General features: G+C 37.2%; 1 pseudogene; it reads left to right on the top strand.

Annotated features, from left to right (window-relative positions):
* The first annotated feature begins 16373 nt into the window (after window positions 1–16373).
* On the top strand, window positions 16374–40496 carry LOC122213127 (annotated as a pseudogene).
* Window positions 40497–72089: the final 31593 nt, after the last annotated feature.

The following is a 72089-nucleotide window of genomic DNA, read 5'->3' on the forward strand; positions in this document are numbered from 1 at the left end:
ATGAGATAATAACCTGAGCTGAAGTCAGATGCTTAACCAACTGAGCCTCCAGGCACTCCCCAAAATTCTTAATTCTGGAAAAATATATATATAAAATCAGGTACTTGAGTATCTAGTAAAGTGGATATCTGAGAAGATGTTTAAAAAATTTCTTCTCAATGCATTCTTAAGAAAGATAAAGGAAGTGAAAGCAAATTTCACTTGCTCCAATGAAGAGTTGAATAGGTCCAGTCAGTGTTCTGCTATGCTAAGATGGGCTTTGTTTATGATGCCATCATGAGCAGAGCAAAGGCTGTGTTCTAGGAAGTGTCAAAGGCATTCTCGTATGGACATCTGCTAATTACTCTCACCCAGTTATCCTAAACTGAATAGGTTACACAAAGGTGACCTTAAGGTTTTTCTGATCTCAGGCAATGTACTCTTGTCTTCCTCCATATCCTACAGAGCCCTGGGAGGCTGGGGCCAACACTTAAATAATATGTCTAAAAAGTTGCAAATAAAAGCTACTCTCATTATGAGAAAGCCCCAACAGAGTGCAGACATTTCACTCAAAGCCAGAATGGTTTCTCAGTCTGATCACTTATTGAACTTATGTTTATCACATGAAGTAGGCTGGTTAGGTTATATCACTTCTATTTTAGAGGAGATGAGGCTCTGGTTCATAGTAATGAAAAGAAACCAAGTAATTCTTCAGGTTTAATAGCATGTAACTATGTAGAAAATAGCATTTATTAGGGAGAAAGGGCATTGTTTGTTTGGTTTGATTATATTTCCACCAGAGAAGTCAAAGGAATGGCCTAGATGTTTGATATTGATATTTCTGTTCTCATGGGCTGTGATGTTCTTTGAGTTACTGGTTTCTCCATTTATTTTCAAAGGTGCACTTGTAATTGTAATAGTAATTGCTAAAGTAATTCCTCTATTATTACTCTGCTCTTTGGGTGCCCTTTTCTTCAGCTAAAGGTTATTTCACCTACTAATCAGAAAAACGGGAAATGCCCTCAAAGGTCATTTCTGAAGCCTTGTCTTAAAGAGAAATCTCTTGCAACCTGTCAGGGTCTTTTGCTATTTTCCTCCCCCCACCTCCAAAAGTTTCATGGACATTGCTCTCATTTGCAGGAAGTTACCAATATTAATTGGAAAATTTGGGGGTGGGGAGGGATTAAGCTGAGAGTCAGGAGACCAGGGTTCTAGTTATGTCTGCCACTAATTGGCTATACACTCTTGGACAAAGCATTAAATCACTCTAGGAACAAAAATTCCCATTTGCAAATATGGGAATTGGAATGAATGATCTCTGAGGTACATTCCAGCCTTAGAGCTATTGTAATTCCTTGACAAATATATTGTTATTTTTTTAAAAAGCAAAATATTTTACAGTGAACTCCAATGAAATGTTGGTATTGTACAAAGAAAAATAAATAATTACTGTCTGTCTTGTGAGATAAAGGCTTTTTGTGGGGATCAGTTTTTAAACCACAGAAAAGAAGGACAGGAAGAAGGAAAAGTTTGGGATTGGATAAAAGGAAAACTTAATTTACTCATTTTGGTTACTAACCCTTTGGTACTTCATTCACCCCTGAGATCTTTGACTAAAAGGTAATCATCTAGGGTCAAGCATAGATCATTTCTGGCATAAATCATGGGGTACTTTTGGAAATGATGTCCAGTTTTCAAAACAGCGAGATTTCTAGCCCTTTGTTAAAGCTAGATATCACATTTTTACCCTCACTAGCCAGAAGGAGATTAGAAGGTGGTAGTCTCAAAAAAATAAGAGTTTACAAAACTAATAAACCCAGGTCAGATACCTATGAAGACTTACACAACAGAACAAAATATATTAAAGAAGCCATCCAGCAAAGAGGAAATGAAGTGAAACAGTGATTGTTGTCTTATCAAGTTCATGCTTCTATTTGTGTAAGTGGGAAATATTTAACCCCCTGTGGGCCTTCTACCTCTAGAAACCAATGATTCCGTGGCTATGATATTTCTAGGTTATTTAATAGATGAAAGGGGTAGAATTTAAAAGCAACGTCAATCTAATTCCTCTGTCTATTCAGACACAGTCCCTTTTTTTGAAGACTTCTTCATCAGCCATAAATCACTAGAGTAACAAAACAATAGACCTAACTCAAGTACATTAATGTTCTGAATTTTCAGGTCATTCCCTATAAAATTGAAGCTATATGGAAGAGTTATCAGCCTAAGCTCAATTATCATATTTATCAACTTTAGTGATCCATTTTACAAACTATTGTTATCCATTGTTTTTATCTATTTATTTCATCCATTTGGTTTGGATAGTATTTTCCTTACTTAGTTAGAAATGCAGAATTACAGCTCAGACTAAAAGTTCATATTTTGTGATAATTTGCCTTTCCATAACCAAGTAGACAACTGTCCTTCAGATACTAATGAGCATGAACTCTGACCCAACTTTTATTTATTTGGCCCTAATGAAGTGAAGAGTTTCATCTTTTTGGCTTCCTTTGCTGTTTCTTTGATTAGCTAATACCTTTCTAAATAGGCTTTTAAGAATGTATTTCAGCAGTGTTTTAAATCTTTAAATGAAAAATATATGTAAGAATTTGCATTTGACAAGTTATTAGGCTAAGATAAAACTGGGTACTTGAGAAGCTTACTGTAAATGGCAAAGTACTTCACCAATGATAATTATAATAGTAATAAACATTTGAAGCAATGTAGGGTGGTGGTTAATAGCACAGGCTTTGAAGGCAAAGCAACGGGTTTGAGTCTTGCCTTACTTTCTACCAACTCTATGACTTTGGCAAGTTTCCTAACCTCTGAATGCCTCTGTTTATTGGTATATAAAATGCAAATAACATCAATACCTACCTTGCAGGGTCATCGTAAGTACTAAGTACATAGAGTATTATAAATATCTTACATAATGCCTATTCAATACATGTTAATTATTAATTACATTAGCTCAATAAATATTTTTGATAGGAAGAAATATACTGATAAATTAATTGATTATTATAAGGAGTAAATGAGAATATGTATGCAAGGGACTTAGCACAAAGTCTAGACGATGCCTTATTTCATTATTTTTAAGACGTCACCTATTATAAGATGCACCATTATTGCACGTGCCTCCAAGAAGGAAAAAAATTTACCAATCATTTGTAAGACTCCATTAACCATGAGACATCCATATTGCAGAGAGATAAAATCCAGGGGGAAAATGCACCTTAAAATTGATGACATATAATAGTTTCAAATAAATAGTACAATGATAAAATATGAGGGAGGGCTGCATGGGTGGCTCAGTAGGTTGTGTCCAACTTCGGCTCAGGTCACAATCTCGTGGTTTGTGGGTTCGAGCCCTGCGTCAGGATCTGTGCTGACAGCTCAGAGCCTGGAGCCTGCTTTGGATTCTCTCTCTCTGCCCCTCCCCTTCTCACGCTCTTTCTCTCTAAAATAAATAAACATTTAAAAATTTTTAGAAAAAAGATGAGGGAGAAGAGGAAAAGGGAAAAAAGAAAATTCTCATTAAATTAATTTTTCAGGGACCTCAGACCTATCTGTGAATTTTTGATTGACTTACTGACTTACATACCCCAAATTATAATTCTTATTAGTGAGGAGGAAAATGAGGAATTTGCCAAAGAGAACCAATAAAGAATCATAAAATATCATCATGGTTAATCACCACCTATCTCCCACAATATTCACAGAGTCCTTGCAGGGAATGAAAACTACTTGGTCACTTTTCCCCTCTCCCACCCATCACAAGTATCTCTTTTAAAGCAACTCTGAAACGCACAGTTGTTGCATTTCATTCCAGAGCCCCTTTCAACAGGTCTTAGAGTTGCTCTTGTAGAAATGTAAATTCTCTTGCACAGGCTGACATTAGGGTAGGTGGATAAAGAGTGGCAGCATGTGGGGGTGTTCTAATCATCACTGCCAACCTTGACAGGAAGGTGGGTGACACTTACTAGTTCTAAGTGGCAAAGGGGGAAAGTAGCATTTGAAGTATAATTTAAGCAATATCTGGAAAATAAATGACAGAGAAGAGGAAGAAGAGCTCTCATTTATTTCAGAAAAGTTTCCAGCTGCTGCAATAGGTGGGAAAAGAGGAGAAGGAAGAAGACATTTGGGGAAAGCAGGTATGTGTTCAAGCAAAAACTGAGAGAAAACAATATAGTTGCTGCTATTTATAAGAAAACTCAGCAATTATTAAAGGATACAAACATTTTTACTCTACCAGTCAACATGTCAATCTTGAACAAATCATGATGGCCAATAAACTAATCCTAGGAGAACCTAAACTAGTTTTAGAAGGGAAAAAACATTAGAAAGTAGTTCCTGATCCTGGTGGTACAGTAGGATCACCTAGGAGGCTTTATAAACATGTCAATGCTTGAGCCTTCCCTCCTAAGGATTTTGACTTCTTTAGTCTTGGGTGGCGCCCAGGCAAGTGGTGATTTTTTTTTTAAAGCTTCCCAGGTGATTCTAATTTAGGCTGATAAGGGCTGATCAAATTGATCCTCTTCACTTTACAAATACAGAAACTAAGGCCCAGATAGGTATGGTGACTTATCCATGAATACACAGCCAAAATCTCAAAACAGAGCTTTGATTCTATGATAAATCCCATCACTGAACTCAATTCTTCACTACTCTATACTTGTATTGCACATCCACAACCTTGTTATGGCCTTGCAGCAAGAGAGTGTAATGCCTCTGTCCCTGGACTTTGGACTTGGCCATGAACCTTGCTTCACCCAACAAGATGTTCACAGACATGAAACCATCAGTGGCTTGAAATGTGCTTGCGTGGTTTGTTTGTTTGTTTGTTTGGGTTTGTCCTCTTATGCTTCTGGCTTTTGCCATGAGAAGAAAATACCATAGTCACTAGTAATAAGTTTCTGACCCAAGGAAAATGAGAAACTCATGGAGCAGATCTGAATCCAGCTAACCTAGACATGTGTAAATCAAAAATTATGCTAATTATTGGAGCCACTGACTTTGGGGTGGCTTGTCATACCGCGCTGTTATAGCAATAGCTGCCTGAGACACCCAAATCCAAGTTTTCTAATGTGTGGTTCATCACTGGACTTCTGATAACTTACCACATGTAGGACAGAGGGTAGTGTTGATGACCTGCCAGGGCTTCATGGAAGACAAATTACATCCCTCACATGTACAGCACATCAAATCCAGACATATAGATATAGAAGTCAATGGTTCTTTGTGGTTATCTACTTAAACACAGACTTTTCCTTTACTGGGAACAATTCTTACTTGTATATTTCATTCATTCCTATATAATTACAACTAACAGTTTTTTAGCTCTTACTATATAGAAAATTTGACGCTAAGAAAAGAAAACCCCATTTTACAGATAAAGAAATCAAGGTCCTAAGAGATAAATAATGTACAAAGTCACATAACCAGAATGGGAACCACAGAGGCTATCCCCTTAACTACTATGCTATACTATACCTCCACCTTGACTTCATTTTTGTGATCAAGGCAAACTACTCATATTGGCTAATTTGGCAGAAATGTGCATCACTTATTCAAAGAAAATTGCTTTTTCTTCTAGTGTTAATTATCTCTATATCTTGATTGTCTTTATTCTTTCTTTACATTGTCTGACATTTAACTACAGAGTGTCTATAAAGTCTAAAAACATAAATTAATTTTATATTAATGATTCTGCACCCAATTCCACTGTGGGCTTTTCCCCACACCTAACAATTCTCCAACACCAGCTGGGTATCCCACAGTTGAGCTCAATTCTAACTATTCATCTGAAGACTGTGTCAGATCGCACAAGCTAAGGGCTCAGTCCTACAAGGTTCCCCGTACCCCAACCACTTCAGATGCAAGTGCAGGATGCTACCTGTGCTTCTAACTAACTAACTGGCTATAGACTGGAGGTTCCAACAACCCCTCCTCTGGTTGATTAATTTGTTAGAGTAGCTCTTAGAACTCAAAGAAACATTTTACCTACTAGACTACCAATTTTTTGAAAAGGATATAACTCAGCAGGAGGCATATGAAAGAGATGCACAGGGTAAGGTATGGGAAAAAGGCAAGGAGATTCCCTGCCCTCTTCAGGCACACCACTATCCCTGAAAAGCCACATGCTCAAAAACCCAGAAGCTCTCTGAACCAAACCTTTTTGGATTTTTATGGACACTTCATTACATAGGCATTATTGATTACATCACTGGCCATTGGTGGCTGAACTCAGTCTCTAGCACCTCTTCCCTCCCTAGAGATCAGGGTGTGGGAAAGGTAAAGTGGAGAGGGTGGGACTGAAAGTGCCAACCCTCTAATCACCTGGTTGGTTCTCCCTGGCAATCAGCCCCCATTTTTAGGTCAGGGGCTTTCTAAAAAGTCACCTTATTAACAAAAGATACCTTTGTCGATATCCTCACTAGGGCACTGGGATGCAGCCTTGAGTCTGCCAATTAGATGCTGGTGCCAAAAGAGGTCTGTCCCTTTATATGAGAAAAGTGAAAGCTTTCCTGAAGAAGCCCCCATCTTAGCACACATCTATTATTTTCCATGGACGACAGCTGAGGCATATAGCCATCCATACCTGCAAAAATGCTAGAGATGTGAGAATTAACCTTTTTAGTCTGTGTGGTGGGATCTAGAAAGAGAGGATGTTGGGAATAGCTTTTGTGTAACACTTGAGCAGGAAGGTATTACTATTTCCAATACACACATTAGGAAACAGAGGCTCTGAAAAGAGAGATGGCTTGCCTAGGGTGACAGAGCTAATGAGTAGAAGAAACAGGATTTGAACCCAATGTCTCTCAACCTTAAGAGTCCACATTCTTTCCACTATGCCATTATGGTGGCTTAAAAAATGTATTCGCAATTCTTTGTTTAGTTCTCACTCCTGAGAGGTGGAACTTAATTCCCCTTCTCTTGAGTTGGTGACTAATTTCTAACAGATAATGTAAAATGAAAGTTAGGGTGACAGATTAAACAAATAAAAATAGGATGCATCATATGGAAAGGGCAGGAATGGTCACCTTAAACTTCAAAAACATGGATACCTTCTTAAATTCCCTCATGAATTAAGGTAAAGAATAGGAACAAATAATTTTGAAAGAAACTAAATGAACGGCCCAGATATTTAAGTGAAAGCTAAATATGCTTTCACAAATGTTTAATAACTTTCATATAATCTTCCTGAGAAATAAAAATGTATTTATCAAATATGTATAGTCATTATCATGCCAAAATCTGAATTATTGTAAAAATTTTTGTGTATTGTTAAAATTGCAATTCTGAATTGTATTATAAAAGTAATACTGATATTGTTTTTATGCTACCCATAATGAAAACTGGGATACACACACATATAGACACACAAGTATGAACAATTCTATTTAAATTTTTAATCAATTTTTTTTCTTTTTTGGTGTCTCTAATTGGTCATTTTTTCCGGCTTTTATTCTGCTGACCTTTGAAATCTTTCTCTATATCCTATTAGTAAGAAAACTACCCTGGAACATTAGAAAAACCCAACAAGAGACTTGTTTTCATCAGTTTATCAGATTTTGAGAAGTTATCAAAGGCACTGAAAGAAGTCATTGACTTTTAAAATCATCTCTTCTTTCTCTGTTTGAAAAAGCAAATTCTCTTTATTCAGTGAATCTGCAATTTGGAGTCTGGGAAGCTTAGGGACACTGTGAAATCAAATCTGGTATCCTATTTTTCTCCTGGCTTACTCTTTTTGAGGTTGATGGCCTATATGGCTAGTTTGACATGATTCTCAGAAAATCCCTTTTCAGGGGCCAAAAAAAACAAAACCAAACCAAATAATACCCAGAGAAAAACCTTCCCTTCTTCCCATTTCCTGATGATGAGTAAGAAGTACTGACAACTTTTGGGGTCAGTGCCCCTGTAAACTCTCCCTCTCTAATAATACAGCATTCCCATGAGAATGGTAAATGTAGTGGTTTGGATTCAGGCACAGCCCCAGCCTACTTGCAGCAGAGAAACAAACTGGTAGGTGGCAGCAGAAGAAAGAATTCCTCAGATTGATAGCTAATGATTTAGAATCTGCATAGGAGAAAAGCTAGAGTTTGACATACCAAGTGAAGCAAGGAGGGGCAAAAAATGGAAATAGTACTAAGATTCCTGGATTTTGACTCTAAATCGTTTTCTTTTTTGAAGCAACCAGTGATACTTTTTGCTTATTACCTCATTGACAGAGTGCAAAAGATAGATTTAGCTATATGTTTTTTCAAGTGGAGGACAGAAATACACAGAGCAAGGAAGGAATATGTCTAATTCAATATGTTATCTAAAATAAAAGTACTATGAACTGGGGAAAAAATAAAGGATGCCCAGTAAATCTGAATTTTAGATAAATAACGAATTTTTTAGTATACATATATGACAAATGTTACATGGGCTATACTAAAACTTTTATTTGTTGTTTACCTGAAAATCACATCTTAATTTGAATTAATTTGAATTGTATTGTAGCTGGCAACACCAATGGAACTAGCAGTATGTGTGGTCTGAGAGACTAGGTCATAAAATGCATTGTTACTTCTTTCTCTTTTGTATCACTCTCTCTGGGAGTGCCAGTTGCCATTTTGTGAAGACCTTCAAACAACCTTAATTATGGGCCTATAAAGTGAAAAACCTGAGGCCTTTAGAAAACAACCAGCAAGGAAGGAATGCTTCCTGCGAATAGCCACATTCAAGCCTTTAGATGATTACTCTAACCCCAACTGACTTCTTGACTACAACCTCATGAGATCCTGAGCCAGAGCCACCCAACTAAGTAGAATTTCTGACCCAGAGATACTATGAGATGATATACATTTGTTGTATTAAGCTTCTAGGTTTGTACTAATTTGTTATGTAGCAAAGATAATTAATACAGTCATATCACTTAAGTAGATGTACATCTATTCAGAGTTCTGGACAATCATTCTGGCATTTAGTGAATCCTTATGTTTAAAGGAAAATTTTCTTGTCTTTTGTTTGTAAGTATCCTATTTCTAATGAAATACACCTTAATAGCACTTTCCTGCCAAAAGCAGATCAAATATAGGACTGAGATCTTTAGGAAAAATTAGATCAATAATGTTTTTATAGACAATTTCAAGCAAAACAAACAAAAAAACTAAGTACATTGTCATATACAGATTTGCAATGTGGCATATATACTGCAAGTTTTCACATTGATTGTGTTATTTGATCAGTGAAATAAAAAGATTACGACTTGACTTTTATAGATTAAAAAAAGGGCTTTAAAAATTTCAATGATATACCCAAGGTTACACAGCTGGGATTCTGACATAGATTGTTTGAAACCCAGTTCCTTCTAAGCTGCCACCTCTCAAACTTGAACAGTGTTGCTGACACTGGTCATTGATCTTAAATGGTGTTCTGTTGCAGGTAGTTTTCAATATCAAAGATGTTAAAATACAGGGTGGAAAAATGGTCATCAATCATGCGAAGTCAAATTACAAAAGTGAGCTTCTCTTGACCTCTGACAAATGAGTTTTAATTTTCCTCATTAATTCAGCAGCCATGGCTGACAATGCCATTGGTGGTCAAGAGTTGACTCAATCATCTCGTGTCACACTGTTGAGAAACTATCCTGGATAACAACAACAAAAGGGGAGATATTGTGATAAATCTGTCACAGGCAGGAAATGTAGGACCAAAACCAAAAAAGAATTGCAAAAAGTGGAACTCTTATATTTCTACTCTTGGGAATCTCATGTATGACTCCTTAGCTCTCTGCCCAGGAATACTGGGTGCTGCCCAAAGCTAAACTGTGTTAATGTTGTTATTACATATCTCATCACCATTTGTTCAACTGCACTACCGAACCCCCATAAAGAGTCCAAATCAGAACCTTATTTTCAAAACTGATTCCAAGAAAACCTTTGTTTTTCTGTAAAAGTGTTACATATTGAGTGGACAATATTATCAATGGAGGGGGAACTAGTTATAGCAGGGGAGAGAAAAATATGAAAGCTGGTTAGTAAAAACAAAAAGTAAATAAATTCAGGTCACAAGCAAAAATTATGATGAAAAAAGGGAAATAATATAGTAAAGGAAATCAAGAGAAACTTTGAAATTGTTTGCATTCTTTTGAGTAAGGAGGAACCAAAAACATAGTAGGAAGTCAAACAAGTGGAAATGTGTCTTGCTAAATATTTCACTGTGGATATCTCACTGCTATTTGTCCTGGCACTAAAATAATAAAATTCACATATAGGTGAGTGTCTTAGTTCAGGCGGCTATAATAATGTACCATAGACTGCATGGTTTGTAAACAACAAATTTATTTTTCATAGTTCTGGAGTCCAAGATTAGAGTGCCAGCATCATTGGGTTTGGTCAGGGCTCTCTTCCAAGTTGCAGATTGCTGATTTCTCCTTGTACCCTTACATGATGGAGAGCGGAGAGAGAAAGCAAGCTCTCTCATGACTTTTATAAGGGTACTCATCCCATTCATGAGGGCTTTACCCTCATCTAATCTAATCACCTTCCCAAAGCCCTACCTCCTAATATCAGCACATTGTGGAGTAGTGTTTCAACATATGAATTTTAGGGGAACACAAACATTCAGTCCATAACATGAAGCAACAAGTAATTAGAAGTGGAGCCACAAGTTATTTATTGCCTCCATCTTAAGAAAAGGTCTAGGAAGGATTTTGGGAGATAAACCAAACTTCAATATTAGGAAGGAGAAGACTTAAGTTAGGAACAAAAAAGTTAACCTGAACTAAAACCATCAAGTGGATCTCTACATTCTATAGGCCTGCTGTTTCTATCACTGGTGCTATTTAGATCCTTGTGGCAAAAAATAACAGAGTTGCTTATTCAAATTCTCTGACCCATTCTACTTTTTAGCACGACTGCTTGAAACAAAGGCCCAGGAGCTCAGGATTGACTCTCCGGGCACCCTGAATGAGTTGGATGAAGTGGAACAACTGTACAGCCTAGTCTTACCATGTCCCAGGACTGGACAGTGTCTCTAACCCAGACATAGAGTAGAGGGTTAACACAGACTTATTCCTTTCTAACAAGGAGAGTGCATCAAATGGTCATGAAGCCTAAGAGTTTCTGCCAGTTACACTGGTTTCTTCTGAGAAAACTATTACTGGTAGATGCTTACCCAGAGGTTGGCATACTCTCTCCATTAGCCCAGGCCAAATTAGCCATGACTAGTTGAAATGGAGTTCTATATAGTGGGAAGTGATCTCTTGGGGTGACTTGACTTGAGAAATCTTCCTGATAGGGATTCTCCATATTGCCAATAACCAACTGTCCCAATCAGTTTTTCTTTCCTGGGAAATGGAGTGCAAGATATACATACAGAACTGGCAATCCACTCAATAAGGAAGTAGAAATAAACAGGGAAAGAAAAAATCTGAGTCATGAAGGCAGCTCACTTCAAGTTTGTTTTTAGGTCATTAAAACTGCTATTATGAACATTTGAGCTATGAGTGAGGCATGGATATACAGTTACTGACAGGATTTCTACTCTTTCCTTACCTTCTAGAATATTCTAATACTAAAGTCTTTATCACCTGAGGTAAAATAAACATGGATGTTTCTCTTTTTTTCTATCCAAGAAAACTGATTAAAAAAGAGAACCTTAGAATTTTCAGAGTTGCCATTTTTGTCCAGGTGACCAGGAAGGTCTTAGCCAAATCTTAATGTTTAGCAGTTATGATAATTCTAATGGTTAGAATTCTGCTGGTTCTCCATCCTTATTTTTAAATGTCCTGTGTATAAGTTTCAGAAGGTGCCTGAAATGGGTTGTTCAGTCTTTGAAGTCAGGCAGCCAAGAAACAAATACATCCAGCTTAGCAGAGTCTCCTAAAATCTGCCTTCTCAAATATTTTTATGGTGGCCTTCAAATGTCAAGGTCTTAGGGTTTTAGCAATTTCTAATTTATCTCATGAAGAAACAATTGAAGTAAAAGTACCAAACAGCTGTCCAAAGTTCAGACACAATCCGACATGAACAATTCTGACCCCACACACAGATGGAGAGCTGAAAAATCCATCAGGCATTGTGTCTGTGTTTCAAAGGCTGAAGTAGAGATGTTACTCTCTTAAGTGGGACAAGTAGTGGTCAACAGGGAAATTTTAGTATGACTCCTAAAAATTCCCTATGTTTCAATATTTCATAAATTTTACCTTCAGATTTCCAAAGGGTAGATGCAATGAAATTGGTAGGAGAGTAAATATATACACAGAAGCCCCCTATTCTATCTTAATTCAAAATATAGCATTTACCTCATTATTCTCTACCACTCTTCCTCCTCTATCACCTAATCAAAGAAAGATTTAGAAAAACAAAATTAGCAGTAACTGGTTGGCAGACAGCATTGTACAGCATCCTTTCAATCAGCAATTCAGACAACTTTATCAACTTTCCCTCTTTCCACACCAGTCTCAACATGTACTCATTCAATAAAATGTTCTTTTATTGAGCACTGTTTGTGTCCCGTGTACCATGCTAGGTACAAGGAATTCAATATTGAGCAAGACGTGTATGATGCTTGCCTTCTTACAATTTATATTCTTCCATTGGTTCTCAAGTAGAAAAAACATTCACCCACTATAGGGCCTTTGCATATAATTGGCAGCATCTTGGGTTGTCCAATGACTGGGATAATCTGGCATTTACTGAGCAACATATGGGATGATTTAACACAATGAATAATTGTCCTGAGCAAAATGCCAAAAGCTGAGAAATAAACAATTTCAACTAAATGTGTTAAGTGCTATTATAAATATTTTTTATTCTTTATTTATTTTTGAGAGAGAGAGAGAGAGAGACAGAGAGAGAGTGAGAAGGGGAGGGACAGAGAGAGAAGGAGACACAGAATCAAAAGTAGGCTCCAGGCTCTGAGCTGTCAGCACAGAGCCTGACACGGGGCTCTAACTCATAGACTGCAAGATCATGCCCTGAACCAAAGTCGGACACCCAACCGGCTGAGCCACCCAGGTGCCCCTACAAAGTGCTATTATAAGAGAAGTGCTGAATACCTTTGAGAACACCTGACACAGGCACCAATACAGTTTGGAACCAAGTAGAAACAATTAAACTGAAAACAGACCAAAGGGAGGAACTATCTAGGTGGTAATAGGGTAGAGGAGCTGAGCTTCAGATAATTTGTTAAAATTACTGAATGTACAGCTAAGTTTATAAACTAAAGATGAATTGTTCTTATCACCCATTTTAAGCCACTAATTCTTGGGTAAAGGTAAAAAAATGTAATGCTGTTTTAGTCATAAACATGGTCATTAAGTTTACATTTATATTATGTATTGCTTTAAGGAAGAGACAAAAATCTCTGAGAAGTTAAAGGTTTACACTAAATATTTCTAAGGACTAGAGCAGAAGCTTCTCTAGGTCACCTTCCCTTTCTCTTCGCTGTGTCTTTACACTTTATTCAATTCCACATTTCATTTATTAGAGAGCAGGGATACCTTTATCTCTCTCCAGCGTTCAGAGTCTCCTCATTAATAACCAAAGCTGAAGGGGCAATAGGCTACATCTGAGTAAAATTATACCATATATTTATTATCACACATTCCCAAGTACTCCCAAATTCTCAAATCTTTCTATTTGATAGAAGGTCAGCTGTCATTTGTTCTCCTCATGTCTCAGCTCTAACTTGGCTGAAAACATTCTATCAAATAGAACCACTACGTTGCTTCATCCAAGACTTGTCAAATGTCCCCAGAGACCTGCTCTCAAATATCACTATAGGCAAGAATGGATGTCTCTCAGGGCTAGAACCAGAAACAGAGACCAGCAATGTCCAAAATGTGTTGGAAACCTATTTGAGTCAGTTTTTAAAATTTTTTTTAATGTTCATTTATATTTGAGAGAGACAGAGCATGAGCGGGGGAAGGGCAGAGACTGAGGGAGACACAGAATCTGAAGCAGGCTCCAGGCTCTGAGCTGTTAGCACAGAGCCCGATGCGAGGCTCAAACCCACAAACTGTGAGATCATGACCTGAGCCGAAGTTGGATGCTTAGCCAACTGAGCCACCCAGGTGACCCAAGTCAGTTTTAATTAAAAAGAAAGAAAGAAAGAAGGGAAGAAAGCGAGAAAGAAAGAAAGAAAGAAAGAGAAAGTAAAGGAAAAGAAAAAAAGAGAAAAGAAAAGAAAAGATAAGAAAAGAAAAAAGAAAAGAAAAAGAAAGGAAAGGAAAGGAAATGCAGATATATAATACTTTTCTGCAATCCATCTTCAGGTGATTTGAGGGAAAGTCAAAGGAGAGAAGAACGAGGAAAATGAGTTACATGCTTGTGGATGCTATCAATATTTTATTTGATACAAAGCATTCAAAACATCTAAAGTCATAAAATGTTACAAATGGAAGAATGTTAGAGCCCAGTACATTCAGTTCCCAGATGAGAAGGGTAAAAACAAGAGCAAGGAAAGGATGAGTCCATGCCACCATGATGGTACCAGGCAGAGCCAAGACCAAAAGCATGGTACACAATGGTTAAGAGCATGAGATGTGGAGTCAGGCAATCTGGACTGATGTTCCAATTCAGCCACTGATTTCATCCCACTTAGCTTCAATTTCCTGCTAGGCAATTATAAGGATTCTAAAAATGCCTATATTGTGAGGCGAGTGCAATCATTAAATAAGCCATGCACATAAAGTACTTAGCACAATGCTTGGCACATAGTAAGTGCCCAATAAATATTAGCTATTGGAATGATTATCCATGGTAGACAGACACCCTGAAACACAAATCCTATCAGGTCGCTGAGAAGTTAGCCATATTACCTGGGGAAATCCTTCTCTCATTCAATTTAGCTCCAGGACAGAGATTTGTCCTGAAGGCCTGAGGTAGAGATGAGGGGTAGGTTCTGGCTGCATTTCCAAAACTCCTCCAAATACACTCTCAAACCCCAAACCAAACACTTTACTATTAGATTCATCCTAGCATTCCCTGGAGGTGTTAGAAGATAATAATCACCCTTTTTGAATGTGAAAAGACGCCAAGCATGTAAAAGGACACTTTTACACTGAAAAACACCTTATATATCTTTATTCTAATTATATCTTGATTATAGAATCCTCGAACAAGGCCTTGCTCCCTTATTATTGTTAGCTTTTGGAGGGCCAGAAATTCCATTACAGTACTATGCACCTATCAAACTCAATGAATATTTGTGGAAAATGGGAAGGGAATCATTTACTGGCCTTTATGGCATGTTTTGGTCACATGAGGTTACCTTTATCCAAGAATTCTGTGAAACAATCATTCAACAGTACCTTCTACCCTTGAATTGATGGTAACAAAAGCCAACATGAAGTGAGCACTTTCTAGTCATCACTTTCTAGTCTAGCCATTCTAGGCAATGGGCAACCACTCAACATTATCTCCTCATACCAACTCTGGAGGAAAAAAATATTATTATTATTCCCATTATTATCCTCACTTTACAGATTGGAACACTGAAGCTTAGACAGTTAAAGTAATTCACTCAAGATCACATGAGTAGTAAGTAATGATGCCAGGATTCAGGTCCAGGCAATAGACTCTTAACACTCAATCTTATGTTCTAAATACATTTTGGGTCTCTAAATGTAACAAACGAATTTCTAATTTTTACCATACTAAACTACTCTGGCGAACTGTCACAGTTCTTTTCCTTTGCCTAGAACTCTTACTCTTAGCCAAGGGAGTAAAAGTAGGATATTGCATGTTTTACTTTTTCCATAATCTAGCTTTTCAAGCATGTTTTATTTTTTCCATATCCTAGGCTTTCAATGCCACAGTCAGAGGTGGTCACTTGAAACACATGTGCATAAACACACCCAATATAAGTCAGCACATGGGCATAATTAGGACAAAGACAGAATGTACTAGAACTGTTGACATACCTTCAAATTGTTCTCCACCAAGGGAAATGGACTAAGCATGAAAGTATATATTACAAAACAGAGCAAAGCTGTGTGTTTACCAATAGTTGGCACAGTGAAGTTCAAACCCAAGACCAGACATTAAATATCATTATGGAAGGCACCAGCGCTGTCAAGTCCTTCCAAGGCCTAACAGCCAAATTAGCAATAAATTCTGACAGTCCAATCTATCAGCTCTGTACAGCCAATCTGATGGCAACATCACATTTCTTTACAGGCCCAAGGAACATACATTTGCAGAAGGAAAGGGAAAAAAATGTACTTGATTAAATTTGGTTTTGAATAATTGGTTCATTGAAATTCTTAGGCTGAAGAAAAATGGCATTTCTAATTTATAGAAATCACTATTTGAAATATAGTTATGACTGCTCAGAGAACCCCTGGAACTAAATAAATTTAAGTCAGCACATTCAAGAAAGCCATTAAAAGGTACCTAATGACAGCCCCTCCAATTACCACTCCAATAGAGCTGACGTGGAAACCTGCCAAACGCCAGGCTCCTCCACTGGCTGTGGTCACTGTGGCGCTTGATGTTTGGGAGACCAGACAGGGTAGATCAAGGCCTCTCATGCCCACCCAGCAAGCCCAGGAGCTTGATAAGGCCTATGAAGGAAAATACCACATTCTGGGCAGGAAAGGGGGAGGGTTTTTTTTTTTTTTTTTTAAATCCATTGGCAGCCTCAAAGCCTTTGTGGAAGGATTGTTTCATAGGTACAAGCTGCTTGTTTGCAAATATCCCCACTAATTTGTGCAGGATTGGCCTCCTGTTCAAGTTAGCCAAGCATCTTAGAGAGCCAGGAAGGACAGTCCAGAGTCATCTGGCCATTGCAAAGCAAGTTGGAACATTATTTCATATAATATCTGAGTGAGAACGTGGAGTCCGTACCTCTCCTCCAGCCCTGTTCTATAAGGATATTAATGTGTTATAGACTTTTTTATATCTCTTAATTGTGACACCAAAGTGCAGGTCGGCAGTATGGGAATGAAAACATCTTTAGGTCATCTGGCTAACTAAGGCCACTGCAGATGAGTCAGGAGGTCAGCCAAGGTTCTCACATGAAAGGAATAAACTTTTCTTTTTCTGCTTTGCACAGACTAGTAAACCATAGACAACTGGTAGAGGGGATATGTGATAGGTGAGAAATATCTCCCTTGTTTTTCAAATAGCACAGACTTTAGCTGAAACAAACATAAACTCATACTTTTTATTAATTCATTTGTATTTGATAGATGGGAGTCAGGGTTGGGCATAGGGACACAAGACTTATCTGCAGTTTATAAGAAAAAAGCCTGTAGGTGTCAATAATAATGGAACCAATAATGTGTGTGGTTATCACCTGTGCTACCTTAAACCTGTGCTGCATTCACAGATGTGTAATGTCTAGGACAAGGAAAGTTGAGTCTCACTATATGCCACCTTGGTCATACTAGGTCTAGTATATTATATTCACATCTGAACTCCACATTTTAAGAGGCAAGGTCTAGAATGCAGGCAGAGAACAACCAATAGGATTAAATGTTTGGAAACCAATATAATAACATCAGCAACAGCAATAGCTACTCCATTCTACAGAGGAAGACACGGGTTTGGAGAGAAACTTTCCCAAGGTCATATAACTGGTAAATGATAATGCAGAATTCAAATTTGCACTCATCTGTCCCATGCTCTACTGCATAATGTGTATTTGTTTTCTTAGTCACACCAAGAATGGCCCATATTTGAGCCCATATTTGTCTTCTTTTTTTAAATAGTAAAAACCAAATATATTCACAGCCTTTAATATGATGATTTGATATAAATATACAGAGTGAAATGCTTTCTACAACCATTCTAATTAACATATTATATGAGAAGAGCAAATTTTTAACCTGTAAAAGCATGGGAATATCCTGCAATTGCCTTAGTAGAGCCTAATCCTAGAAATGTACCAGCTTCAGAAAAACAATGAAATTTGGTGACATGTATTTCTGTGATGAGAAAACATAGCTCCTGTCTTTTGATATGACGTGGCCCATTTGTGAAATTGCATCTTTGGGGAGTAAAATGAAACCCTGCTTTGAAAGAAATGAGGCCAAATTGAAAGATGTCCTTCTGGAAGCATTTTAAAAAGCATGAAATGGCATCTCTGGTCTTATCATACCCAGTCTCCTACCCAGTCTCCTAGTCAAATAGGCCCCCAGTTACCACTTTTAGGAACACTCACTGGACACAAACCAGAATATGGGCAGAATTGGATACACATGCAATTTGCCCTTGGCGATGCTGTGACAGACACAGAAAAGCTACAAGGTGTGAGGTTAGCAGACAGCCTCCAGCTGTCAGCCTATCCAGGACCTGCCTCAGCTCCAGAGAGTCTACTCAGTGAGGTCATGCTTTTCCCAGATTGGCCTGTATCCAGTGGCTAAGCAAAGTGAAGGTAGAAAGCCCTGCCCTTCCTCTTCAGCTCGGAGCAGGACACTATGCAGGACAGTACTTACTCCAGCACTCCCCTCAGGGTTAGTCACAGTTTTGTGGTGTCTGTGTCACAGTTTGACTTCTTTCCCTACCCAATTTTGTTTGCTCTTAGCCTTTACAAGCATCGATCTCCAGTAAATATCTTGTACTCAAACTCCATATTAGCATCTTCTGAAGAACCCAACCAGTGACAACTACCTCTTTTTGTTCTGTGACTTTAGTCCTCTTAATTATACCCTCTTTTAGCCTATCATCCCAAAATAAGATAGTATAGTTGGTTGGATGGTATAATAAGATGGCTTAATTAGCTGAAAGCCTGTGGCCCAATTTTCATTTATTGTCCAAAGCATGACTTAATATAAAAAGTACAGGCTTTGCAGATAAACAGTTTGGGGTTCAAATTCCCTGGCATCAACTAGCTAAGTGACTTAGGGCATGGTATTTAATCTGAGCCTCAGTTTTCTCCTTTATCAAGTGGTGATAACACCATCTATCTAATAAGGTTGTTGCAAGAATTAAATGTAATTACATATGCAAAGCACCTAACACAATGCCTGCTGCACACTATGTGTCTAACAATTGCCTGTTTATTCTTATGGTTCCTATGACACTTGACATACACTTCCTTTGTATTCTATTTTAATTTTTCAGGTATTTATTTCTTACATCTCCCATGAGAACAGCAGGGATTGTGTTTTGTTTACTACACCTGAATCTTTTATCAGGTGCCAAAGTTGGATTGAAATATACCAAAGGTGCCCACTCTATAATGGCCAACTTGAAACTGGGTTCTTGATGTGTCACAGGTGTAACACTGCACTGCATATGTAGATCTATAAAGACTTCAAAGTTGATTTTGCCTTCTACTCAGCACTGCAAGACCAAATGAATAATGGTTAATAACATGCTGTAGACATTGTCATTGGTGCACCAATGTCCATTCCAACCCAGATAACCATTCCAATCCAATCACTCCACTCAAGTCCCCTAGGACTTAGATGGTCCAAAATTGGACACAGGCCTTCACTTGGTCCAAACAGATTGGATAAAAGGAATCATAATGCTGTGTTGTTTAGGAGATCTCCTTCTCTCTCCCAATGGATGTAAAAAAGGAAGCATGATGCTTCAATTTACATACAGTTGCCAGGAAAACCAGTGCCATGGGAAATCACTGAGCAGACTGAAAGCTCCTAGGTTCCTTATGACATTGTTCAGTTGTTGAATCAGTGAAATGCAAAGCCTGCACCACCTCTTGTCTTCCTGTTATATGAGAGAATAAATGTCCTTATTGTTTAAGCCATTTGAATCTGAGATTTTATTATTTTGAATCTGCAAGTGAAAATATCCTGAGGGGCAAGAAATATTCAATATACAACCACACCTACCCAGGGTGTCTTTTATGCTCTGGGCTACATTAGAAAAAAGCCATCTACTGGAGAGGATGTGGAGAAACGGGAACCCTCTTGCACGTTGGTGGGAATGCAAACTGGTGCAGCCGCTCTGGAAAACAGTGTGGAGGTTCCTCAAAAAATTAAAAATAGACCTACCCTATGACCTAGCAGTAGCACTGCTAGGAATTTACCCAAGGGATACAGGAGTACTGATGCATAGGGGCACTTGTACCCCAATGTTTATAGCAGCACTCTCAACAATAGCCAAATTATGGAAAGAGCCTAAATGTCCATCAACTGATGAATGGATAAAGAAATTATGGTTTAAATACACAATGGAGTACTATGTGGCAATGAGCAAGAATGAAATATGGCCCTTTGTAGCAACGTGGATAGAACTGGAGAGTGTTATGCTAAGTGAAATAAGCCATACAGAGAAAGACAGATACCATATGTTTCACTCTTAGGTGGATCCTGAGAAACGTAACAGAAACCCATGGGGGAGGGGAAGGAAAAAAAAAAAAAAAAAGAGGTTAGAGTGGGAGAGAGCCAAAGCATAAGAGACTGTTAAAAACTGAGAACAAACTGAGGGTTGATGGGGGGTGGGAGGGAGGGCAGGGTGGGTGATGGGTATTGAGGAGGGCACCTTTTGGGATGAGCACTGGGTGTTGTATGGAAACCAATTTGACAGTAAATTTCATATATTAAAAAATAAAAAAAAAAACTGAGAACAAACAAGGTTGATGGGGGGTGGGAGGGAGGGGAGGGTAGGTGATGGGTATTGAAGAGGGCATCTTTTGGGATGAGCACTGGGTGTTGCATGGAAACCAACCTGACAATAAATTTCATATATTAAAAAAAAAGAAAAAAAAGAAAAAAGCCATCTATTCTGACTGCGTTCCTTAATCAGAGACTAGGAAATTGAGGCTCACAAAGACTGAGAGAGTTGCCTGAGAAAACAGAACTCATAAGTAGCATAGTAGGAACAAGAACCTTAAACTTCTTGACACCCAGCATCCAAGCATTAATCCATTCATTCAACAGCATTTATGGGATCTACTATGTGCCAAGCACTGCTTCCGCATCATACTAGTTTCCAATATGTATGATGGAAATGAACTCTTATGACAATATTTGTAATTTGAGCCAAAGGACAATAATATGTGTTTCACGAGGTCCTATTATGAGAGAGCTATTTTGTAGAATGCTACAGACACTCTTTACCAACCAGAAAGTAAGAGTGACCTAAGGAAGAGATTGAAGAGATGTCAAGCTGGTGGGAAAGACTTACCAGATTTAAAAGAAATTCCACTGCACTTAGAGGAGAGAGATATTTAACAGGTTTACCTGTGCTTATTCACTTTTTCTTGCTAAAAACTATAAAATGTATTCCTATAAAAATCATGTAAAAATGAAACAGAAGGGAAATAAATGTCATTTTACTCAAGGCATATATACTGGAGCTCAAGTCAGGAGTGCCACATTATATAAACCTGGCTAAAGAATATTTCTCACTAAAAGGGATTTAGGAGAGAAGAAAACAGGTACCAATTTTTCAACAATGACATCAGCAAAGGTTCACATAAAGTGTGTCAGCTATGCTAACATAAGCATAGCATTTTGAAAGCTGATGTTCCTCACTGGAACAAGGAGCAGCTAAATTCATTGTAGCTTCAACTCTACCAGAAATATCTCAGTGACCTTGAGCAGGGCAGTCTCCAAAAAGACATGAGCACATGGGAGCAAAGCTGGATAGCACTGTCCTGACTAGATCATTCACAATGCTTCCTACATGCACAGCCCCTTTGGATGGAAGTAGTTTCTTGAGCAGAGAAGGCCATCTTCTGTACAGAGAACTCTGGTCTCACTCTAGCTACAACTTTTTGAACTTGACCGAAGGGCAGTCAACTCTCAGACCAGCCATTGATTTCTGGAGGTAGCTCAACATGAAAATCTCTGCTCAACAGAGATGCTGAAGATTGGAACTTCTGAGTTTGTAGGGGGAGTAATGAGTTGTGAGCAACACCATAATGATGATTTCATGAAGACACCAAGGACTTCTACCAGATGTCAACACCTTGGGACAAGTAGAAGGAAAGTTTCTAAGGTAAATAAGGGCTTACACATCATCCATGGACCCCCTGCCTCAGAATCACCTATGGGCCAGACTCCTAATATCCACCCAGAACCCCCAGATCAGATTCCTGGCGATAGAGTCCAGACATTATACTTCAACAAGGGATTATCATGCACAGATGAAGTTTAAAATATTGATCTAATTCAGACACTTTATTTTACTAGTGAAGAAACTGAGGCACAGAGAAGTCACAAAGACAAAGCAAAACTCACTTTATGCATTTATTCACCTTTTCTACTGGAGATGTGGCCTCTGATTGATGGCTTCATTCACATGCCTGGGCATCTGCATTCTGCTTGCAATGTATTTCCTTTCTTGTGATACAAAACATGCTGCCATTAGTTTCCTCATGGCTTGAAGGTGAGGGGGAACAGAAAGAGAGGGCAGGGAGTAGCTCTGCCCAGACCTCTGAAACGCCACTTACCAACCCAGAATAGGAGGTACAGCAATAAGAGGCCAGAGAAGGAAAGAAAGGGAGGAGAAAAGTATTAGAATGAAAAATGTAGCCTAGTCTCTCCAATAATCTCAGAGAAACCTCAGGGAATTTAAGCTGTCAAAGCAATAAACAATAATAATATTTGTAATCTTTAAATGAAGCATTTTACAAATTACAAAGTGTTTAAGAACCATTTTTCCCTGATGTGACCTCCCTACTCTGCTTCTCCTTAGGTACTCCCTATAGTCACTGAGGGCTGATATCTCTTAATACCAGCAAATGGCCAACACCTTGGTTCCCACCTACCGTCTCTACACCAGCAGAGGCCCACAGAGGAGATGTAAGAGAAGAGGGAGGAAGGCAAGGCCTGGTTATATATAGTTTTGCAGAATAAAGTGGGAAAGTGTCCCTTTCCCCACCATGTGTGCAGTGGAGAGTGACACCATGGCTTCAAATAGTTAATCCTGCGAATGTTCCTAGGAACTCTGCCACATAGTCTGGGTTGTTGGATAAAGAATTCAGCATCACTGATGAAAACACTACATGGGAAGCAGATCTATGTATATGCAGGGAGAAAAAAAGCCCCTCCATGTGAGGTAATAAATATAAAAGTCACCATCAACAAAGACCCAAGGAACAAAAGAAACCTGAATCAAAATGACAGGCTGCTTAAGATCAGTAAACTATAAATCCAAATATTTAAATGTTTAAAGATATAATGTAATTTCCCTTTCAGTCTACTTAGTCTCTGCCAAGAACATCACAGGATTCTTTAATAATGGCTGATGGGTTTGCTTGCAAACAGAGTCCCATAGTCTGTATTAATATAGATGTTACTGGTGCATGTCACATTTTCCTCACATATATAAACTTGCAATGCATTAGATTCCTGTCACCATTAAAATGATTAATAGCTATTCTTCAATAAATTTTATTTTTTTCTAATTGTCATAAAATTCCATGCCTGCAAGTGTTATGCTTTCTTCCTTTTTTCCCACTTAATTCTAGTTTAAGTGATGCTATTAATGATATTTCTCTACTTGAAATAATTAGATAATCTAAAACTGAGAAATAAGCACTTTCCTTTCCTCATTGTTTTTTCCTCTTCTTTATCTCTAACAGCCCCAGGAGATCACAAACATTTGTCCTTTGGGCAATATCAGCAGTTAATGATTCATGTTCAAAGGCTCAAAGTTGTCTAATTAACAAAAACCAATGTTTTACAGAAGCCATTTTTGCTTTCAAGTTAATAGCACACAGTATATATATATACAAACACTGGATTGCATGCAAGTCTCCAAGCTTATGGTATGCTATTAATTCAAAACTGCCCAATTTCATTTTATCTGCCCCAAACTTCAATCATTAAAAATGTACCATTTTCATTTTATTCTGTTCTGATTTATTGGTGGCTTTACAGTACAGTTCACACATCACATCATCCTATAATATGCTCATAAAAATCACTTTTCAGTTATTATTAAAATATGCACTTGATTAATGAAAATAATATTAGCATATTTTCCATAAAGCAAATTCTTAATAGTATCCATTATTAACAAAATCAGAATCTCTTAAATAGTCCCATCATCCTCTTAGTGTAAATGGTGCCATAGGCTAAGTATTTCCTAGACAGCAGACATTCAGTAAAACTTGTGGTACTTTACCACTGGGACATCATGAATTTTTATAGAGAGACTGACTTTTAAATGATAAATATTGACATTTCTAAAATACCAGTGGCTCTGAAATCAGCAATAATCCAAACAAAACAGATAAAACTTTTGTAGCATCATCATGATCTTAGATTTCAAACCAAGGTTGATCCCAGGGAATGAAGTGCTTGTTCTTCCACAATATCTGAATACTGTGCATGTCCAGTTACTATAACTGCTTACTTTTTTTTTAAGTTTATTTGTTTATTTTGAGAGACAAAGTGAGAGTGGAGAAGGGGCAGACAAAGAGAATCTCAAGCAGGCTCCACATTCTCAGTGCAGAGCCTGATGTGAGGGGGCTCAAACTCACAAACCAGAACCTTGAGATCATGACCTGAGCCAAAATCAAGAGTCTGACGCTTTACAGGGTGAGCCAACCAGGCACCCCTAACTTCTCACTTTCTTGTATGGGTTCACACTAGCAGCAGGGATTGTATCTTTGCATCTTTCCAGTGGTTACAGCCTAGTGATTAAGAATATATTTTCAACTGAAAGCTCTCTTAGTTTGAACTTAGTCTTCATGCTTTGTACTTTATGTAAGTTGGATAGGTTACTGAAACTCTAAGTGCAGTTTCCTTATCTGATAAGTGAGCATGAGAGTATCTATTTCTCTCATAAAACTGATTGGAAGAATAAAGGAGATATATTTAGACTGGTTTGGTTAATACTCACCAAATATTAGTTATTATTATTTGCACCCCTAGTATCCACAACCCAGGAATGAGAATATAAGTCATTCATGTTATTAAAAGAATAAAATAATAAATTAGGAAGACAAATACTAGTATTCTTGTTTATAGATGAGTTAAACCTGCTTCAGCAAAGTAAAATAATGTGCCCAGTGTTCATCAGCTAGTAAATGACAGAACTGGTTTTCAAACTTGGGTCAATTTATGTCCAAACTGTAGCAAAAGATTTGCTGTCTCCTAGAAAAATCTCTGAGCTTGCTATTGATTGAGCAAATGCCTACGTTTCAAAAATGAACCAAGTGTTGTTGTTGTTGTTGTTGTTTAAAGAACGATTAAAAAAATATCAGGCAGAAATGTCATGGGCCTCTCTCCCAAATCACTGCCAATTTATCTGCTAAGGAGCAATAGCTATGAAATTGGGACTTTGTTCCCAAATACTCTCCCAAACTCAGAAAAATGGGGGACAGATGATATTCTGACAGCTAACTTTCTCACGTAAGTCTCTGCCACTCTCAATCTTTGTCAAAATGGATTTCTCATAATTAAGAAGCATGATTCTCAGAGGAGACAAGTGGCAACTCAATAGTTCAAAATCTGCTGAAAATTCTACTGCATATTGAAGTGCCCACACACTTGAGCATTCTTACTCATTTCTCCAATCCCAAAGGCTTTGCTTAGTGAAGAGAGCAAGAAAACTATCTACACAAGAGCACTTTAAGTAGGTGTTCTCATTCTTCAGTGATAATTACTTGAGTTACTACTCATACCGCTGATATGGAGAAAAGAATATTTTATGAGAAGGAAATGAGTTCATTTATTAACTCTAGGTAGATGAAATCCTTCATATTTGTTCATCTAGTAGAAGTTATTACTAAGATCAATGTTCTTTATACATACATTTTATACAAGATCCAAGTTTCACTCTTAAAGCCCTGCTACGGTATCACCCTAATAGATATGTAACTTTTCTTCCTGTGGTCTCGCAACTGAGGCTACAAGTTCCATATAAGTGTTTTTAATTGTACTTGATCTATCTACATTTAAAGGACTTCACTCTCAAGTCATATGCTTACAAGATTTATGTTTTCCTTTCATACCTTGTATTCATCAAAGGGAATTAGGTTTCATTCTCCCAGAGCTAAAAGAGATGATATAATTTAAAATATTAAAGAATTAGTCATTAACAAGTTGCCCGAAAAATGTGATGGGTGAGGTTCATGCATGCACTCATTAATAAGTGAGTACTAAGCTGCTATAACGTGCAGGAGGCATGTCCTGGAGATAATGAGATCTTAGTCCTAAACTCCTCTCTAGTACTAATTACTAAAACAATGTAACAATGGCTGTAAGACATTTGGAGATTGAAAAATAATTCTAGACCAATCTATTTGTTTTTGTTGAAGGCAACAAAGGAAGATTTCTGAACATTCACGCTTCACAAAATACACCTCCCAGGTATCCTGATATTAGAAGTTATTGGGAGGTCAGAATAGAACCAAAGTTTAGAAAGAAAAACTATCAACATTTTAATATCTGTACTCTCTGTATGCCTTTCCTCCTGTTAATAAGAAAGCGTCCTCATTCCTAAAAACAAACAACCTATTTCCTCACCTTCTCATAGACTTTTTTTCTAGAATCAATGTGTCCCTCTCTTGCATTATTTTCAATAGCATACAAACATGCTTTATGTTACCTATGGAAAAAATGGGTATGTAATGCAGGATTCAGGGGCTGGATTACATTACCGCTTCTAAGTATTCACTACGTCTTCATTAGAATGTTAAGTACACATATTTACCTTTTACCATGTGAGGTACAGGGCCTTCTGGAGAAGTGTACTTGTCTACCTCATTGTCATTGGGCTTAGCCATGTAATTGGCTTTGGCCAATGGGATGTAAACAAACATCAACTATGGCAAATCCAAGCAGAAGATTTGAGACAGTGCATAGTAGAGTTCTGTCACTTGCTCCCTCCTTCTTCCATCAAAGGAGCATGCCCAAGTTTGGGACAACACTGTCAGCTTGTGTCCAGAAATCAGAAGACTCGGGGTATATGGCCATAGCTGACCTCTAGCTACTGAATTAATGTAATCAATTTTTTAAAAAATGATTTTGATTGTTTTTTTTATCATTGCAGTATAATCCCTTTAACCTCTCCCCACCCATATTACTCTGCTCTACTTCCTAGCAAAATTCTTGAAAAAACTATTTGAATATATTTCTATTTCTTCACTTTCTATCTTTCTATTAATCCTCTACAATCAGGCTTTGCACCTCACCCCCCAATTCCACTGAAATCACACTTAGCAAGGTGTTTTGCTTATCTCCAACACCAATGATAGTTTCTCTATCCTTCTCTGGCTTGACCTCTCAATGGCATTTGGCATGGTTGTCCACTCCCTCCTTTTTGAAATATTCCCATCTCTTCATTTCTTCAGATTTACCTTCCATTTCACTGGCCATTCCTTCTCAGACACTTTTGCTAGTTCTCCTTCCTCTTTTCAATCACTGAAATGTGAGTACACCAAAATGTGTCTTTGGTCTTCTTTTCTGTTTATACATTCTCCCAAATGATCTCATCTGGACATTGGTTATTTATTTGTTAGTTTTTGTTTTGTTTTATTTTACTGTATTTTATTTTATTTTAGAGACAAAGCACATGCATGAGCTGGGGAGGAGGGCAGAAGGAGAGAGGGAGAGAGAATCTTACTATTCTTCTCAAATAAATGCATTCTAAGGTTAAAAAGTTTTCTTCTGAATACAGCTTTATTCTACATAATTTTTATTTGTCTGGAAATGTTTTTAATTTGCTTTCATTTTTGAAGGATGTTTTTGCTCTGAATTGATTTTGAGGTTGTAAGTTCTTTTGCTTTAGCATTTCAAGTATGTCATCCCATTTTTTCTTGGATTTTATCACTTACTTTGTGAAGTCACTTTTCAATGTTATTGTTGTTTCTGTGAAGGTAATATTTTTCTCTAGAAGCTCTTAAGATTTTCTCCTTGCTTTTTCTCTTTTATTAACAGTTTTATTGTGTTGCTGCCTAGGTGAGATTTTCTTCATACTTATCTATCTGGGAGTTTATAACACTTTTCAAATCTATGGATTAATGTCTTCCATTACTTTTGGAAAATTCTCAGCCATCATCTCTTTACATTGGGACTTTATTCTCTTTCCTCTACCCTTCTAAGATACAATTACCCTTATATCAGACCTCTTCATCATGTCCCTTATAGCATACTAAAGATGGCCAGGTTATTTGCCCCTCTTCCCATCAAGGAGCAGAATCTATTTTTCCTATGACCTTACCTTCTTGTAATCTGGACTGGCCCTGTGATGTGATTTAATTATGAGTGCTTCATTTCTGCAGCAGGTACACAGTGTATGGTCCCTGGACCAGCCATAAAAACATCATCTTGGACTTGTTAAAAATGCATATTTTTGGACTTATTCCAAATCTACTAAATTAGAAACCGAGATGATAGGGAACTGTGAGTGTTTTGTGGCAAATTCCCTGGGTGATTTTGATGCATGATAAAGTTTTAGAATAACTGTCTAGGCAATGGTCATTGGTCCAAGAGATGATCAGATGAACTAAGGAGGACATTTGATTTCTTCTCTATGATTGTATGAAGCCTAGAAGGAGGAAGCTCTCTTCTCCTAGTGGCATTGCTAAGGTTGTATGATATAACCTTGAAGCTGTTGACAGCCATTGTCTTTTACTTCGTAGAAAAAAAGTCCCTATGGAGTGGGACAGAATGAGACTGACACAAGGTTAAGATAGAGCCCAGACAACTTTGTAAGAACCCTGAATCCAATTGTGCCTAAAGCTTCAGATTAGTCCTTAACTTTTTAGTTATGTGAACTTTTTTTTTCCCTCAAGCTAGTTTGATTTAGTTTCTGCACTTAGAACTAAAGAATCCTGACTAATACACAAGAAAACTTCCACTTCCTCTTCCAAACGATAATCTCATGCAGTGCCCCTAACATAGAAAATAGATAATTATAGGTCTTCTCTGAATGGAGCAGAGATAGAAAACTTTGAATCTTACCATGTGGCTTTTCCCAGGCCTCCCTCAGCAACTCCTGGAGACTTTTCTCAGAACAACCCTAAAGTTCTAGGCCACATAGATTAAAACCTTTTGGGTAGATTATGACATAACTTCTTCTGCCTGATTTCAGTTGCAACTGTGATGGAAAGTTGCTTAAAGTTGCCCAACTCAAGCATCCTGCTGTGTGTCTCTGCTTGTCTGTCACTGGGATTTCTCTCAAGACACTAGGTTTCATAGAAGTTCATGCTTTTGAGGTCAAGCTTCTAGAGGGACGGGTACAAAAGTGTCCTGGTGTTACATCCTGTGGAAGCACATTTCTTAGACATATTTTCTATAATTCCAGAGGATCTCCAGTGGGATTGGGCTCTAGGGACCCATGGAAGTAACAAGATCATTGCTATATCTTCTTTTTCTTTTTTTCCCTTCCTTATAGCCTATGTGTGTGTGTGTGTGTGTGTGTGTGTGTGTGTGTGTGTGTGTGATTACTTCCAAAATAAGCCACCTATACCCAGTCCTTTTCTCTGATTCTGCTTTTGAGAAAACCTAAACTAAGACACCAATGTTATAAAGTATAAAACTGGGTGTTAGAGTTAACTTATGAAATAGGCTTAATCATTTCCTTTCTCCAGGCCTTAGATGCGTCATTTGTAAAACAAGGATGTTGAACTAACTGCTTACTTAGTTTATTTTAACTCTGAATTATCAGGTTCCTTCTCACTTTTATGTAATTCTTCATACTGTTTCAGAATATTTGTGAATAATTACACATGAAATGAGAATGATGAGGATGGCCACTCTGAACATACAGGCCCTTGTGGTTTTTCCCTCTTTCCTAAACACCTTTATTCATTTTTCTCCATATTTTTCCTCCAGATGACTTGTCTCACATTTCTCCTTGGTTGGTCCTTGTAGATGTGGACCCAGAAAAACAAGGAGATATACCCAGCCCTGAGCAGACTACACAGGGCTATTTTGACATGCCAGAAGCTCTCAAAACCACTGATATTCAGAGCCTCGTGTGTATGTAGGACATAAAGATTGAGAGTAAAAACAAGTATAGGCCAAATACAATCAACTATCTGGTTGGCTAAACACAGCATAATAGACTTAGTACTTTAGGGCTGGAGCCAAAAATACTCAACAAAAAATGGCTTCAATTTCATATTGATTAAAAAAAATGGGGGCGCCTGGGTGGCGCAGTCGGTTGAGCGTCCGACTTCAGCCAGGTCACGATCTCACGGTCCGTGAGTTCGAGCCCCGCGTCGGGCTCTGGGCTGACGGCTCGGAGCCTGGAGCCTGTTTCCGATTCTGTGTCTCCCTCTCTCTCTGCCCCTCCCCCGTTCATGCTCTGTCTCTCTCTGTCCCAAAAATAAAAAAAAAAAAAAAAAAAAAAAAAAAAAATGGAATGTTACACCTGGGGATCCAGCTATAGATTTCAATCTACTTTTCCTTGTAACTTGAGACAAATTGAAATCTATGATAATGAACACAATTAGGAAGGGAAATTCTGTTCTCTTCTTCCTTTAGCAACTAGAAATGATCAATTTTAAACTACATTGTTGTTGTTGTTTCACACGGTGGTGGCTTCCAATGGGGCCTTAACACAATGATTATGTTGGTTGCTGTTGGGAAAAGAAGAGATGGAAGAGATGTATTCTGTTTTAAAAGGAAGCAGGAGGACTGTGGAGGCTGTGACACAGAGGACATTCTTGCATACTGTTGTTGTCAGGTGAGAGATTCCCCCCACACTCTCCAAGGACTTCCACTGGGCTGGTCTTAACACAAGAGGGTTAGAAACCACCTGCAGAGGTTGTTTAAGGGATTCATAAAATGAACAAATCAGGAGACTAACGATGCTGGAGAGGATGTGGAGAAACGGGAACCCTCTTGCACTGATGGTGGGAATGCAAACTGGTGCAGCCACTTTGGAAAACAGTGTGGAGGTCCCTCAAAAAATTAAAAATAGACCTACCCTATGACCCAGCAGTAGCACTGCTAGGAATTTACCCAAGGGATACAGGAGTACTGATGCATAGGGGCACTTGTACCCCAGTGTTTATAGCAGCACTTTCAACAAGAGCCAAATTATGGAAACAGTAAATGTCCATCAACTGATGAATGTATAAAGAAGTTGTGGTTTATATATACAATGGAATACTACTTGGCAATGAGAAAGAATGAATTCTGGCCTTTTGTAGCAACGTGGATGGAACTGAAGAGTGTTATGCTAAGTGAAATAAGTCATACAGAGAAAGACAGATACCATATGTTTTCACTCTTATATGGATCCTGAGAAACTTAACAGAAGACCATGGGGGAGGGAAAGGGGGGAAAAAAGTTACAGAGAGGGAAGGAGGCAAACCATAAGAGACTCTTAAAAACAGAATAAACTGAGGGTTGATGGGGAGTGGGAGGGACGGGAAAGTGGGTGATGGACAATGAGGAGGGCACCTGTTGGGAGGAGCACTGAGTGTTGTATGGAAACCAATATGACAATAAATTTCATATTTAAAAAAATACTCCACAAATGGATATTAGTTACGGTCCAGTTATGTGGCTACATCATGGATGATTTTTGTGTGCAAAATTGTAAATTTAATTAAATGAAGAAAGTTACTACTTATGCTTTATTTATGGATTTTTCATGCCAGAAAAAAATAACAAAAATAAGTTTCAATACTAATAAAATATAACAAAATACAAAACAAACAAAAAAAGGGACTCATGCAGAGTTTCTTTCGATGGGTTTTCGCTTTCTCCATTTAGTGCTTGGCGTTTGAAATTCCTTTGAGGTCAGAGCCCTTTCTTTGCTAAGTAAAGAAAAACTCCAAGGGAAAACACCCTTGTAGAGATATAGTGCAAAGAGTCCTGAGTTGGGAGTCAGGAAGCAGAATTTTTGTCTTTGCTCTGCAGATAATTAATTTTGTGAAATCAGGGAGGTCACATAACCTTTCTCTGGTTGGGTCTCCACATCTCTAAAATGAGTGGGATTAGAAACAGTGATTTCTGTCATCCTTTGCAGCTCTAAAATCTGGATTATTGATGGAAAATAATGCTAATATTTAAATGGCAGATATTTTTTTTTCTTAGAGTGGATCAGATGAGGAGAGGTGAGTATCCAGGCTTAGAGAATCCGAAAGTGGCCATGGATAGAGAAAGGATGAAATGTGTTTCTTTACAAGTTTTACCTCTCATGCTTATTACCATCCCATCTGCAACAATGCATGAAATGACATAAAATATAGTAGGAGGCTTAGGATAGTCTAAAATTAATAACTTTTATTGAAAGACAGACCTAGGTTCTAATCCTGACTCCGTCACTTATATGTGGTCACCGTAAGTTATCTCACAGTCCTGAGCCTCAGTTTATACACCAATAAACTGAGGATAATAATACATTCATTATGGGGTGTCAACTATCCTGGGAAGTGATGGTCAGGAGGAAATACTCACCGGGAGGAAGATTATAAAGTTTTATAAGACAATTTTGTCCTCTGAATGACATTGTGTGTCTCTCTAGTTACAGAAGATGATAGAGTTCTTCTATCTGCAGGGTATTAATGTGAAAGATGGAGGGAGTCACTGGGCGTGCTAATGCTTTGGTAATTACACCAACAGTTAAGTTACATTATTATTGCTCAATGCTGTGTCATTTCAAAGACGGCAACCAGTGTTGATATCATTAGAGCTTGCAACATTTTCCCAAAGTGGTGATGCATCACAGATCTCATCAATATCACTTTGAAGATGGACTCGGATCCAGACACATGAAAAGCAAAAGCATGGTTATGGATCACTGCTGTGCAGCATGTGGGCTGTGTTCACACAGAAACAGTCTGAAATAACTGAAAACACTATTTTGATGAGAATAGTCTGAAGTGAAACCCATGTTTATTATTAACACTCATGCTAATGTCAAAAAATCTTATTAATTTTGTTGTATTCTCATTGATTTGTTAAATGTAAAGCTTCAACCATAGCAAAGAGTAAAACATCTAAGGATATATTTTTAGTTGACGCTGGAAATTCATCATTCCACAATGTGCTCTTTATACCTCGGAGATGATTTGATGATTAAAAGAAAACCTGCTAATATAATCCCTGATTTTTTATTAAAAGGCTTTTAAATTCTTCTCTAGACACATGACTCCCCATCTTTCTAGTATTATGTGATCAGTCTCCAACCAAGGGCATTTAAAAATTCATCTTAACTCTGCGGATGATGGAGTTTGAAATTCTTAAAACTTCTGTGACAGTTTTGGCCTAATATGAGGACCACTTAAATTTAAAATACTGCAACTTTTCAGCTCTGCCTATTATCAAATCAACAAAATTTATTCCTCCTTTTATTTCCATGTAGTAGGAATAATATTTAGATTTCCTGCAGCTCATTCCTGCAGGCTGGGGGATTGAGATGCAGATTACTTTTGGCTACTACGAAAAGTTAGTGTAGGAAAACATGCAAGTTTCCAGTAATCTTCCCTTCCTCATCTATCAATTAATAATTCCTTTTAAGTGAAATAATGCAATATATACTTTACAGGTATTACACGGTTCCTTATCAGAAGTAGAAAGAAGACTCATAAAATATAAGAGGCTACCCGCTTCTTTGTAGTTATAGTACATTTATAGGTAAAACTACTAACCGCATTTTTTGTGTGTGTGTGAAAGATATTTTTTTCTGTGTGAGAACACCACATACATCTTAACTTCTTATGTAACACTGAATACCAAGTACCTACATGCAGAAAGGAAATAATCATCTCCATTCTGAAGATTACTGATGAGCATGACAAGGTCCCAACTCACAGCATCCCTACAAAATCATTTTATTAAGAAAAATTTCTTCTATTGATAGAGAAACAGTGGGCTGTATATTTCTGTTTCAGTAGAAAACTACCCAGCTTTTATTTAATTACCGTGGAGCCCCTTTATCCATTATAATGGATGTACCATCAAGCAGCAACCAGATTTATTTCCTGAAACACAGGAGCTTTGCAGTGTATAGTAAGTAGAATGTTTCTGTTAGCAGAGAATAAAAACAGCTGAAGGAACTTAGTGATGTAAAGCATGCCATTGGACCTCTTATAATTGTATTCTATTTGCTAAAAGTTCAAAATGAGACGATAAGGGAGGAGGAAATAGTATGGAAGGAGACAGAAGAAATGATGAAAGAAAAGGAGACAGAAATAACTTGAATTGTTTCTGCTTTGCAGCTTGTTGAATCCTTTCAAGGATTTCCTGCATGGTTTGGTTGGTATTCTGATTACGAGATGGTTGGATGCTAGCTGTGAGCTCATCACAGGGTGATCATCTTGGTATATTACCTGTATCACAAAGCTGTTATCTGGTTAAATAAGTCTTGCCTGGACATCTCTGCTCTGGCAGGATAAATTTGTGAGACATTAATTTGTTTTATTATGGCTGATGTGAAAGAATTGGTATGACTGGGAGCTAGATGTGTGATATTTACAAATGATGGTCTCTTTTTTCACAATGTAGCCTAGTCTTTTGTGTTCTCTGTCTCAAGGGCATTTCCTAGGGCAAACATAGAAGTTGTTTGAAGGCAGTGTTTCACTTAGCTTTTGTGACTGTTGAGGAAGAGGAAGCAGAAGCAAGAGAGAGATGTGAACTTCCCTAGAGCGAGAATGGGGTGGAGGATGGTGGATCCAAGTACATCAGAAACCAGCACCCTAAAGTTTAGTTGTGTGCCAGGTGGTGGGATCTCAGAAGGGATTGGTGGTGTGTCCAGACTGTGGAATCTGCAGGTAGGCTGGTCAGAGGATGACCTTTTACCTAGACTCACTTTCCCCAGAGTCAGCTCTTTATCTTGGCTTGGCCTTTACATTGGAACCTGAAAAGACTTCTAGAGTAGGGGGTGGGAGCAGAGAGAATGCCTCTAACGGTTGAGGTTGAACCTCCTGATAACTTGGCAGGATGAAGACTTGCATTAGTTTGCTAAGACTGCTGTAATGAAATACTACAAACTGGATGGCGTAAACAACAGTAATTTATGGTCTCATAGTTCTGGAGGCTGGAAGTCCATGATGAAAGTGTCAGCAGAGTTGGTTCCTTCTAAGTGCTGTTAAAAAGAATTTGTTCCACGCTTCTTCCCTAGCTTCTGGTGGTTTACTTGCAATCTTCAGCACCCTTGGCTTGTAGACATATTATCCTGATCTCAGTTTTTGTCTTCATCAACTATGCACATATTGGTTGTTTTAGTCATTCAGGGCTGCTGTAACAAAAATACCATAGACTGAATAGTTTCAAAAACATACATTTATTTCTCACAGTTCTAACGGCTGGGAAATCCAAGATCAAAGCACCATCAGAGCCAGTGCCTGGTGAAGACACTCTTCTTTGTGTTCAGATGTCTGTCTTTTCCTGGTATCCTCATATGGCAGAGAGGACGGAGCGAAAGTAAGCTCTCTTGCGTCTCCTTCTATAAGAGCATTAATCTCATTCAAGGGGGGCTCCACTGTTTTGACCTAATCACCTCCCAAAGGCCCCACCTCCTATCATCATTACATTGGCAGTTGGCATTTCAACATGTGAATTTGGGGAAGGGGAATTCATTCTATAACAGTGATGCCACTTACTGAAATAGGAAAAATTGTGAGAAGGAAAGATCTACAGGGTGGAGAAAACCAATAGTCTTTTGGCCAAGTTCATATCAAAAAACCTGTAGACACACAGATGAGGATGTCAAGTAAATAGCTGGATAGGTGAATTTTGAGCTAAATTGAGAGGTTAGAGCTAGAAAGTCATTGTCACTGTCATATAGATTATATTTAAAACCAAGGTTCAGGGGCACCAGGGTGGCTCAGTTCACTGAGCGTCTGACTCTTGATTTCAGCTTAGTATATACACTAAAAGGATCATTTTGTAGTGGATAAAAAATATTGAATCACTATGATACACACATGAAATGAATAGGCTACTATATTTCAATAATATTTATCTTTAAAAAAAGTAACGGGGGCACCTGGGTGGCTCAGTCGGTTGAGTGTCCACCTCAGCTTAGGTTATGATCTCACGGTTTGTGAGTTCAAGCCCCCCCATCAGGCTCTGTGCTGATAGCTGGAAGCCTGGAACCTGCTTCAGATTCTGTCTCACCCTCTCTCTCTGTTCCTCCCCCTCTCACACTTTGTCTTTCTCTCTAAAAAATAAATAAAAATTAAGAAAAAAGTAAAAAACAAAAGTAACTTGGAAAAAAGCCTGCTCAAGAAGAAATGAAAAATGTAAATGTTTCCCTTTTTATATTTTCAAAAATTGAATCCATAGTTTATAATCTTCCTACAAGGAGATCTCCAGGCCCTGTTGAATTTTTATAACCATTTAATAAAGAAATAATACTGATCTTGATGAGGGAAACAAAGGCAGGAGCAATGTAGTTTAAATTAAATCTGATTACAGCTTGCAGCCCACTGATAGATGTCTGAAACATGCAGAGCATGACCTTGTTCAAGGAACTCATGGCTGTCTTACTTCCTTCATGTTTTTGTGTTATTAAAGACTAAAAGTAACCTTATCTTAACAGCAGCTAGCCCCTCAAGGTCCTGAAAGCCTTGCTTCCAAATTTTTTAGAGACTTATGCTATCCCTAACCCCCACTAACTTAAAAATATAAAATCAGTCACTCCTCACAAGCCCAGTGCAGCTTTTTCTACCCACAGGTCCTGTCCCCATGCTTTAATAAAATCACCTTTTTGCACCAAAGACGTCTCAAGAATTCTTCCTTAGCTGTTTACTCAAGAACCCCATCAATCTTAGCAAACTTGAAGATATTAGAAACAGTGTGAAACAAATAGCAACTCAGTATATTAGGCCAATATAATATTATCCCAAAATGTGACCCAAAAAGAAACACAAGTCAATCTCTGTTAAGAACATAAATGCATATATTCTAAGAAATATTAACAAATTAAATCCAGCCATTCATAAAAAGGCTACTGCATCATGATCAAGTTGAATTTCTCCCAGAAACGCAAATATGGTTTAACTTTCAAGATATTAATCCATAAAATTTACCGTATTAAAAAGAAAAACAAAATCATATGATCATCTCAGGAGATACAGATAAACCTTTTATAAAATTCAATACCTATTTAAGACAAAAACTCAATAGACAAGGAATAAAAAGAAATAACCTTAATCTGATAAATATTATCTACCAAAAACTGTTGGGGGGAGGGGACTACAATTAATATTATACTTAATGGTAAAATACTGAAAGATTTTTCTCTGAAATCAACAATGAGATAGAATTTTTGCTATCATCACTTCTGATGTCCGAACCACTGCATTAAGGCAGAGGTAAAAGGTATAATAATTGATCAGAAGAAATAAAAATTGTTATATGCAGATGATATATGATCATGTACATAGAAAATCCAAGTAAGTTTGTGAAATTTTTATATTACTTTATGACTTTAGAAAGTTCACTGGAAACAACATTAGTGAAAAAAATTTGTTGCACTTTTATCCATAGAAAAATAACAGAGAAATAAATTATAAAAAGAAGACCACTTAAAATAGCAGCCCCCCCAAATCAACTATTTAGAAATAAATCTATTAAAAATGAGCAATTGTGCCAAACAAAAAACTACATAACATTATTATTGTGGAGGAAGGAAAATACCCAACTCCAAACCCCGTTAGCCATCCTGTTTCACCTAACTGGGAGAAACTGAGAAGAACTTGTGAAGTCCACAGCCCAGCAACACAGGCTGGCTGAAAAACTGAGACTTGAACATGAGACTAAAGAACACTTCCCCTTTGCCACACCTTACCACCACATCACTAAACATCTATTTACCTAAGTTCCTTTTACCCATACACCATGTCTGGCTTTCCACAAAACATCAGAAAGCCTACTAATGGCAAAAAGCACAGTATGAAGAGACAGAGCAAGCATCAGAACCAGACTTGATATGACAGACATGTTGGAATTATTAGACTGCAAAATTTAAAATACCTATGATTACCATATTAAAAACTATAAATGGAAAAAGCAGACAACATTCAAGAACAGATGGATAATTTAAGCAGAGAGATGGAAATTCAAAGAAAAAATTTAAAAATGCTAGAGATCAAAAACACTGTAACAGAAATGAAGAATGCCTTTGATGGGCTCATAAGTAGACTAAAAACACCAAAAAATTTCCTGCAACTAAACAGCTATGTTAGCAAGGTTGCAGGATTTAACATTAACACATAAAAGTTAATCATTTTCCTATATAACTGCATTGGACAAGTGAACTCTGAAATGAAAACCAATACCATTTACATTAGCATCCCCTCAAATAAAATACTTAGGTATAAATATAACAAAATATATACAAGATCTATGAGAGATATTCTACACAATTCTGGTGAAAGAAATTAAAGTACTAAGTAAATGGAGAAATATTCCATGTTTATAGAAAGGAAGACAATATTGCTAAGATACCAGTTCTTCCTAAATTGGTCCATAGGCTCACAGCAATCCCAACCAAAATCTCAACTAGTTTTTGGATTTTGACAAACTGATTCTAAAATTTATATGGAGAGGCAAAAGATTCAACAGAGTCAATATAGCACTAAAGAAGAATAACAAAGTCAGAGAACTGAAATTACCCAATCTCAAGATCTTTTATTACACTAAAATAATCAAGACAGTGTGGTATTAACAAAAGAATAGACAAATACATCACTGGAACAGAATAGAGAGCCCATAAATAGGCAAATATAAATATAGTCAACTTAACTTCAACAAAATTTATACAACAGAGAAAAGATAATTTTTTCAACAAATGGTGCTGAAACAACTGAAAATCACATGTCCCCCCAAAAATCTAGACACAGATCTTAACAGTTCTCACAAATATTAACTCAAAATGTATCACAGACCTAAATGTAAAATGCAAAACTATAAATCTCCTAGAAGATAACATAGGAGAAAATCTAGATGACTTTGGGTATGGTGGTGACATTGTAGATTCAATACCAAAAGCTGGATCCATGGAAGAAATAATTGATAAGTTGAATTTCATTAAAATAAAAAACTTGCACTGTAAGAAGGACACTGTGAAAAGATGAGAAGACAAGGCCCAGAATGGGAGAAAATATTTACAAAAACATACCTGAAAAAGGACTGTTATGCAAAATATACAGAGACCTCTTAAAATTCAACAATAAGAAAACAAACAACCTAATTAAAAAATAAACCAATAGACATCTCACCAAAGAAGATACAGAAATGGCAAACAAGCATACAAAAAGATGCTTAACATCATATTTTACTGGGGAATTGCAAATTAAAACAACACTGTAATACACTATAAATGCAATGGGGAAAAAAAAAACAAGAACACCAAATGCTGATGAGGATGTAGAATAACAGGAACTCTTATTCATTGTTATGAGTGGAATGCAAAATGGTAGAGACACTTTGGAAGACAGTTTGGCAGTTTTTTACAAAACTAAACATACTCTTACCATATGATCCAGCAATCATGCTTTTTGATATTTACCCAAATTAGTTGAAAACTTACATCCACACAAAACCTGCACATGAATGTTTATATCAGCTTTCTTTATAATCACCAAAAATTGGAAGCAATCAAGATATCCTTCAGTAGATGAATAGATAAATTAACTATGGTACAACCAAACAATGGAATGCTATTCAGCACTTAAAAAAAAAAAAGAGCTATCAAGCCATGAAAAGACATGGAGGAAATGTAAATGCACATTACTAAATGAAGGAAGCTAGATGAAAAGGTTATGATTCTAACTATATGACATAATGGAAAAGGCAAAACCAATGAAATAGTAAAAAGATCAGTTGTTGCCAATGGTTAGAAGGGAGAGAGGGATACAAGCAGAGCACAAAAGATTTTTAGGACAGGGAAACTTTTCTGTAGGACGGGATAATGGCGGACACACGTACTGTACATTTGTTAAAACCTGCAAAATGTACAATATCAAGAGTGAACTCTAATGTAAACTATGGACTTTGGGTGATAATGATGGTCAATGTAGGTTCATCCGTTATAACAAATATACCACTCTGGCTGAAAGTGTTGATAATGGGAGAGGTTGTGAGTGTGGAGGCAGAGGATTCATGAGAGCTCTCTGTACTTTCCACTTAATTTTGCTGTGAATCTAAAGATATTCTAAAATAAATCCTATTAAAAATAGGTGAGATAAAATCTGATTAGTTGCTTTGCTGGAATGTTTTGTGATATGGGTTAGAGCCTCTGATCAGCAAGCACCACCAGAAGATCCCAGAAGCCTCTCCCCACAAAAGAAGAGGACCAGGAGTTGGAGAGAAAAATACTTGGGATTGAAGACCTCAGTAGCTGAAGGCAAGAGGAAGACAGCCCTGGAAATGGTTCAGGCAGCTGGAACAGAGAGACACTATGACATTTGTACGCACGAGGGGGATGATACTCTAGGAAATTCTCTTGGTTACATGATCATGAAGAATTTGGAAGTGGAATTTTGGGATTACACTACAACCCATCCTTCAGACAGAAAAATTAATTTATACATTCAGATTCGAGGTGCTCTTCCAGCTGTTGAGCCATTTCAGAGGCCTGAGTGAGCTTAGGAATATCTGCCGAAATGTGCCAGACAAATGTGAGGCCAGCATAAATGAATATAAAGATCAAAAAGCAAGCAGAAATGAATCCACATTCTAGTCCCTTATGCACTATGCAGGGAGGACTATCCTCTAGGGTATTCTCTTCATGATCTTGCAAAACCCAGATGTGGAAGTTTGTGATCACAACATGGTTTGTCCTTCAGAAAGATGTGCTTCTGGCTATTAACCCATTACAGCTGTTAGAAGCCCTGCAAGAACATTTGTATTCATCTAAATACAATTCCCTCTTTTATTTAAACTCAAAAAAAAAAAAAAGAAGAAGAAAAAGAGAATATCTTATTAAATGAAGAACTATACAATGCTCATGGACTGGAAGACTTAATATAGTAAAATATTAATTATCTTTAAGTTAGTCTATAGATTCAGTGCAATCCTAATCAAAATCTCAGCAAGTGTTTTAAAAACATAAATGGATAAGTTGCTTGTGAATTATATATGGAAATTCAAAAAGCCAAGAATATCCAGGTGTATCTTCTTTAGGGACAGTTGCTGTTGATTTGCTATTTTCCTTTGAATGGGCCATACTTCCTTATTTTTTTTGTATGCCTTGTGATATTTTTGTTGAAAACTGGACATTTGAATCTATCAATGTGGTAACTCCAGAAATCATATTCTTCCCCTTTCCAAGTTTTGCTGGGTTTTTTTGCATATTTGTGTTTGTGTTTTTATTGTTGTAGGCTGCTTCTGTGCCAAGGATCAGCCTGAACTGCAAACTTAAAGTCTTCTTAAATCTTTCATGAAGGAGCATCTTTCCCTGAGCATGTGAAATCACTTCCTAATTTTCCTCATATATGCTTTTAAATGTCTTAATATTTAGGGTCTGGCTCCTAAACACAGAAAAAGTGAAAAATGAAAGCAGGAGAAGGGTCTTTGAAATCCCCTGGAAGTCACTATATCCAGAGGAGGAAGGGCTTATAACAATGAGGAGAGGTGCAACAGCGGCCACCTGACTCTTGGCACATCTATAATCACAAACAGCGGTCATGATCAGAGTACAGATGCCTAACATTTGGAGGACAGTGTCCTTTTTGCCAACCCTGGCTCCTGTGGGCCATGTGCAGGTTGCTCCAGGAACACACGCACAGCTGCCTACCACATGACTAGGAATGAATGATGGGTAGCTAGTACTGTGGTGAGAGCTAAAATGAACCAAACTAACCCCAATTTACCATCTTAGACTTAGCTTGGAGGTTGCAAGCCTTCAACACACTATAGAGTTCCAAAATATAGGCATAGCTCAGAGATATTGCCAGTTCAGTTCCAGACCATTGAAATAAGGCAACTATTACCAAAAAAAGTAAATTAAATGAATTCTTTGGCTTCCCAATGCATAAAAATATATGTTTACACTATACTGTAATCTATTAAGTGTGTATTAGCATTAAAACTAAAAAAATGTACATATCCTATTTTTAAAATACTTTATTGCTAAAAAATGCTAACCAACATCTGAGTTTTTAGTGAGTTTTAATCTCACATGACAGATCCCCATAATAAATATAATCATAATGAAAAAGTTTGAAATATTGTGAGAACTACCAAAATGTGACACAGAGACATGAAGTGACAGAATATTGCTGGAAAATTTATGCCAATAGACTTGCTTGACTCAGGGTTGCTACAAACCTTCATTTTGTTAAAAACACAGTACCTGCAAAGCACAATAAAGCAAAGCATAATAAAACAAGATATGTCTGCAGTTACATCAGATTCCACCAGTACAACTGTTATCTAGACAAGGAGACAGATTCCTGATGTTTAGCTACTCTGCCATCATCCCAGAATGCTCCTTTCAGGAATATCTTGAAGAAAAACAAAGCTTGAAGATCTATATTGCCAGACATTAAGACCTATGAAAAAGTATGGTAATTAAAATAGTGTTCTTTGACCTAAGGATAAACAAATACACCAATGGAAGAGAATAGAAACAGTCTCACACTTGTGTGACCACTTGATTTCACTGTAGATCTAATTATAAAAGTAATACAATAAAGGTATAGAATATATCATAGGAAAATACTTTCATGATCTTGGAGTACACAAAGATTTAATATAAATTTAAATATAAAGGAAGCAGTAACCATAAGGAAGAAGATTGATGAATTGGACTATATTAAAATTACACATCTCTGTTCACCAAAAGAGATATTAAAAAAATCAATGTTTACCTATTTTTTAATATGAAATTTATTGTCATATTGGTTTCCATACAATACCCAGTGCTCATCCCAACAGGTGCCCTCCTCAATGCCCATCACCCACTTTCCCATCCCTCCTACCCCCCATCAACCCTCAGTTTATTCTCAGTTTTTAAGAGTCTCTTATGGTTTGCCTCCTTCCCTCTCTTTTTTTTTCCTTCCCGTCCCCTGTGGTCTTCTGTTAAGTTTCTCAGGATCCACATAAGAGTGAAAACATATGGTATCTGTCTTTCTCTGTATGACTTATTTCAGTTAGCATAACACTCTCCAGTTCCATCCACAATGCTAGAAAAGGCCATATTTCATTCCTTCTTACTGCCAAGTAGTATTCCATTGTGTATATAAACCACAATTTCTTTATCCATTCATCAGTTGATGGACATTTAGGCTATGATTTGGCTATGATTAGGCTATGATAGGCCATAATTTGGCTATTGTTGAAAGCGCTGCTATAAACATTGGGGTACAAGTGTCCCTATGCATCAGCACTCCTGTATCCCTTGGGTAAATTCCTAGCAGTTCTATTGCTGGGTCATAGGGTAGATCTATTTTTAATTTTTTGAGGAACCTCCACACTGTTTTCCAGAGTGGCTGCACCAATGTTTACCTATTTTTGAGAGAGACAGAGTGTGAGCGAGGGAAGGGGCAGAGGGAAAGGGAAACAAATCTGAAGCAGGCTCCAGGCTCTGAGCAAGCTGTCAATACAGAGCCTGATGCAGGGCTCAAACTCACAAACCATGAGATCATGACCTGAACCGAAGTCAGACGCTTAACCAACTGAGCCACCCAGGTGCCCCCATCAAAGAGATATTTAAAAAGCAAACCACAGAGCAGAAAAAGTTATTTGCCTGATATATATATATATATCTCATATATATAATATATCACATATATATCATATATATAATTGTAAACAATACGTGTAAGATTATCTCTACAAAGAATAATAATAAGATAATAGAAAAAATGGGCACAAAACTTTAACACGCACTTTCCCAAAGAGCATTATGAATGGTTAATAAATGTTTACAAAGGTGGTTTTTTTTTTACCTACCAAGAAATGAAAATTCAAACCACAATGAAATATTATTATATAACTGCCAGAATGGCAATATTTAAAAGACTGATAATGCCAAGGTTTGATGATGCTGAGAAATAACCACAGTTTTCATATTGCTGTTGGGAAGTATAAATTTAGAAAACTATTCAGCAGTGTTTACAAAACTGAACATACACCTATCCTTATGACCCAATAATTTCACTTCTTTGTATTTACTCAACAAATGTGCATACATATTTGCGCACCAAAAGACCTGTAGATGATGGTCATAGCAGGACTGTTTACATAAACAGATAACTTACATGTCCATCAGCAGTAGAAGAGAAATAAATCATTGTGTATTCATGCAACGGAATACTATACAACAATAAGAATGAACAAGTTACAACCATATGTGACAATATGAATGAATTTCACACATATAATATAAATTATATTTTCACAAAAGAGTACTTAGGGTAATATTCCATTCATTTAATGGCCAAAACCAGAAAGAACTAATTAATGATTATAGCAGTCAAAATAATTGTTGATTCTGGGCATGGGAGGGTGCATGAGGAGAGGTTTAAGAATGGTAATAATGTTTTATTCTCATCTGGATGGTGATGAAATGGGTGTATTCACTTTGTCAAAATTCATTTGCACTTTAGAAAAATATTTAGGCTACTTTTGTACTTTTGAAGTATATGCTATTTTGTTTCCTACAGTTAGATCCTACATAAAAACACATCTATGCACAGATAATCCAAAAAGACAGAAAATGATTTTAAATACTATACTAAATTAACAAGCTAAAAAATAAAGCACTAATTAACAATATCCACAATATAAACAAATGAACAACATTTAAAGATGCCTTTATTAAATAGTAATTTTTATGTCTATATATTATAAATTGCCCTTCTTTAGGATCCACTGCCTCGTTCTTTGTTATTTCATATTGAACCAAATCACTAAAATATATGTCAGCACTTATAGACCTAAAGAAATATGACCAACCTTCCTAGATATAGGGAAAAGAAATTTATAGTGCTATAGGGGCGTCTGGGTGGCTTAGTCCATTAAGCACCTGACTCCTGATTTCGGCTCAGGTCACCATCTCACGGTTCACGGTTCACTCTGCTGACAGTGCAGCGCCTGCTTGGGATTCGCTCTCTCACTCTCTCACTCTCTCAAAATAAATAAATAAACTTAAGGAGGAAAAAAGTGCCAAAGACTTCTTGCTTTCCTTTTTGAACACATGAGCTCTAGGCATATAAAAAAAGTAATACCTGGCCTAGATTGGTGTCTATGCTAGCTTAGTTACCAACTAATTTTGTTTAGCTTTGAATTAAACATTATTGTTTTGAAATTATCACTACAATATTAAATAAAGTAGACTTCCAAAGACACATAATTTAAAATGTTACAAGAATGGGAAGAATTGTTTTTTTCATTTGTGAGTTATTTTTAATAAACAAGTGATTATTATGAGATCGTGAGCTTATCTACCTCCATTACTATTTCACTTTAGCCAAATCATTTATTCCTTGGTCAGTTTCATCTACAAAACACAGAAATTAGATAAGGTCCTTATTTAGTCTTAGCATTTATTTTTTATTTTTTTAATGTTTTATATTTATTATTTTTGAGCGCATGCGAGAGAGAAAGAGCACACACTAGCAGGGGAGGGGCAGAGAGAGAGGGAGACACAGAATCCAAAGACAGCCTCCAGGCTCTGAGGTAGCTGTCAGCACAGAGCCTGATGCGGGGCTTGAACTCACAAACAGTGAGATCATGACCTGAGCCAAATTCAGACACTTAACCAACTGAACCACCCAGGAACCCCCTTAGCATTCTAAATATAAACCAAATGTTGATGAAAGTAAAGCTCCTACTTCAGCGATTGAATTATCTTTGCTAATATTAACTCTTGCATAGAATACACAGATTTTGTCCATTAATTGTCCTCAAATATGTATCATTTCAAACCTTGAAGTCACAATTACTAATTTATGATGCCAACTTAGTGATACTAATTTTGAAAGTGTCTCTCCTTTATTTTAATATTTAAGATTATTGGGGCGCCTGGGTGGCGCAGTCGGTTAAGCGTCCGACTTCAGCCAGGTCACGATCTCGCGGTCCGTGAGTTCGAGCCCCGCGTCAGGCTCTGGGCTGATGGCTCGGAGCCTGGAGCCTTTTCCGATTCTGTGTCTCCCTCTCTCTCTGACCCTCCCCCGTTCATGCTCTGTCTCTCTCTGTCCCAAAAATAAATAAAAAACGTTGAAAAAAAAAATTTAAAAAAAAAAAAATATTTAAGATTATTAATTAATGTTAAAATTATCAAGTAGTTGTTTTACAGCTAGTACATATAATTGTGCTAAAACTCTTTAGGATTCTAACTCTGCCTTAGAACCTCTTTTTCCATTGTGTTTTCAGAGAGAGACAACACAAATAATATTCCCAGAGGAATGCTAGGTTTCTCATACATCCCTATAATATTGATAAGAAATTCACAGTATACTTGATAAGAAACAGAATGAGAGGAAGAAAAAAAAATCAATGACACAATCAGAAAATACAACTCTTCTAGGAAATGCTATGTTATTTTCAAACATGTCACCAATCTGTACAAATTATTGTCAGGAAATGGTCTCTCTCTATAACAAGTGGCAACATTAAAAGACCCTGTTACTATTCAAATTTGGATCTTACCAAGGCAAGAGAATTCAAGGTGGGAGTTATATGAAGGACAACTGTCAAAAGTAAACAAAATGTCTCAGAAGAGGCTCTGATCCCTTGTAAACACACAGAATGATAGATTCATTACTCAGTTTTCTCTCTAGTCAGAGTGTCTATGTTAATGTTGGTGCACCCAGCTCCCCAAAGGTATAGAGAACAACATTAGATAATTAAGCAAAAGCACTATGTTAAAGAAACTGAAATAATATGAATGCTAACACTTTCCAGCCCAAAATATTTCTGGCGTTCATATTAGAATGACGTAAAAAATTCTGAGAGTGTAAAATATTTAGGGTTGAAAATATCTTTGCAGCAAATACCCAGGTAAGTAAAGTGCCTCATCCAAGTTCACATAGCCAGATAGTGAAAAAAAAAAAAAAAAAACAGGAGAAGAACCTGTTACTAATAATAGGAAATGCTCAGTAGTTTTGACCTCCAAGTGGTCAGTAGGCAAAAGATAAATAGACAAAAGAGAGACACATCTATTACTGAAGATACTTTCTTTGTATTATTGCATATAGGCAGGCAAGGTCACATAACAAACCCTATCTAAAAGAGTAACACAGGGGCGCCTGGGTGGCTCAGTCGGTTGGGCGGCCGACTTCGGCTCAGGTCATGATCTCACGGTCCGTGAGTTTGAGCCTCGCGTCGGGCTCTGTGCTGACAGCTCAGAGCCTGAAGCCTATTTCAGATTCTGTGTCTCCCTCTCTCTGACCCTCCCCCGTTCATGCTCTGCCTCTCTCTGTCTCTCTCTGTCTCAAAAATAATAAACGTTAAAAAAAATTTTTTTTAAATAAATAAAAAAAAGGAGTAACACATAAAAAGGTATATACATATAAAAAGCTATAAAAGGGTATGTGTGTTTATACATATACATAGAAATACATATATGTGTATATATACCTTATATATTATATATATATCTTATATATAAATATATACACCTTTATATATGCCTTATATATATATACATACCAATTTATGTCTAACTATATATTTATATGCATCTATATATAAAGATATATATGTGTGTGTACATACATATAAGGATATATGTAAACCACATTTCATAAAAAGCACAGTAAGGAGAGGGAGAGGAAGAGGGCGGCGTAGGAGGACGCTGGGCTCACCAAGCGTCCTGCTGATCACTTAGATTCCACCTACACCTGCCTAAATAACCCAGAAAACCGCCAGAGGATTAGCAGAACGGAGTCTCCGGAGCCAAGCGCAGACCAGAGGCCCACGGAAGAGGGTAGGAAGGGCGGCGAGGAGGTGCGTGCTCCACGGACTGGCGGGAGGGAGCCGGGGCGGAGGGGCGGCTTGCGGGCCAAGCAGAGCCCCCGAGTCTGGCTGGCAAAAGCAGAGGGGCCTGACGGACTGTGTTCCGACAGCAAGAGTGACTCAGCATCTGGGAGGTCATAAGTTAACAGCTCTGCTCAGAAAGCGGGAAGGCTGGAGGACAAAGGGAGGGAGAGCTGCTGAGCCCCCGGAGGCAGAGCTCAGCTTGGCGGGGAACAAAGGTGCTCACCAGCGCCATCTCCCCCGCCCATCCCCCAGCCAAAATCCCAAAGGGAACCAGTTCCTGCCAGGGAACTTGCTCGCTCCGCGCAAACACCCAACTCTGTGCTTCTGCGGATCCAACCCTCGGCAGCGGATCTGACTCCCTCCCGCTGCCACAGGGCCCCTCCTGAAGTGGATCACCTAAGGAGAAGCGAGATAAGCCTGCCCCTCCTGCCCCCGTGCACCTTGCCTACCCACCCCAGCTAATACGCCAGATCCCCAGCACCACAAGCCTGGCAGTGTGCAAGTAGTCCAGACGGGCCACGCCACCCCACAGTGAATCCCGCCCCTAGGAGAGGGGAAGAGAAGGCACACACCAGTCTGACTGTGGCCCCAGCAGTGGGCTGGGGGCAGACATCAGGTCAGACTGCGGCCCCGCCCACCAACTCCAGTTATACACCACAGCACAGGGGAAGTGCCCTGCAAGTCCTCACCACTCCAGGGACTATCCAAAATGACCAAACGGAAGAATTCCCCTCAGAAGAATCTCCAGGAAATAACAACAGCTAATGAACTGATCAAAAAGGATTTAAATAATATAACAGAAAGTGAATTTAGAATAATAGTCATAAAATTAATCGCTGGGCTTGAAAACAGTATAGAGGACAGCAGAGAATCTCTTGCTACAGAGATCAAGGGACTAAGGAACAGTCATGAGGAGCTGAAAAGCGCTTTAAACGAAATGCAAAGCAAAATGGAAACGACAACAGCTCGGATTGAAGAGGCAGAGGAGAGAATAGGTGAACTAGAAGATAAATTTATGGAAAAAGAGGAAGCTGAGAGAAAGAGAGATTAAAAAAATCCAGGAGTATGAGGGGAAAATTAGAGAACTAAGTGATACACTAAAAAGAAATAATATACGCATAATTGGTATCCCAGAGGAGGAAGAGAGAGGGAAAGGTGCTGAAGGGGTACTTGAAGAAATTATAGCTGAGAACTTCCCTGAACTGGGGAAGGAAAAAGGCATTGAAATCCAAGAGGAACAGAGAACTCCCTTCAGATGTAACTTGAATCGATCTTCTGCACGACATATCATAGTGAAACTGGCAAAATACAGGGTAAAGAGAAAATTCTGAAAGCAGCAAGGGATAAATGTGCCCTCACATATAAAGGGAGACCTATAAGACTCGTGACTGATCTCTCTTTTGAAACTTGGCAGGCCAGAAAGGCTTGGCACGATATCTTCAGTGTGCTAAACAGAAAAAATATGCAGCCGAGAATCCTTTAACCAGCAAGTCTGTCATTTAGAATAGAAGGAGAGATAAAGGTCTTCCCAAACAAACAAAAACTGAAGGAATTTGTCACCACTAAACCAGCCCTACAAGAGATCCTAAGGGGGACCCTGTGAGACAAAGTACCAGAGACATCACTACAAGCATAAAACATACAGACATCACAATGACTCTAAACCCGTATCTTTCTATAATAACACTGAATGTAAATGGATTAAATGCGCCAACCAAAAGACATAGGGTATCAGAATGGATAAAAAAACAAGACCCATCTATTTGCTGTCTACAAGAGACTCATTTTAGATCTGAGGACACCTTTAGATTGAGAGTGAGGGGATGGAGAACTATTTATCATGCTACTGGAAGCCAAAAGAAAGCTGGAGTAGCCATACTTATATCAGACAAACTAGACTTTAAATTAAAGGCTGTAACAAGAGATGAAGAAGGGCATTATATAATAATTACAGGGTCTATCCATCAGGAAGAGCTAACAATTATAAATGTCTATGCGCCAAATACCGGAGCCCCCAAATGGATAGATCATCTAGACACACGGTCAATAAAGAAACAAGGGCCCTGAATGATACATTGGATCAGATGGACTTGACAGATATATTTAGAACTCTGCATCCCAAAGCAACAGAATATACTTTCTTCTCGAATGCACATGGAACATTCCCCAAGATAGATCATATACTGGGTCACAAAACAGCCCTTCATAAGTATACAAGAATTGAAATTATACCATGCATACTTTCAGACCACAATGCTATGAAGCTTGAAATCAACCACAGGAAAAAGTCTGGAAAACCTCCAAAAGCATGGAGGTTAAAGAACACCCTACTAACGAATGAGTGGGTCAACCAGGCAATTAGAGAAGAAATTAAAAAATATATGGAAACAAACGAAAATGAAAATACAACAATCCAAATGCTTTGGGATGCAGCGAAGGCAGTCCTGAGAGGAAAATACATTGCAATCCAGGCCTATCTCAAGAAACAAGAAAAATCCCAAATACAAAATCTAACAGCACACCTAAAGGAATAGAAGCAGAACAGCAAAGGCAGGCTAAACCCAGCAGAAGAAGAGAAATAATAAAGATCACAGCAGAAATAAACAATACAGAATCTAAAAAAACTGTAGAGCAGATCAACGAAACCAAGAGTTGGTTTTTTGAAAAAATAAACAAAATTGACAAACCTCTAGCCAGGCTTCTCAAAAAGAAAAGGGAGATGACCCAAATAGATAAAATCATGAATGAAAATGGAATTATTACAACCAATCCCTCAGAGATACAAACAATTATCGGGGATTACTATGAAAAATTATATGCCAACAAATTGGACAACCTGGAAGAAACGGACAAATTCCTAAACACCCACACTCTTCCAAAACTCAATCAGGAGGAAATAGAAAGCTTGAACAGACCCATAACCAGCGAAGAAATTGAATCGGTTATCAAAAATCTCCCAACAAATAAGAGTCCAGGACCAGATGGCTTCCCAGGGGAGTTCTACCAGACGTTTAAAGCAGAGATAATACCTATCCTTCTCAAGCTATTCCAAGAAATAGAAAGGGAAGGAAAACTTCCAGACTCATTCTATGAAGCCAGTATTACTTTGATTCCTAAACCAGACAGAGACCCAGTAAAAAAAGAGAACTACAGGCCAATATCCCTGATGAATATGGATGCAAAAATTCTCAATAAGATACTAGCAAATCGAATTCAACGGCATATAAAAAGAATTATTCACCATGATCAAGTGGGATTCATTCCTGGGATGCAGGGCTGGTTCAACATTCGCAAATCGATCAACATGATACATCACGTTAACAAAAAAAAAGAGAAGAACCATATGATCCTGTCAATCGATGCAGAAAAGGCCTTTGACAAAATCCAGCACCCTTTCTTAATAAAAACTCTGGAGAAAGTCGGGATAGAAGGAACATACTTAAAGATCATAAAAGCTATTTATGAAAAGCCCACAGCTAACATCATCCTCAACGGGGAAAAACTGAGAGCTTTTTCCCTGAGATCAGGAACACGACAGGGATGCCCACTCTCACCGCTGTTGTTTAACATAGTGCTGGAAGTTCTAGCATCAGCAATCAGACAACAAAAGGAAATCAAAGGCATCAAAATTGGCAAAGATGAAGTCAAGCTTTCGCTTTTTGCAGATGACATGATATTATACATGGAAAATCCGATAGACTCCACCAAAAGTCTGCTAGAACTGATACATGATTTCAGCAAAGTTGCAGGATACAAAATCAATGTACAGAAATCAGTTGCATTCTTATACACTAACAATGAAGCAACAGAAAGACAAATAAAGAAACTGATCCCATTCACAATTGCACCAAGAAGCATAAAATACCTAGGAATAAATCTAACCAAAGATGTAAAAGATCTGTATGCTGAAAACTATAGAAAGCTTATGAAGGTAATTGAAGAAGATTTAAAGAAATGGAAAGACATTCCCTGCTCGTGGATCGGAAGAATAAATATTGTCAAAATGTCAATACTACCCAAAGCTATCTACACATTCAATGCAATCCCAATCAAAATTGCACCAGCATTCTTCTCGAAACTAGAACAAGCAATCTTAAAATTCATATGGAACCACAAAAGGCCCCGAATAGCCAAAGTAATTTTGAAGAAGACCAAAGCAGGAGGCATCACAATCCCAGACTTTAGCCTCTACTACAAAGCTGTCATCATCAAGACAGCATGGTATTGGCACAAAAACAGACACATAGACCAATGGAATAGAATAGAAACCCCAGAACTAGACCCACAAACGTATGGCCAACTCATCTTTGACAAAGCAGGAAAGAACATCCAATGGAAAAAAGACAGTCTCTTTAACAAATGATGCTGGGAGAACTGGACAGCAACATGTAGAAAGTTGAAACTAGACCACTTTCTCACACCATTCACAAAAATAAACTCAAAATGGATAAAGGACCTGAATGTGAGACAGGAAACCATCAAAACCTTAGAGGAGAAAGCAGGAAAAGACCTCTCTGACCTCAGCCGTAGCAATCTCTTACTCGACACATCCCCAAAGGCAAGGGAATTAAAAGCAAAAGTGAATTACTGGGACCTTATGAAGATAAAAAGCTTCTGCACAGCAAAGGAAACAACCAACAAAACTAAAAGGCAACCAACGGAATGGGAAAAGATATTTGCAAATGACATATCGGACAAAGGGCTAGTATCCAAAATCTATAAAGAGCTCACCAAACTCCACACCCGAAAAACAAATAACCCAGTGAAGAAATGGGCAGAAAACATGAATAGACACTTCTCTAAAGAAGACATCCGGATGGCCAACAGGCACATGAAAAGATGTTCAGCGTCGCTCCTTATCAGGGAAATACAAATCAAAACCACACTCAGATACCACCTCACGCCAGTCAGAGTGGCCAAAATGAACAAATCAGGAGACTATAGATGCTGGCGAGGATGTGGAGAAACGGGAACCCTCTTGCACTGTTGGTGGGAATGCAAACAGGTGCAGCCGCTCTGGAAAGCAGTGTGGAGGTTCCTCAAAAAATTAAAAATAGACCTACCCTATGACCCAGCAGCATCACTGCTAGGAATTTACCTAAGGGATACAGGAGTACTGATGCATAGGGGCACTTGTACCCTAATGTTTATAGCAGCACTCTCAACAATAGCCAAATTATGGGAAGAGCCTAAATGTCCATCAACTGATGAATGGATAAAGAAATTGTGGTTTATATACACCATGGAATACTACGTGGCAATGAGAAAGAATGAAATATGGCCTTTTGTAGCAACGTGGATGGAACTGGAGAGTGTGATGCTAAGTGAAATAAGCCATACAGAGAAAGACAGATACCATATGGTTTCACTCTTATGTGGATCCTGAGAAACGTAACAGAAACCCATGGGGGAGGGGAAGGAAAAAAAAAAAAAGAGGCTAGAGTGGGAGAGAGCCAAAGCATAAGAGACTGTTAAAAGCTAAGAACAAACTGAGGGTTGATGGGGGGTGGGAGGGAGGGGAGGGTGGGTGATGGGTATTGAGGAGGGCACCTTTTGGGATGAGCACTGGGTGTTGTATGGAAACCAATTTGACAATAAATTTCATATATTAAAAAAATAAAATAAAATAAAATAAAATAAAATAAAATAAAATAAAATAAAAGCACAGTAAGGTCTATTACCAAGAGAGGCAAAAGAGGTAAGCTTTTGATATCTCTTCAGAGATCTAAGGATCTTATCTTACAGAAGATTGACACAGTTATAGCACTATTTGGTTAGCACTGGAAAATGTTCCGAGATGAATCCAGGCAGTTCTCACTTCTCTAGGTCAAAGATATCATTGAGACTCCTTAAATGGCTTTCACAATATTTAAAAGACATAAAGTAGGTAACCCCCAAATTATATAAATTCTGCATAGCAAAGAGTAGTGCAATGAAGAATACCAGCTCTAACTAAATTATTAAATCCACATCATAAAAGGAGACTATAAAAGTGATCTAAAACAGAAAGATGTGTAGGAAATCATGCTAATGATTTAAAAAATAATTAAGATATAACCAAGATGTAAAAGCATATTAAGGAGAATGGAGAGGAATGAAAAGCACACCCAAGTAGGCTTGGAAAGTCTGCTGGTCCAGACGTCTGTGTCTTAAACCAGTTGCCTATTAAAAATCTTCCCTATTATTTTTGAATATTCTCTTTTAAACCTGCTAAGCAGAATTCATATTCTCACTCTTAACCTAGTGCTCTTTATGCTTTATCTTGCCACTCTTTTCCTTTCATCCATTAAAGATTAATATTAATCAGAGCTAAATTGTTCTGCTATTTAAAACTTAAAAATGCAAATAATTCAGTGGAAAATAGGTAAGTAATTAAAGATATTTCTTTTGAATTTTCAGGATAACTGCCTCAATAATCCCCTCCATAAAAATACATAGGCTTCATCGTAGTAAAAATATATCTTATTATCCATAAAAATACATAGGCTTCTTTTTAGTAAAACTGTATGTTATTATTAAATCACTTACTATAAGCCACAGTATAGTGGTCCAACCTAAACCCTACAGCTTTTTTGGTAAAAGGTGCAACCATAACCATACTAGCTTAAGCAATATAAGGTAAACGAGTGGCTCAAGTAGCTAGGCAAGTCAGGGCCTATCTAGCTATAGGCATAGCTAGATCCAGAGGATACAAAAGATAATCAGAACACTCTCTTTTTCCAGTTTAGGGCTCTGCTACCACAGTATTCTCAGAGAAGCTCTAACTATATTGTGGCAAATACGAACAACAGAAGCTTCTCACTTACATTCTTTCAGCTTAGCAACCCTAGTGGAAAGAAAGTACCTCTTTCCAGAATTTCCAGCAAAATACACCAGGACTGATGCTCTCTCAAGACCTGGTTTGGATCATACACCCATCCTTTTTTTAATGTGTATTTGTTTTTGAGAGAGATAGAGTGAGAGATAGAGTGAGAGAGACAGAGCACGAGCCGGGGAGGGGCAGAGAGAGAGGGAGACACAGAATCTGAAGCAGGCCTCAAGCTCTAAGCTGTCAGCACAGAGCCCATTACTGGGGCTCAAACCCATGAACCATGAGATTATGACCTGAGCTGAAGTCAGACAATCAACTGAGCCACCCAGGTGCCCCTGATCATATACCCATCCTTGACATAGCATATCAGTTTTATCCTTGGTCCAACTTGAGTTTTCATGCTTTCTCAGGTCAGAAGGTAGACTCCAGCCCACTCAAACTATAGAGACTGAATGGGAGAGAGGAGTAATTTCCTCCTGTAAAAAAAAAAAAAAAACAAAACCTGATTCTCTTACCCAAAGAGAGAACGGATGCTGGTCACAGAGGAAAGAAACATAAATGTTATTTCCCAGGATATATACTCTAGAAAAAAACATAAGTACCTCATGAAAACACATGATACCATGAAATATTCCCAAAGATAATATTTTAAGATGTATACTTTGAACTATGGATGATCATTATTGTGACTTTTAACACATTACAGATAAAGATGTCATCTTTTGAAAGACAATGAACTTGATATGCCAATTGGTAAATAATAAAATGTTGCTGACTTTACAGCCAAGGAACTAGAGAATCAGAAAAATTTCAAATATTACTTCATAAGACTATACAACTTTCTAAAATATTTATTTATTTATTTATTTATTTATTTATTTATTTATTTATTTACAGAGCACGCACACAAGCAGGGAGGGGCAGAGAAAATCCCAAGAAGGCTATATGCTGTCAGCACAGAGCCTAATGCAGGGCTCAACTCCATGAATCATGATATCATGACCTGAGCCAAAATCAAGAGTCAGACCCTCAACCAACTGAGCCACCAGGCACCCCTATAACTTTTTAATTAAAAAATTATTCACAGTTAATCATTTATGCAGTCAGCCATTTTTGAAAAATGAACTGGCTTATATGGTTTCAGTGTTGCACTTCAGTGACATCTATACTTTTTTTTAATGACTATTTACAGAGATCTTGAACTTCTTGTAAAATCTGCTACCATAGTAATCTCAGCAAATAATTAGCTCCTCAGGGAAAAATCCTACTCTTCATAACTTCCAGTTGAAACATAAAATAGCCTTTAGCTCTTCTTCCTAAATTATGATACATTTAGTACTTATACATTGCTGCCTACTACATCTGTAAGGAAAACCAAATTTGTTTTTCTGAGAAATGCTTCCAGACGTTCTATCTCGTCTTCAAAATATTTAAAGATGAAAATCAATTTAATTTTAAATAATCTATTAACCAGTTTAGGAAAATTAAAATACCACAGAGTTTATAGCCTTGTAAATTATTTTAAAAATGAAAAGCCAACTCTGTTCTTACTCTTCCATTTCACAATCCCTTGTGGCTAGAAATAGACAAATTATATGCAATGAACATTATTTCTGTTTACTTGAGGAAAATGACTATTTTCAAGCTAAGAGTATTAAATGTATCTCTAAATAGTTCAAAACTAATAACATGAAGCACAAACACTGAATTCTAATGTAAATATGTTTCATCATTTATTTATATTGTGTTTTATCCTAAAAGGATTTTAAAGCAACTTAAAAGATGCAGAAGTAGAACAAAATAAACAAAAGTAAAGAAAAAGGAAAATAGATGTATGAAAGCAAGTTGAAGCCAAGAATAAAGTTTTTACTCAATCCATATATACCATGACTTTCACTTGCAAACTGTGGATATTAATCTAGGTACTTTGGTTTCTAAACCACTAAAAAGAACAACTCTAGTTTATCCTGATACAAAATAAAATACTGGTCAGCAAGCTATAGATGAGAAGTACATGTTTGCAAACATTAAAATCTGGCAAACTGAGTACATATTTGTACTCAGTATAATACATACATACATAAACTTAAAACACATAAATAAACTTAAAAACAAAAGTTAATGCTTTTCTATAGATCAGCAATAGCAATAAACAAGTAGAATGTGAAATTAAGAATACAATACCATTTACATTAGCACCCAAAAAATGAAAAACTCAGGTTTAAATTGAACAAAATATGTACAAGATCTATATGGTAAAGAAAATGAAACTTTGAAACAAAGATATCAAAGAAAAAGGAAAGAAATGGAGAGATGGTCTATGTTCATACAAAGAAAGACAATATTGTCAAGATGTCAGTTCTTTCCAAGTTAATCTATAGATTCATTGTGCCCCAAGCAAAATCTTAGTAAGTTATTTTGTGGATCTGGGCAAAGTCATTCTAAAGTTTACATGGAGAGGCAAAAGACACAGGATAGCCCACACAGTGTTGAAACAGAATAACAGAGCTAGAGGATTGACGCCATCCTACTTCAAGATTTACTGTAAAGCAATAGTAATTGACACAGTGTAGTATTAGTGAAAGAATAAAAAACTAGATCAATGGGCCAGAATAGAGCTCAGAAACAAACCCACATAAATATAGTCAACTGATCTTGACAAAAAAGCAAAAGTGGGACACCTGGGTGGCTCAGTCGGTTGAGTATCCGACTCTTGATCTCAGCTCAGGTCATGATCTCAACAGTTCATGAGACTGACCCCATGTCAGGCTCTGCATGGACGGTGCCAATCTGCTTGGGATTCTCTCTCTTCCTTTCTCTCTGCCTCCCCTTCTCATGCACATGTGTGCACACGCACTCTCTCTCTCTCTTTCACCACACACACACACACACACACACACACACACACACACACACAGCAAAAATAATACAAGGGAGAAAAGAGAATCTTTTCAACAAATGTTGCATTAACTGGGCATCACATGTTAAAAAAAATGAATCTGCACCTAGAACTTATATTCTTCTCAAAAACTAACAGTAATGTATTATGACCTAAATGTGAAATGCAAAACAAGAAAACTAGCAGATAACATAGTACAAAACCTAGATGACTATGGGTATGGCAATGACCTTTTTATAAAAAACCAAAATCATGATCCAAAGAAAGAATTGGATAAATTGGATTTTATTAAAGTTATAAATTTCTGCTCTATAAAGGACAATAGTCAATATAATGAGATGACAAGCCACAGACAGGGAGAAAATATTTGAAAAAATATGTATATATATATATAAAGGACTGGTATCTGAAATGAACCAAAAACTCTTAAAACTCAACAACAGAAAGAAACAGTCCAATTTGAAAATGGGCCAAAGGCCAGGACACCTCACCAAAAAAGATGAACAGATGGAAAATAAGTATATGAAAAGATGCTTCACATCATATGTCATCAGGAAATTACAAATTAAAACAACCATAAGATAACACTATGCATCAATTAGACTGACCAAAATTTGGAACACTGACAATACCAAATGCTGGTGAGGATGTGGAGCAAAAGAAACTCTCACTTGCTGCTGGTGAGAATGCAAAATGATACAGCCAGTTTGGGAGACAGTTTGGTGGTTTCTTATAAAACTAAATACACTCTTACCACATAATGTAACAATCGTGCTTCTTGATATTTACTCAAAGAGTTGAAAACTTAGGTCTATATAAAAACATGTACTACATATTTATAGCAGCTTTATTTATAATGCCAAAACTTGGAAACAATCAAGATGTCCTTCAGTAAGTGAATGGATAAATAAACTTCAATACATCCTAACAAAGGAATATTATTCAGTACTAACAAGAAATGACCTAATCAAACCATGAAAAGACATGGAGAAAAACATAAATGCATACTACTAAATGAAAGAAGGAAACCTTATGTGATTCCAACTGTATTACACTCTGGAAAAGGCAAAACTATGGGAACAGTAGAAAGATCAATAGTTGCCAGGGGTTGGGGGCAGAAGAGAGATGAATAGACCAACCACAGAGCATTTTTAGGGCAGTGAAAATACTCTGTAAGATACTATAATGATGCATACATGTCATTATACATTTGTTAAAACCTGTAAAATACACAGTATCAAGAGTGCATTTCAATGTAAGCTATGGACTTTAGGTAATTATAAAATGTTAATGTAGGTTCATCAGTTGTAACAAATGTATCACTCTAGTTGGCAATATTGATAAGGGGGGAGGCTATACATGTGTGGCAGCAGAGGGTATATGGGAAATATGTGTACCTCCCTCTACGTTTTGCTGTGAACCTTAAACTGCTCTAAAAAGAAAAAAAAAGCGAACCCTGAAAACAATACTTAAGAGTATAATCTCATCAATACCACTTACTGATGGGAGACAAATATCTTAAACTATCTAAGCTTCCTCACCTTATAGAAAGGGTAGTAATAAAAATCAGTGAATGGAATTGTCTAAAGAACTAAATAAGAAATGGAAAGTGTTCAACACAGTGGCACTATGATTATATCCACCATCATTATCATTTCCACCTTCATCATCACCATTATCATCCTGATTATTATCTACAGAATCTTTATTCCCCCCCCACCACCAAAAAAACAAAAACAAAAAAACAAAAAACCTACTGGAACTTATAACAGCCTCTCCAATATGGTAGTCCTCGAATATCAATTTCAAGGGCATCATTCCAACCTGGAGTACAAATATGCATTTTATGTCTATCTTTGAGAAATGTTCACATGTAGGGAAATATGTTAGTGCCATTCAAAACCATTAAGGAAGTTCCAATAGAAACAGAACAAAATGACAGCTAAATTAATTGTGTTTATATACCTTTCAAAGTCACCGATGCAAAGTTCTTAATACTGGTATTTGTTATAAGTTCACCATTTTATTGATTCTAATCAACTCAAGCTAGACTGATTTTATATTTGTTCTACTACAGATCTCCTTTTCAGCATGAGCTAACACTACAGTTTAAGTAGGCTGAAATGGTTTGTTCTAAATAGTATTTTTACATGGAAGGACGAGGTGCTATAAAAATCAGAGGTCTGAAACACCAGACATAGCATAAAGGGCAGGGCAGGCTCAAATCCAAATCCAGCAGAGTCTTAGAGGCATCCAAACCCCATCGATTGATGGATGGAGAATACAAGGAGGCCATAGGTACAGAAAGCAACAGAAGCATAAAATTATTGCTAAGAGGATTAAAGAATCACAAGCGCAATTTAAAGATAAAATTAAAGGTAATTAAAGATAGTAATGGAACAATCCCAACATATCATTCAAGTGGGTAACTTTTTAGAAAGTTAACAGAACTTATTCTTCAAATTCCTTCTTGATAACCCGCTTGACCACTTTAAGATTTCAAGATTAACTGGACCCCTATCTTATGTTATACACAAAAATCAACTCAAAAGGATTACAGCTTAAATTTAAGACCTAAACCATAAAACTCTTAGAAGAAAATATAGAAGGTAAGCTCCCTTACATTAGCCTTGGCAATAATTTTTAAAACTTGACATCAAAAGCAAAAGCAAACACAAGCAAAAATAAGCTAGTGGGACTGCATCAAACTAAAAAGCTTCTGCACAGTAAAGGAAATCATCAACAAAATGAAAATGCAACCTATGAAATGGGAGAAAATGTTTGCAAATCATATATCTGATAAGGGGTTAATACCCAAAATATAGAAAGAATTCACATAATTTAATAGTAAAAAAGACAAAAACAAAACAAAACAAATCTGGTTTAAAAAAAATAGGCAGAGGACTGAACGGACATTTTTCAAAAGAAGACATGAAAATAACCAAGAGGTCCATGAAAAGGTGTTCAACATAACTAATCCTCAGGGAAATGCAAATCAAAACTACCTCACACCTGTTAGAATGGCAGTCATCAAAAAGAAGTGAGAACAAGTATCGGGAAGGACGTGGAGAAGGGGGAATTCTTGTGTAAGATTGGGAATGTAAACTGGTGCAGCCACTATGGAAAACAGTATGGAGATTTTCCTCCAAAAAACAAAAATAAAAATAGAACTACCATATAATCCAACAATCCCACTTTTGTTTTCTGGGTATGTTTCTAAAGGAAATGAAAACAACCTCTCAAAGAGATATCTGCATTCCCATGTTCATTGAAGCATTATTCATAATAGCAAAGATACAGAAACAAGATGACTGTCAGTGTATGAATGGATAAAGAAGATGTGGTATATATGTGAAATGTAATATTATTGAGCCATGAGAAAGAAGGAAATCCTACCATTTGCAACAAGGATGGACCTTGAGGATATCATGCTAAGTAAAATAAGCCAGGAAAACAAATACTTCACTGTATCACTTCTATATGGACTTTAAATAAGAAGTTAACTAAAGAAAATAATAATTACTCATCTTTCTGCAAATTGCCAAAAATATATTTTACAACAGCCACAATCAGCAACAACCAAAAGAATGGGATCTTGAAATCAGGCACAGGATAGAATCTTGGGTATCTAGGTGAGCAGAGTATGTAATAAGGTAGTTTCTCAGCAGTGAATACTTGGAAAAGAATTATTGGCAGTGCAAAGTCAAAAGCTTGGTAGGATTCTTGTGATCTTTCTCAATCCATGGACCCTCTATTCCCTCTCCCAGATCTCTTTCCAATCACTGCTTACCCCAAAATTGATCCTAGGGGCCACCACAGCTCGGTGTTAAACAGATTTAGGCTGGACTCCCAATACACCTGTTATTGAAAGGGCAAGTTATTTAGCCTTTTTCAATTCCAGTACTAACTACAGTTAAAGAGGGATTATAACATCTATCCCAACAAACTATTGCAGAAATAAAGAGACAGTGTTGCAAAGTACTTAACTATAAGCCTATCAATGCCTCAACATTGTCATCTGCAAAATGAGGTTGGATTAAAAGTGACAGGTGACAGATGGCAGCTATATTTGTGGTGAGCATAAGTATAACATACAGAGTGGTTGAATCACTATGTTGTATACCAGAAACTAATGTAACGTCATGTGTCAACTATACTCAAAACAACAACAACAACAACAACAACAACAACAACAACAACAACAACAGAAGAAGGAGGAGGAGAAGGAGGAGTGGAAGGAGAAGGTCATCTCAGAGGTATCTTTCCCCTGATATGAAATTCCATAGCTACATAAGTATCCAAATTAGGAATTTTCCAATTAATTCTTCTTTGAGCTCAATAGCCTAACATTAAATTCCCTTCCCGTGCCCCCAATTTTCATCACTAATCTTTCAAATGATTGTGAAGAACATGGAAGATGATAGTAATAGAATTTAGTACTGCGGGATGATCAAAAATTTTTGCAACTAAGGCAAACAAGTTATTTTAACTGCTTAAGAACTTGTTTTCTATTCTAAAAATTAGGCTAATAAGTAATACCAAAAGGTGCTAGAGTGTGAAAAGTTTCACTAATGTATCTAGCAGGCACTCAAAGCTATACAGTTATTTTATCTCAATAACTTGACCAAAATACCCTGAAAGAATCAAGAAGATTAAGCTTTAATACTTCTAGATATGCTTAAGGCATTTTGATAAAATAATCCAGCAGTGTTTTAAGAAAATCCCCTCCCCCAAATCTTGTGTATTTTAAAATAAAAATTACAGCAATAGTGAGATAAAAATGCTTGCTCTAACTTTGCCACTAAATTGTGACAAGATAAGACTATCGAACATGTGAAATGTGTCTCAGTTTGAACTATCAAGAATTACAACCATATCTAGAAATGCATTTTAAATTGTTGTAATGAGCACATATTAATGATGAAACAAAAATTGTTGTTTGCTTTTGAAAGACCCCCAAACTGAATATTTAAGTACTATTTCAAAACCTATTTTCACAAAGTGCATCAAAATGTTCAGAAAGATTATTTGTGAATAACAAAACACCATTTCAAAGTCAGGAAGAAACTAGAGAATGGCTCACTTTTCAGTTCTCATATTATTATATTATTTCAGTTCTCATATATTATTATTATTCAGTTCAGTTTAATAGATTTATTTAAAAGCCTTTCTGGTCTCCTTCTCTGACTTACTGAAAGCAAATTTTGAAAAGTGAAGAACCTATAGAGGATTTTGTTTTCTATTAAGTATCATCCATATATCCAACATCAATAAAATATGACAGCCCTGGACCTGAATATGACACCCTTTATATTGTTCCTACACATTGTCTAGCCTATCAGCAGAACAATCAGTAAAGTCAGCAGGAAGGAAGATCAGTGAAAATAGGAATGTGAATTTAACTCAGATAGCTGAGAATACCAAGTTACTTTCACATATTCTCAGCACTGATTACTTTTAAAAATCCATAAAACTTTAAAAAAATAAGTATATGAGTACTAGTGACTAAAGAACAATATATTTCATGAAGATAGTGATCATTTCTGCCCCATTAGACCCCTGGAGATATTCAACTAATATCTACTGAGCACCTATTACACACCCAGACACCTTCTAGATGCTGTGGTTATGGTGGTGAATAAGAAAGAAACACAAGATCACTGCTCTGATGATTTTAAAAGGGAAACAAATGATAAATAAATGGCCAAAATAATTGGACAACATTGTAAATGCTACAAAGCTACAAAAGAGGCTACCAAAGTGATCAGGTGATTAGGGGGAGGGTACTGATTTAGCTTCCACAGTCAAGGAAGTTTCAGGAGAGCTTCTCCAACAACCTGAGACCTCAATGACAAGAAGGAGGCTGCCATGGGGATAACTTAAACACAAAGAATTTCAGACAGAAGAAGAAGCATTTTAGCAAATACAAGTTTGAGTTTGGTGTATTAGAAGTACAGAAACAGGGTGACTGTATCTGGAGCCCACAAAGCAGAGAGGAGACCGATAGGAAATGAGATCACAGAGTAGGTGAGGCAAGAGAGGAAATTCAAATTCTGTTCTAAGAATAATGTAAAGCTACTGGAATGTTTTAAAGGAAATTTCAGGTGGAAGGGACAGGAGGGAGGCAAAAGTGGGAGTTATCAGGATCTATCATAATAATCTACGCTAGGTATGATGAGTTTTGGATTAGGATTAAAAGTGAAAAATGGAGAGAAGTGGTCAAATTGGAATATATATCTGAAGATAAACCTTAAATGACCAGCTTTTGGACTGGGTATGATTAAGGTTAAGACAGAGAGGGGCTGTGTTTTTGGCTTGAGTCATTTATGTGGATGGCTCTAAAACTACAAGAGGAATAGAGATGGGTGGGAAGAGCTCTGTTTTAAACAATGTTTCTTTTCTGCTATGGATATCAACTAATATTCAGCCTTTATCTATAGCAAGATTAATACAATTGCACACTAAATAGCATATACATTATGTAGTTTAATGCTTGCTTCCTGCCCAGTATCACTTTACAGCTCTATCCATGAAGTAATTTTTGTCAAATTATATGTACACTTCTAACTACTTAAAGGTACACAGATATTTTTCTCTTTCACACCATTTGCCCTCCAAATGGAAATGACATTTAATTTATTGTTATTTTTAGAACTGAACAACCTAAATCAATCCTTGAAATCAAAGCCATAAGAAAGTTTTACCTATTCATGGGGATCTGAAAGATCGTAATGACCTACTAATGATTTTAATGTTTTGTTTCTGTGTGAAGCCTGCAGCACTGAGGGTGACAAATGATTTAATTATGTAAATAATAAGGCTCAATCCCTCAGTATCAGAAATTTCCAAGCCAAACTTTATTACACCAAGGTACTCCCAGGGCAGTATCACATGCTTGTCCATAATTAATATTCAGTTGGCTTTTATATTTCAACAATGACAGTAACAATAATAACAATAACAACAATGGTTAACAATTTCTTGAATACATGCTACAGACCTGAATCTCTGAACTTAGTACTTTACATATGTGACCTCATTTAATCCTCAAAAAACCCTAGTCATAGTTTAGAAAACCAAGGCTCAAAAATCTTAAATAACTTCACCTGATCAAACATTAATAATGGAGCCAATATTGGAATTCAGACACGCTGTATCTCTTTCATTTATTCATTCATATATGTATGCATTCAACAAATGAATCTTTTTCTAAAGATATGCCACTATAGTAGAAATATGGCTGCCAATTATTTCTCCCTGTACTAATTGAGAAACAAAGCCCATTTCCTCTCCACTTGAATCTGGGCTTGCCCTGTGACTTAATTTGACCAGGGGAATCTGTTGGAAATAACTGAGTCACTTCCAAGGCTCAGGCCTGGCCAAGGAGATCTGCAGATTTCTGCTATCATACTTGTGGAACATTCTTGGAACTATTCTGTAATAGAGAAGCCCAATCACATAAGAGACCACATGGAGAACAAGATATTCCAGTTAATAGCCCCAACAGGTAGGGCAGCATCAAACGAGAACTCTGTGTGTAAACCATCTTGACAATCCCAGGTCAGTAGAACATCATGATCATTATAGCTCCAATCAACACCACTGGAGCAAAAGAACCACCCAACAGAGTACACAGTCAACACACAGAATAGTGAGAGATAATAAACAATTGTTGTTTTAAACAACTATGTTTAAGTGTGGTTAGTTATGCAGTGACAATCTAAAGAGCCATAATATTTTTCTTCAAAGGAGAGTATGAATTATAGCAAAATGTAACTCTAAAAAGCAAGAAAATACATTGAAGAGACTGCTTTGCTCTTATGGCTGTGTATATTTTTCTAATACTCATAGCCTATTAAAGTAAGAAAATCAGAAAAGATCATGGCCCATTTCCTTCACTTGTTCAATCACTTATTCATTCATTTACTTACTCATACATTTATTTGTATATTCATTCAGCAAGTATTTCCCGTTATATGTGAGCCTCAGGGGATTACTGTGGGTGAATCAAGAAACTAACAAAAGACTTTTAAGAACTTTTTAAGAACATTTTAATCTAAAGAATGGCTTTGGGCACCTGGGTGTCTCTGTCAGTTAAGCAACCAACTCTTGGTTTTGGCTCAGGTCATGATTTCACAGTTTATGTGATGGAGCCCCGCATTGGGCTCTGTGCTCTCAGTGTAGAGCCTGCTTGGGATTCTCTCTCCCCCTCTCTCTATCTCTTCCCCACTCTCTCTCGATCCCTTTCTCTCTCTCAAAATAAATAAACTTAAAAAAAAGTAAAAGAAGGGCTCAACAAATACTTCTGGCTGATTAATTCTTGTTCATTCCATAGGGAATAAAGTGAAATTTAGGAAAGTGGAAGAAAAAAGTAGGATAAGCCTAGTTTACATTGAAAATTTTTCTGTTCTGGGGCTTCTGGGTGGCTCAGTCAGTTAAGTGGCCGACTTTGGCTCAGGTCATGATCTCATGGTTAGTGAGTTCAAATCCTCCACTGGGCTCTGTGCTGACAGCTCAGAGCCTGGAGCCTGCTTTGGATTCTGTGTCTCCCTCTCTCTCTCTACTTCTCCCCTGCACTTGCTGGCTCTCTCTCTCTCTCTCTCTCTCAAAAGTAAACAAACAAAAAGATCCTAAAATTTTTCTGTTGATAACACAACATAGATAATGCAGCATGCACTGTATTTACATTTTACTACTTTATTCCTACCCATAAGATGTTAAATCCCCCCTTCCCCCCACACACACACAAATAGACATTAAAAAAAAGTACACATAAATTACTTTTGCTCTTCTGTTTGGCTCTCCTTAAAAGTACTGACTCATTTCCTAACCTATCTGAGCTTCAATTCTCTTAAATAAAAAAGTGAGATGATTCTAGCCCTATCGATCCCTAGAGATGCTGTGACATGCAAATGATAATAATTAGATAAATTCTTTAAAACTTGACATTTGGGCCAACAGTTAGTTGCATGACCATCTCATTCATTCAGTGAAAAGGTTCCTTTTTTTAAAAGTGATATTTTATGCACAAGTAAGCAAAGGATAAAAGAAAAAAAAACCTGTAAAATCACTACCTAGACTTAACTAAATAGTGTCTCCTGAAATTTAAATATGTGATTCTAACAAGACTGAGAATCTTGGCCTCAGAACTGGACATGTGATGCAACAGAATAAAAGTATCCCCCTAAGGATATTTAGATTTAGAACCAATGGAGGAAGTGCTTGGATTTTGAATCACTGAGACAAAAGGATGTGAATCAAATAGGCTAGCATCATCTTCCTTGCTACAAAAAGGAAGGTTAGGTCCAAGGAGGGAAGGGCTTCAACTAGAAGGTAAGGGGTATAATCAGGTTGGTGACTGAGGTCAAGTTATCACATGTCTCCTTTGTTCTAACCAGGGTCTTATTTTAAGATTAGAGATGCTTTTATCCTAAGAGATTAATTGTCCAATTTATAAAAGTCTCAGATGACTTCAATATGCCTTTTACGCTCTAATTTTTTTATTCAAACTCATTTGGTTACAACCAATAGAAATTAAACTTCTACTAATTTGAATAATAAAAGGGAATTCATTGGCTCACAAAACTTTGAAGTTAAAGGCTATTATGGCTTCAGGCATGGCTGGATCCAGTAGCCCAAGTGAGGTTTCAAGACTTGTCTTTCCTTCACTTCTATAGGAAAATATGAGGCCCATAGAGAGAAATAAAAGGGAGAGACAAATCCTGGAAATCTCACTTGTATCCTCTTGCCAGCCATACACCAACACAGGCTTTGTCTCACTTTTTCTTTTTAACTTCTATATCACAACATGCTATCCCCCTAGGATGCTACAAAATGAGCTCCAGGCTGGTGAAAGAGCTGAGAAAGGGAGGATAAAATTTAGTTTGCCATCTGTTGGCACAATAACTGATACCTCTAACCCTCAACAGATGCTCAGAAGTCCTGTGCCCAAGAAGCCTTATTCATTACCACTAAAGAAATTAATCTTACGCATTAGCTGCACTGAATATGTTAGGGGAATGGAGAAGCAATGCTATTTGGATAATCAACTCAAAAGAAAATTAAATTTACTAATGAAAACTACCACTAGTCATTTTTTGGATGCATATAAAGATAAAGACAGCTTAAAACAGCAAACAGACAACTAATCTATTAACCTTCAGATATGGTGCAAAAAACATGACCTAAAAGGTACTTAATCATTACTAGTAAAGTAGGCTATAGTCACAAACTGCACCTTAGACCACTGAACATCTGCCTGTTTGTCTTGTGCTGCCCTTCCCTTTCAGTGCCCTAGATACCAAGGAACTTAGCTGCTAAAGGCTGAGGCTGTGATCAAAGTGCTCTAAGCTTTCCTACCAGAACTCCAATCATGAGGCAGAAGCAGACTGGGAAAGATTCTCTCTAGAAACTGCCTGGCCCTTCAAAATACTAGGTCTCTAAAATAAATTAGCATGGGGCCAAACTGGACTCAACCCTAGTCCTAGGAAAGAGCAAGAGTTTTGTGGTCATTCTGCCTTGTGGCCTTTGCTTACATCCAGAGCCACCCGAAGCTAAAGAAAGTCTCCTTGGTAGACCATGGTGAGCCCTCTTTTATCCTCCTACTGTCAGGGATGAAAGATTTCAAGCCTTGAGTGCAACAGAGCTGCAGGCGCCGACTTTTCCAAAAGATAGAAATCAAAACCCAAAAAAGACCACAAGTTCCCTTTGAAATACAGAAAAACCATCCTTCTCAGAGTGGCTACTTTCCAGACACACAAACGCTTTAAAGATAAAAACAGATTGTCATATTTGTCAGGGCAAATAAAAAAGCCTAGAGCAGGGCTCTCAAGTCTCTCTTTTTGTGATAAGGAACATCTTTCCAATCCTTTGCAGCCTTAAGGCAAACGAGGACAGGGAGATGATGGGGGAAATTGCTGAAGAGGGCAAGAAAAGTGCCATATGCCATACACTAGCATACAGGGTCCAATACACAGGGGCAGCTAGAACAAAGAAAAGGAGTTTGGGTGTTCTTCCTGGAGTTTCCAAGTTTTTGGTTGCAGATTCTGTCATTCAACCAAATATCTACTGAGCACTTAACTGCGTATTAGGCAGTATTCTAGGTCCTGTGGATTCATCAGTGGAAAAAGAGAGAGAGAGAGAGAGAAAAGAAAACCTGCTCAAGTAAAAGTTGTGTTGGACTCCGGGGAGAAAGACTGAGAATAAATAAAATAAGAAAGTTGTAATACCTTAGAAAGTAATAAGTACTACAAGAAAAATTAAGCCAAGAAAAAGTACTAAAAGAAAATAGAAGTTCTACCAAGTACTCAAAGGAAGAAGTATAGGGAGTGCCAGGAAAACAAATGGTAGGAGTATAATTTTAAATCAACGTTCAGGAAAGATACCAGTCAGAAGTAAAGTCTGAAAAAATATTTGAAAAAAGATATTTGGGATGAAGAGTGTTAGAGGCAAAGGACACAGCAAATGCAAAAACTCCAATAGGGGACCTTGCGAGTCAAGTTCAAAGAACAGCAAGGAGACCAGCATGGTTAGAGAGGAGTGAGTGAGAGAGGTAGAGGTTAGAGCTGTGATCAGAGAAGTAGATTTGGACCAGACTAAGTATAGATTTATAAAATTTCAGCTTTTTCTCTAATACGGGAAGTCTTTGGAGAGTTTTAAGCTGAGGTATGATATGAACTAACAGTTACAAAATTGAGGACAGAAATAGGATTAGTTAGAAGGTGCTCTGGGAATTACATATGCATTTTCATTTTATCAGTCTACCTTCAAATAATATTAAAACACCTCACAGACAATGAAGATCCTCACAACAGAATGCTTACATTTCTCCCTCTTATCCGTTCTGCTATTGTCATATTTTATTCCTGCATGTGTTATAAACTCTACATTACTTTAGCTATAAAGAAAATTATTTTTCAAAGAAATATATGTATACATGGGGAAACAAAGCCTTTTGTATTTTTCCACATATTTACCATACCCTTAATTCTTTTTTGTAGGTCCAAGCTTCCATTTGGTATCATTTTCCTACATCTGGAAACTTCCTTTATCACTTATTACAGTGCAAATATACTGGCAGTGAATTCTCTCAGCTTTTGTTTATCTGAAAATTTCTTTATTTCACATTTATTTTTGAAAGATATATTTCAATGAACATAGAATGCTAAGTGTTTTTTCCTGCCCAGGATATTAGAGATGCCATTCTATTTTCTTTTGTATTGTGTATTTTCTAATAAAAAAACAAGTGATTACTCTTATTTTGTTCCTCTGTATGTAATGTGGCCTCTCTGTAGCTGTTCTTAAGACTTCTTTTTAATCAATGGTTTTCAATAATTTCATTATGATGTACTTTAGTGTAGTTTTCTTTGTGTTTATTCTGCTTGTGACTCATTGGACTACTTGGGTCAGGAGACTTAAAAAATTCCTTTAACTTTGGAGATTTTTCAGCCATTTTTATTATTTTTTTATGTCCCTGTCCCATCCTTTCTTTCTGCAACTCCAATGACATATGTTAGTTGCCTATGGTCCCAGGAGTTCACTGAACCCCTGTTAATTACATTTAAAACTTTTTTTTTCCTTCTCTGTGCTTCAGTTTGAATAGTTTCTATTGCTATGTCTTCAAGGTCTATGATCTTTTTCTGGGGGAGGGGTGTGAAGCACGTGCCTCAAATACTGTTAATTTTTCATTTCTGATATGGTGTTTCTCCATTTTAGAAGTTCCATTTGCTTCTTTTAAAAAAAATTTTTTTAACGTTTATTTATTATTGAGAGACAGAGCATGAGCATGGGAGGGGCAGAGAGAGGGGAGACACAGAATCCAAAGCAGGCACCAGGCTCTGAGCTCCGAGCTGTCAGCACAGAGCCCGACGCAGGGCTCGAACTCACAAACTGTGAGATCATGACCTGAACTGAAGTCGGACCTTTAACTGACTGAGCCACCCAGGCACCCCTCCATTTGATTCTTTTTACATTTTCATTTATCCCTTTGTTACATTCACATTTTCATTTAAATCCCTGAGCACATTTTACCAGACTTGTTTTAAAATCCTTGTCTCTTGATTCCACTGTTTCTATCATTCCTAGGTCTGATTCTACTGAATGATTCGTCTCCTGGTTATGAGTCACATTTTCCTGCTACTTAGAATGTTTAATAATTTATGGTTAGATAATAAACATGCTAAATGTTTTATTAATGAGTGTCTGGATTTTGTTGCCTTTCTTTAAAGAGTGTTGAAGTTTGTTTCGGTAGTCAGTTAACATGACTTGCAAATGGGCTCGATCTTTTCAAGGCTTATTTTTTCTCCTCTGTTAAGGTAGGTCAAAACTAGCTTTTATTTTAGAGCTAGTATAGTCCCACTACTAAGACATAGCTCTTGTGGCATCTTTAATGATATGACGGGTGTTCTGTGAAGTCTCTCCAATATGACTGATTGGAACTTAAGTAGTTTGTAGGCTTTGTGAAACCCCAATTCAAGGGGAATATTATGCTGATATTTGGAGCTGTTTTTCTGAATAATTCTCTACTCTCTGGCACTCTGTACCATAACTTTCAGTGCCCCTGTCCACCACAAATTCCAACATTATTCTTTTCAACTCACAAATACCACTGGGCTTTGCTCTGGTTCCTCATCTCTGGGATATAGTGCATAAAGTACGTGCATGATAAAAGCTAGAATAATCTTAGGGCTTATCTCTTTCTTTTTCTCAGTGAACACATCCCTACACTGCCTGTTGTCCACTGTCCAAAAAGAGCATTATTTGATATTTTGTACAGTTTACTAGTTGCTTTTTAATCAGATAATAAGAGTGACCTAGAAGGACTTGAAAGGGAATTCCAAGTCTTCATTTTATAGATGAAGCAACAGAGGTGCAGAGAGAGGTTGTGATACAGCCAAGATCACACACACAGCTACCAATAGCTGCCTTAAGTGCAGAAACTACATTCCCTAATTGTAACTCCAATGCATTTCTACCCCACCAGGCTGCCTCCTACAAAATGTTTAATAGAAGGTGGTATACTAGTTTCCTAGAACCGTTGTAGCAAATTACCACAAATAGGTGGCTTAAAAATAACAGAAACATATTATCTTAACAATTCTGGAGACCGAAAGTCTAAATCCAAGTGTCAGTAAATTTCTGGAGGCTCTGAGGGAGAATTGCTTCCATAACTCCCTCCTAGCTTGTGGTGACTGCTGCAATCATTGTGTCCCTGGGCTTATAGACAAATCACTCCAATGTCTGCCTTGGTCTTCATACAGCTTTATACCCTGTGGACCTGTGTCTTTTCTTTTTATAAGGACACTTTTCACTGGCTTTAGGGGCGGTCCAGTTAATCTAGGATGATTTATTCTAGTGATCTTTCATTTAATTATGTGTGCAAAACTCTTTCTCCAAACAGGATCAAATCCACAGGTATTGGGGTCAGGGCTTGGATCTATCCTTTTATGGAGGGATACATTCAACTCAATACAGGTGGGTAATGGGAAGAACAAATAATACAGCCAAACTCATAATACAGTTTGGAAATGTTTGCCTCATATAAACGCAAATATTAAGGCTGACTCCATCTGGGTCTATTCTGGAGAATTTGAAAGGGTTTCTATGTGGAGCTCTGAACCATGAGGAAAATATACAAA

The sequence above is a fragment of the Panthera leo genome, chromosome A2, assembly GCF_018350215.1.
Source record: "Panthera leo isolate Ple1 chromosome A2, P.leo_Ple1_pat1.1, whole genome shotgun sequence".
Lineage (NCBI taxonomy): Eukaryota > Metazoa > Chordata > Mammalia > Carnivora > Felidae > Panthera > Panthera leo.